At 38.9% G+C, this 72,089-nt stretch overlaps 1 long non-coding RNA gene across 1 annotated transcript; it reads right to left on the bottom strand.

Moving 5' to 3' along the window:
* Window positions 1–32,486: 32,486 nt before the first annotated feature.
* On the bottom strand, window positions 32,487–39,669 carry LOC308494639. The gene is made up of 3 exons (XR_013992936.1): window positions 39,411–39,669; window positions 37,678–37,795; window positions 32,487–34,745 (listed from the first exon to the last, which is right to left on the bottom strand). It is a non-coding gene; the product is annotated as an uncharacterized lncRNA (long non-coding RNA).
* Between the last annotated feature and the right edge of the window lie 32,420 nt (window positions 39,670–72,089).

The following is a 72,089-nucleotide window of genomic DNA, read 5'->3' as shown; positions in this document are numbered from 1 at the left end:
TACATTGCTTGTCTTCATTTTCTTTAGTTCTTTTCCTTGAGCTTTGTTTTGTTCTTTTATTTAGGACATGTTCCTTTGTCTCCCCATTTGGCAGCATCCCTGTGTTTGTTTCTATGTATCAGGTAGAGCAGCTATGTCTTCCAGTTTTAGTAGAGTGGCCTTACATAGTAGGTGTGCTGTGAGGTCCAGTGATGCAGTCTCCCTGGTCACCAGAATCAGGTGCTCCAGGTGTGTCCCTTGTGTGGGTTGTGTGTACCCTTCTCTTGTAGTTGAGCCTTGATGTTGTTGGCACTTCAATGGGAGAGATTGACTCTCAGGCTAATTGTGTGTGAGGACTGGCCATGACTACAGTGAAGGAGCTGTTGTGCAGAGACTGACCTTACAGAGCGGGGTTTGCTTTAGCAGGGCTCTAGTGCCTGCCCAGTCTGCTCTTTGGGTGTATCATCCTTGTAGGCAGCCAGGTGATGCTCTTGCTGAGTCTGAAGCTGGTCACTGGACATGCCAGCCCTGGAGCCTCCTGGGAGAGAACCCACTGCAGCACAAGTTCACCATAGCCTGTCCCCTGCCTGGGTCCACCTGGAATGAACCACAAAGCAATTTGCAAATGGCTGCTGCCCATAGTGTAGTTGGAGGTCAAGCTATGAAACATGGCCAGCTGTCCCTAGTGCTGGGCTAGAGCTGCTCAGCCACAAGTATGGGACATGCCAATGACAGATGCTACTTGTTTGGGTTTTGTGAACCCTTGAGAAATCTTGTGAGTGTCTGCAGCCAAGGCAGGTTGTTTGTACAGAAAAGCCATTGGAAATGGTTTAGTTGTGCCCCAAAGTTGAATGGGGTGGGTTCTCAGAATCACCAGAGTGGGGCAAATGAACAGTGTTAGCCAAGGTGACAGAGGCTCAGATATGGAGGTCACCTATGTCTGCACACTGGGAATGGGTAGGGCTCAAGAAATAATCAATGGCTTCCATCAGCTCCTCCATCCAGGAGAAAACTGCCCCTCTAGCCCTCAGTCTGAAGCCAGACAACTCTGTTCCTCCCCATTATGTCACTGGTGACTTTTGAGCCGCTGCACCAGTGCTGGAGGTCACAGCAAGTTAGTCTGTCAGTGAGTAAGTCCATGTGCAAGCCCTTAAAAGGATTGCCTGGGACTGCAGCCACCCTCATCTCACTGAGCCACAACCTCCACTGGTTTTCACAACCAAAAGTTATGGGGACTTCTCTCCATGGCACTGAAACACTGGGCTGAGGAACCTAGTGTGGTGCCTGGGACCACTTGCTCCTCTGAAGGAGTACTTCCACCACTGAAATATCCCTCCCAATTTTTAATGGTCACATGCAGGTGTGGGACCAGCCCATTCTGCATCTCTGGTCCTTCTACCAGTCTCAAGGTGGCTTCTTCTGTATATCCTTAGTTGTAGGGCTTCAGTTCAGCCAGACTTTAGATGATTCTCAATGATGGTTGTTTTGTAGCTTAATTCTGATTTTGATGTGGTCATGAGAGCATGCAAGCAGAGCATTTTCCTACTCCACCATCTTAATTATAACTCCCTGTTTTCTATTTCTTCTGTAAGTGCATTATTTTTCCACTTTTTGCCTCTTGTCTTCTTTTAAATTTTTAGTAATATTTTACATTGTAATCAGATTTACAGAAAACTTGCAAAGATAGCACAAAGGGTTCCCATATACTCAACACCCATTTTTCCCTATATTAACTTCTTACATTAGTATGGTACATTTGTTACAATTAATAAACCAATTCTAATGTTATTGTCAACTAAGTCCATACTTTATTCAGATTTCCTTATTTTTTTTTACCTAATGTCCTTTTTCTGTTACATGACCATCCAGGATACCATATTAAATTTAGTTGTCAGGTCTTCTTAGGTTCCTCTTGGTGTGGACAGTTTCTCAGATTTCCCTTGTTTTTGGTTACCTTGATGGTTTTGAGGTACCAGTTAGGTATTCTCATAGAATGCTCCTTAATTGGAATTGTTCCATTGATTTTCTCATGATTACATAGGGGTAATGTGTTTGGGAGAGGAAGACCACAGAGGTAAAGTTCTTTCTCATCACATCTAAAAGGAGTACATACTATCAACAGGACTTACCACCATTGATATTAACCTTTATAATCTGTGTTTGCCAAGCTTCTCCACTATAAAGTTACTTTTCCTCCTTTTTTACATTATACTTTTTGTAATGAAGTCATTAAACCCAGTCTACATTTAGAATGTTAGAGATTAAGCTTCACTTCCAGGGGATGGGAACAGGCATACAAATAAATGATTTGGAATTCAGTATCATGTTATTTTGTTGGACCAATTGTTCTAGCTTTGTCCATTGGAAGTTCTTTCAGGTTTGCTCCTGTGTTCCTTTGAAATGCCCCCTTCTTTTTATTTTTTCACTTGTTTTCTCTTGTTTAACTTTTAAAATTATTTCCTCCTCTTTATTTCTTTTGCATTTGTTTCAGTTTCTTTTTTCATTTCTATTTTCCTTCTATTCCTATTCCTATTCCTATTCTATTCCCCTCTTGTCTCCTCTCTGTTGGCTTTTAATTTTTCTCCTTTCTTCCTCTCCACTTATATTTTTAAAATAATTTTCTCCTTTCATAACATTATTGTTTTATCTTTTGTATTTTTACATAAGATTTTATTTACTAAAATTTTAAATACATTCTACATGATAATGAGTTTATTGTTATTACTAAAGCAATGTAAAGATTATATATCATATTTTGCTGTGTATAATGTGCACTTTTTGCCCAAATTTGTGAGGGAAAAATAGGGATGCACATTATACATAGGTAGTACTAATTCTGTATCTATATAAATGCTTTTAACTCTTTTATTTTTGCTTATGAGTTAAAAGTGTAACTCTAGAAATCAATAACAATATCCATATACAAAATAATACCCTGAATATGATAATTGGTTTTGTTGAACTTACTATGAACTTTCAACGATGAAGAGTTTTTGGCCTTCTATGATGCACAAATATCGTAAATTTGTTATAGGTACATAAAATTTCTTGTCCCTTGTGTCTGTTCTTGTGTTTTGTAGTTATTTGTTACATAAAATTTCTTGAACCATAATTATGTTAAAAAATAAATGCTAAAATCCCTTTATAATACAAAAAAACAAGTACCTAAATGTAAACCAATAAAAATTTGAATTAAAAAAATTAAAACAAAAGATTTTTTTTCACTGAAAGTTTGGGCTACAAACGTGGGTGCACATTATATGTGGGAGTACATACTCAGCCTTACTGCCAATATTTTTGGTCATCTGCTGGATTTCATAACACCCTTGTAAAGCTCTGTGCTCCCTCACAATGACCAGAGGACCCTGTGTGGTAACTCCTGAGGATCTGCTACCTTCCTTGACAACTCTATTGCTTCAAAAGTCATAGTCATTAAACTGAAAATTGCCTGGAATGCCAAAGCAGTAATCAGACATTTAATGCCTTTCTCTTTTTTTAATTAAAGTAATTCCTTTCTTAGATAGAAACATCCACATTAAAATCACTTTGGCTAGCTATGACTAGAGGATAAATATTCTGTAAACTCTTTTTCCAGGACATTCTAGCTACTAGCATCAGGACAGGGTGTATATGTATATGCACACATTCCAATTCTCTCTATCCCCAAACTCAAAGAGCTATTGGAAACCAGGAGTAAGACGTGAGTGGGAACCTAGGTAACTTGGGGTGACAGGCTTTCTCAGAAATTAGATATTCATGTAGATAAAAGGCACCAGGACAACACTGAAAGCTTCACAACTCGGGACCAAAAACAGCAGTGGCCTATTTGAAGGTGCCATTCTGCCTCCATTCTTTCATCTTAACTGTTTCCATTCTGTACAGGTATGTTTTTCTGGGAAGTTGACGTTTCAAGCCCACTCTCGTGGGCAACCAGGCTAGCAGGTAAAGCTGAGTACCCAAATTCCTTTGTTTTTTGCACTCCAGTTTCCCTTGGTGGAAATGGGAATAATAATCCTAGAGCCTTTCCTGACAAGTCAACAGTTAAGAGCTTATTTCAGATATAATCTTCATGGGAACTAGGGGTGAGGGAGAGAAGAATAAGGTAAATTATATGACCACTAGAGCCTCCTTCTAATGGTGTGACTCAGTCATCTGAGGGCTTTTCGCAGTTATTGCTGATTGAGGTTCACACCAGGGGCCAAGCAGACTCTGTGAGCTAAGACAAAACTGGATCACTCTAGGAGCTGGCAAGAGAACATTATTCTAGATGCTACAAAAGCCTTCTACTGCTTTCTTAAAAAAAAAAAAAAGATTTTACTCCCTTTCATTATCATGTCATCTGTTTTGAAGAGAAGTCAGAGATAATTCCACTATAAAAAGATGTCCCATCCTTCTATGCAAGTGATACTTTCCAACTCAGCCTGATTTGGAATGGTGTTCTAGGGCCATGGTCTGGAATACAGTTTGCTGAATGGTACAGATCCTCTCCAGTGTCAGAGAGCTATTCTTACTGTCTTTTGCTTCCCACTATACAGGTAAGCCCCGTATAGCACAGCACTATTATAACAGTTTTGCTCTAACACGGTTCAAGAATTGGGGGAAACCCTTGCACAACACGGCATGCCAGAACAGTTTCACTCTAACACAGTTTGAGAATTAGAGAAATCCCCGAACAACATGGAGCATAAGAAGAGCTTTTAATAGCAAAAAACATCTCATTTGAAATTAGAAAAATCCCCAAACAACACAGAACATAACAGGAGCTTTTAAGAGCAAAAGATATCTCATTTGAAATTTTTCATTTGAGCTTGGATATCGTATCAGACTTGACTGCATAATTTAAAAATTTATTAGAATTTTAAATCCATTTTTTTCATGGAGTATTAACTTCAGAGAATGAAGATATTGTGTCAAAAAGAAAACGCCCTCAGTTAATGGTGCTTAGTAGTGATGATGAAGAAAAATTATTTAATACATATTAGTATGTTATACTTTTAGTGAAAATTGCTTTAAAGATATTTCTCTTAATTATAAAAATATGATTGTGTGTTTTTTAATTTTTGGAACCTAACCCCCTCTTTTATATTAGCTCTTTGTTTCGTATAACACGGATTCGCATAACACAGCGTTTTAGGAACCTAACAATTGTGTTATATGGGGTTACCTGTATATCAGCCAAGGTCTGATATTGGCACTGGGACTTGAGAGCATGTGATTTCATCTTCCATAATATGGTATTAATTTTCACCAGGAAAAAAAAAAGGAAGTGGTCAATAAAAATCAGGCACTTAAAGTAACAAGAGGGACAGAGTTTTGCCCGTAGGACAAACCATTAAGTGTTTGACTTTCCCATAAATCTCTACCTGATTCTGAGGTCAGTAGCAACTAGTTGGGTTAGGGTTGGGGGGCGATATAAATGCATGAGGTGAAGTCTTCAACCCAGGACCTAGAAACACAAGAACCCAGTAGTTCAAGAACACACTGACTTTAAACAATCCACATGTTGGAGGCCTTTTCAACAATGTGGCTGTAATCTACATAGTGACCAAATTGAGTTAACCAGTTCTGGGGAGTAATTGCAAAAAAGGTGAAGGAAATACTGGAACATGGAAGTGGGGGGAATATAAAGGGAAGTTCCACAAGAATGTGTTTCTGTTTTGTTTGGTCCTTTCCTTGCCGAAGGTGGGAGGAAATCACTGTTTACAACAGTAAATTGATGTGAGGGACACTAGAAAGGTCTCCAACCAAGCTTCAGCCTCTTTAGGACCAGACACTTTACTATTAATATTAATCCATTTTTTTGTGAATTCTCTGAGCTGTCCCTGAAAAAAGAAGTACATTAAATCCCTCACGCCGTAAGTCCTAAGAAAGGAGGAGGAGTGCCAGGAGAAAGCATTGCCCTTTGGAATATGAAACAATTGCTTCAAGAGAGCCAAAGACTTGTACAACAGGAAACAACCTCAGAGATCTTTTAATTCACCTTGAAATGTAAATATAACAAGCATTTTCTGCAGATTAACAATTAGAAATGAGGTTTTTCTTAATTTATTCTTCTAATTATTCATTATTAGTATATACGAGGTCTGACAATTAAGTTCATGAATTTGCCACTGTGCACTTACATTGGCAGCACTGCACAAACAGCTCAGTAAGGTTTCATAGCCTTGGTATATCAGTGTCTCACAGCTCTGTTTGTGTCAACATGTGACAGTGTATTGCTGAGTGGCATTCATTATTGTTGTTGTATGATTTTGTGTACTGTTGCGAGAATGTCTGAGTTTGAATTAGAGCAACAAACATTAAATTTCATGTTAAATTTGGCAAGAGTGGAAGTGAAAACAGGGCAATGTTAGTCGAAGTTTATGGTGATAATACCATGAAGAAAACATCAGTGTACAAATTAATTAAATGTTTTTCTGAGGGTGGAGAACATGTCACTGATGAAGAGAGAGGTCAGAGCAGCCAGTAAAGATCAGCACCAATGAAAATATTGCAAAAATTTGTCGAACTGTGTGTCAAAATCGTTGGCTGACAGTGAGAAGCATAGCAGATGAAGCAAACATCGATAGAGAAACAGGAAAATCTTAACTGAAAACCTTGGTATGAGAAAGGTGTGTGCAAAAATGGGCCCAAAGGAGATCACTAGTGAACAAAAGCAAAGGAAAGTTGAAGTTTTCCAAGACCTTTTGGAGAGACAAGACGATGTTTTGGGCCATGTTATCACTGGTGATGAAACATGCGTATACCAATACGACCCTGAAACAAAGCATCAAAGTGCACAATGGAAGACAACCGATTCTTCACGACCAAAATTCTGTGAGTACAAATCAAGAATCAAAACAATTTTTCTAACCTTTTTTGACATCAGAGGGATTATTCGTTACAAATTTGTATCAACTGGACAGTTAATCAAGTTTACTGTTTGGAAGTGCTGAAAAGGCTGTGTGAAAAAAGTGAAAGGACCTGAACTTTTTGCCAACAATTCATGACTCTTGCATCACGACAATGCACCAGCTCATATGGCACTGTCTGTGAGGCAGTTTTTAGCCAGTAAACAAATAACTATTGAAACACCCTCCCTACTCACCTGATCTGGCCCCCAATGACTTCTTTCTTTACCTGAAGATAAAGGGAATATTGGAAGGAAGACGATTTGATGACATTCAGGACATCAAGGGCAATACGATGACAGCTCTGATGGCCATTCCAGAAAAAGAGTTTCAAAATTGCTTTGAAGGGTGGACTATGTGCTGGCCTCAGTGCATAACTTCCCAAAGGGAGTACTTTGAAGATGACCATAGTGATATTCAGCAATGAGGTATGTAGCACTTTTTCTAGGATGCATTCACGAACTTCATTGTCAGACCTCATGGAAACAAAATCGATTTCTGTATATATATTTTGTATCTTGCAAATTTATTGAATTCATTTATTATTTCGAATAGATTTTTGGTGCAGTCCTTAGGGTTTTCTATATATAGTACATGTCATCTGAAAATTGTGACAGTTTTACTTCTTTTATAATTGGTTGCCTTTTATTTATTTCTTTTCTGTGACTGCTGTGACTAGGACCTACAACACTGTAGTGAACAAAACTGATGACATTGGGCATCCTTGTCTTGTTTCTGATCCTAGTAGAAACCTTTCAGCTTTTCAACTTTGAGTATGATGTTAGCTGTGGGTTTGTCATATATAGTCTTTATTATGTTGAGGTACATTCCTCTGTACACACTTTCTTGACCGAAAGGAATGGTGGGCTCCGCCCCCTGCAACTAAGATTGAACACAGCACCTTGAGATGAGCTGCCTCCGGGATGGCTCAGTTCGTCCTCTCAACCACAAGGTTGCCTGTTCGACTCTTGCAAGGGATGGTGGGCTGCGCCCCCTGCAACTAGAAAACGGCAACTAGACCTGGAGCTGAGCTGCACCCTCCACAACTAAGATTTAAAGGACAACAACTTGACTTGGAAAAAAAGTCCTGGAAGTACACACTGTTCCCCAATAAAGTTTTGTTCCCCTTCCCCAATAAAATGTTTAAAAAAAAATTTTAAAAAACAATTATTATGAAAAATCAATGTTAAATTTTGTCAAAAATTGTTTTCTGCATCTATGAAATAATCAACATCACTAATTATCAGGGAAATGAAAACCAAAACACAATAAAACACCACCTCACACTGTCAGAATGGTTATTATAAAAAAGTCAACAAATAATAAGTGTTTGGTGACGATGTGGAGAAAAGAGAACACTCGTGCACTGTTGGTTCGATTGAAAAATGGTGCAGCCACTATGGAAAACTGCATGGAGATTCCACACAAAAATAAAAATAGAACTACCTTACAACCCAGTAATTCCACTTCTGGGAATTTATCCAAAGAAAATGGAAACACTAATTTGAAAAGATATATGCCTCCCTGTGTTCATTACAGCACTATTAACAATAGCCAATATATGGAAGCAACCTAGGTGTCCATCAATGGATAAATGGATAAAGTAGAAGACGTGAACATATTCACATATTCAATTTTATCTATATCTGTATCTCTATCTAAATATACATACAGATACAGATATAGATATAATGGAATATTAATCAGTAAAAAAAGAATGAAATCTTAACATTTGGAACAACATGGATTGGCCTAGAGGGTATTATGTTAAGTGACATTAGTCAGAGTAAGATAAATACTGTATGATTTCACTTATATATGGAATCTAAATAAAAAATGAACAAATCAAAAACAGACTGATAGAAACAAAGAACAAACTAATGGGTGCCAGAGTCGGGGAAGGTGGAGGGATTGGTGAAAAGGGTGAAGGGGAATAAAAAGTACAAATTTCGATCAAAATGGCGGCGGGAGGTGAGCCTCTGTAAAGCTCCCCTGGAATTTACAACTAATCAGACAACAATAACTCCACAAAGGACTCCCTGCACAGCAGACAGGCAAGACGAAGAGGCCCACTACTGAATTCACCTCCAGGTGGGCGAATTGTGCCAACGGGGAAGAGGGAAGAGAGAACTGCGGGGACGGAAACACGGGACGCAGGACGCAGAACTAGCTCAGTGCTCCAAGCTCGTTGCATCCCGGAACTACCGCAGCTGTGGGAGAGGGAAGAACTCGGACTGCTAGGGCTCTGCTTACGGCCCACAGGGCTGAGGGGACAGCATATAACACGGCTGAACCCAACGCTCACGGCAGAGACCTCGGAGGAAAGACTGAGGGAAGAAGGCTGAAAATGGTGGTTTAAGCCCTCACTGCCCAGGGGAGAACCGAAGTCTTAGGCAATGAGACTAGCCGCCCCCTCCCTACCTTCCCAGAGTTCGCCCCGCACACACCTGCCCAGTGCTAGAAGGACAAAGTAGCAGTGTCAGATCAAAAGGACAGGATTTTTGCTGTTCTAAGAACTGTGGACCGCAGACACAGATTCGCAGCCCAACTAGTTCCGGCAAAGGGGTGGGAGCTGTGGAAGCAGGAACAGCTGTGGTGGTGGTCGCCACCATTGTTCTGGGCCACCTCTCACAACTCACCCTGCCCCTGGCCCCAACTATCTGGGTGGACCCCTGCAGGAGTAAACAGAACTGCTGAAACATACAGACTCTGAATCGGTGCAGAGGGACCTTTGGAACTTCAAAATCTCTCCGCACCCCCACAGGGACGTGTCACACTATAACCCAGGTGAACTGTTAACAGAGGAGAGGCCCGTCTCCCAGGTAATCCCCCCATTGTGTGAGAAGCTGGAATAGTGCAGAGAAAACATAGCACTACTGTGTCAGAGAGAAAAAAAAAGTCTGCACTTTGAGAGAATATAAAACATTCTACCAACAAGTATTGGAAAACAAAAGAAAGACCTCTTCCTATCAACCTGTTGCACAAGCCACTTCTGTAGATTTCTAGGAAGAGAAATAATATATCAGTAATTGCCATGAAAAACCAAGGCAACAAGACAGCTCAGAAAGAAAGTGAAAAGTCTCCAGAAAAGTAACTTAAAATATGGAAATATGTGACTTAAATGATAGAGAATTCAAGATTGCAGTTCTGAAAACCCTCAAAGAGATGCAAGAAAACATAGAAAGGCAATTTAATGAACTCAGAAACGCAATCAAAGAACAACATGAGCATTTTAAGAAAGAGATTGAAATTTTAAAAAAATATCCAAATGGAATTTCTGGAGATTAAGAACTCAGTAGAAGAAACTAAGAATGAAATCACCAGCTTAGGTAGTAGAGTTCACCATATGAAGGAAAGAATCAGAGACACCAAAGATAGAAACCTGGAAATTACACAGATGGAAGAAGAAAGAAACTTGAGACTTAAAAGAAATGAAAGAAATCTACAAGAACTTTCTGACTCCATCAGAAAGAGCAATATAAGAATAATGGGCATACAAGAAGGAAAAGAAAGAGGGAAGAGAAAAGATAATATATTCAAACAAATTGTTGATGAGAACTTCCCAAATTTGTGGACAGAACTGGATCCTCAAATCCAAGGAGCAAATAGAACACCTAATTACCTCAATCCAAACAGGCCTTCTCCAAGGCACATTGTATTGAAGATCTCTAAAATTAACACCAAAGAAAGAATCCTCAAAACAGCCAGGGAAAAGAAGACGGTAACCTACAAAGGAAAGCCCATTAGATTATCATCAGATTTTTTCAGCAGAAACTCTACAAGCCAGGAGGGAGTGGAACCAAACATTCAAATTATTGAAAGAGAGAAATTATGAGCCAAGAATAATATATCCAGCAAAGATATCCTTTAGATATGAAGGAGGAAAAAAGACCTTTCCAGACATCCAGAAGCTGAGGGAATTTTCTAATACATGACCTGCACTACAAGAAATACTAAAGGAGGCTATTCGATCACCATCAACAGGGACAATTTGTGGCAACCAAAACATAAAACAAGGGGAGAGTAAGGGCCTGAACTGGAATATGGGAATGGAGAAAGTAAGCGTGCTGAAGAAAATGGAATACTCTAAATATCAAACTTCTTTTACATAATCTTAAGGGTAACCACACAAAAGAAATCCAGAACTGAAATGTATACTGTAAAAAGGAAGAAACAGAGGGAAACATCATAGAATACCGCCACACAGAAATAATGGACAACAACAAAAAGGCAAAGAAACAATGGAGACACAGCCTTACCAGAAAACTAAAGATAGAATGACAGGAAATACTCACGTATCAATAATGACACTAAATTTAAATGGACTGAACTCACCAATAAAAAGGCACAGAGTAGCAGATTGGATCAAAAAACTAAACCCAACCGTATGCTGTCTCTAAGAGACACATCTCAGCTACAAGGACAAGCATAGACTCAAAGTGAAAGGGTGGAAATTGACACTCCAAGCAAATGGTACCCAGAGAAAATCAGGTGTAGCCATAATGATATCAGATGAAACAGACTTCAGGGTGAAAAAGATAACAAGAGACAAAGATGGACATTTCATAATGGTAAAGGGGACTATACAACAAGAAGACATAACAGTCATCAATATGTATGCCCCCAATCAGGGAGCACCAAAATATACCAAGCAAATACTAACAGAACTAATGGGAGAAATTGACCAAAACACAATTATACTAGGGGAGTTAAATATATCATTGACAGCTATGGATAGATCATTCAAAGAGAAAATAAATAACGAAATAGCAGCCCTAAATGACACATTAGATCAAATGGACATCATTGACATATATAGAGCACTTCATCCTAAAACATCAGACTATACATTCTATTCGAGTGTACATGGAACATTCTGAAGTATAGACCATATATTGAGGCATAAAAGCAGCCTCAGCAAATTTAAGAAGATTGAAATCATACCCAGCATATTCTCTGATCACAAGGCTTCAAAATTGGATATCAACTGCAAAAAGAAGGCAGGAAGAAACACAAATACATGGAGATTAAACCACATACATTTAAAGAACGATTGGGTCAAAGAAGAAATTAGAGGATAGATCAAAAGATACATAGAAATAAATGACAATGAAAATACATCACACCAAAATTTTTGGGATGCCGTGAAAGCAGTTTTAAGAGGGAAATTTATATCATTACAGGCCTATCTCAAGAAGAGATCCCAAATAAATAACCTCATGTTACACCTCAAAGAACTAGAAAAAGAAGAACAAGTGAAACCCAAGGTCAGTAGAAGAAAGGAAATAACAAAAATCAGAGCAGAGCTCAATGAAATAGAGAACAAAAAGACACTAGAAAAAATTAATGTGACAAAGAGCTGGTTCTATGAAAAAATTAATAAAATCGACCATCCCTTGGCTAGACTCACTAAGATAAAAAGAGAGAAGACACTAATTAACAAAATCAGAAATGAGAAAGGGGAAGTTATCACGAACACCACAGAAATACAAAGGATCATTCAAGAATACTATGAAGGACTATATGCCACCAAATTCAATAACCTAGAAGAAATGGACAAGTTCTTAGAAACATATAGCCTTCGAAGGCTAAACCATGAAGAATTGGAAAATCTAAACAGACTGATCAGCATTAACGACATTGAATCAGTCATCCAAAACTTCCCAAAAGCAGAAGTCCGGGACCAGATGGCTTCACTAGTGAATTCTACCAAACCTTCAAACAGGATCTAATACAAATCCTGTTGAAACTCTTCCATAAAATTGAGGAAGAGTCAGTAATCCCTCATTTTACGAAACCAACATTACCCTGATACCAAAACCTGGTAAGGACAACACACACAAAAAAAACTACAGACCTATATCTCTGATGAATACTGATGCAAAAATTCTAAAAAAAATTTAGCAAATCGAATACAACAATGCATTAAAAACATTATTCATCATTACCAAGTGGGGTTCATCCCTGGGGCACAAGGATGGTTCAACATCTGCAAATCCATCAATGTGATACATCACATAAACCAAATAAAGGACATAAATCATATGATTATATCAATTGATGCAGAAAAAGCATTTGACAAGATACAACATCCATTTATGAATAAAACACTTAATAAAAGAAATATAGAAGGAAAATACCTTCACATAATAAAGGCCATCTATGACAAGCCCTCAGCTAATCTCATAATTAATGGTGAAAATCTGAAGACCTTTGCTCTACATTCAGGAACACAACAGGGCTGTCCCCTATCACCTCTGCTTTTCGACATAATGTTGGAAGTCCTTTCCAGAGCCATCAGGCAAGAGAAAGAAATAAAAGGCATCCAAATTGGGAATGAAAAAGTTAAAATATCACTCTTTGCAGATGACATATTGCTATATATAGAAAACCCTAAACACTCCACCAAAAAGCTGTTAGAAACAATCAACGAATACAGTAAAGGTGTTGGCTACAAAATCAATGTACAAAAGTCCATTGAGTTCCTATATACTAACAATGAAATCTCAGAAAAAGAAATACAAAGAAAAATTCCCTTTGCAATTGCAGCAAAAAGAATAAAATACCTAAGATTAACTTAACCAAGGATGTAAAGGATTTATATGCTGAAAACTATAAGACATTTTTGAAAGAAATTGAAGAAGACACAAAGAAATGGAAAGACATTCCATGCTCATGGATTGGAAGAATCAACATAGTTAAAATGGCCATATTACCCAAAGCCATATACAGGTTTAATGCAATCCCCATCTAAATCCCACTGGCATTTTTTAAAGAAATAGAACAAAAAATCAACAGATTTGTTTGGAACCACAAAAGACCCTGAATACCCAAAGCAACCTTAAAAAAAGAAGAACAATGCTGGAGGCATCACACTGCCTGACTTTAGCTTGTACTACAGGGCTTCAATAATCAAAACAGCATGGTATTGGTAGAAAAACAGACACATAGACCAATGGAATAGAATTGAGAACCCAGAAATAAAACCACATAAATATTGACAGATAATTTTGACAAAGAAGCTAAAAACATATAATTGAGAAAAGACAGCCTCTTCAATAAATGGTGCTGGGAGAATTGGATAGCCACGTGCAAAAGAATGAAACTGGACTGTTATCTTTTACCATGTACCAAAATTAATTCAAAATGGATCAAAGACTTAAGCATAAGACCTGACACAATAAACTGCATAGAAGAAAACATAGGTACTAAACTTACGGACTTTGGGATCAAACAGCATTTTATGAATTTGCCTCTAAAGGCAATGGAAGTAAAAGCTAAAATAAACAAATGGGACTATATGAAACTTAAAAGTTTCTGCAAAGCAAAAGAAACCATTGACAAAATAACGAGGCAACTGACTGAATGGGAGAAGATTTTTGCAAACAGTTCCTCCGATAAGGGTCTAATATCCAAAATATACTAGGAACTCATCAAACTCAACAACAAAAAAACAAACAACCCAATTGAAAAATGGGCAGAGGACCTGAAGAGACATTTCTCCAAAGAGGACTTACAAATGGCAAATAGACATATGAAAATATGCTTAACATCACTAACCATCAGAGAAATGCAAATGAAAACCACAATGAGATATCACCTCAACCCTGTCAGAATGGCTATCATTAACAAGACAAATGGTATCAAGTGTTGGAGAGGCTGTGGAGAACAAGGAACCCTCATACACTATTGATGGGAATGCAGACTGGTGCAGCTGCTATGGAAGGCAGTGTGGAGGTGCCTCAAATATTACAAATAGAATTACCATATGACCCAGCAATCCCTCTCCTGGTTATCTACCCAAAGAATTGGAAATCATTTATACATAAAGACACGTGTGCTCCAATGTTCATTGCAGCTTTGTTTACGGTGGCCAAGACATGGAAACAACCAAAACGTCCTTTGATAGATGAATGGATAAAGAAGTTGTGGTATATATACACAATGGAATACTATTCGGCGTTAAGGAAAGATGACATAGGAACATTTGTGACAACATGGATGGATCTTGAGAGTATCATGCTAAGTGAAATAATTCAGACAGAAAAAACAGAGTACCTATGATTTCACTGATATGTGGTATATAAACCAAAAACAACAAAAGAACAAGACAAACAAATGAAAAACAAAAACTCATAGACACGGACAATAGTTTAGTGGTTACCAGAGGGTAAGGTGGGTGGGGGGAGGGAGATGAGGGTAAGGGGATCAAATATATGGTGATGGAAGGAGAACTGACTCTGGGTGGTGAACACACAATGGGATTTATAGATGATGTAATACAGAATTGTATACCTGAATTTATGTAATTTCATTAACAATTGTCACCCCAATAAATAAATTTTTAAAAAGTACAAATTTCCAGGTATAAAATAAATAAGCCACGGAGATATAGTGTACAACACAGGGAATATAGTCAATATTATTGTAATAACTGCACAGTGAGAGATGGTTACTAGACTCACTGTGATGATCATATTGTAAGGGATATAAATGTTGAATCACTGTGTGTTACACCTGTCAACTATACTTTAACAAGTTTTTTTAATTAAAAAAAAGAAATAAGGGTAAGGGTTTGGACTTAGACTACAGATTCTATGTTTTATTGGAGGGTTGAACTATGAAAAGATTTTCATTTTTAGTGGTTTTGTATACAATCTTGAAGGGAAGAGGTAAAATTGCACTGAGAAAGATGAAGAGGCACAGGCAAAATGAGGTCAGTGTATGGAGCAAGAGTTTGTTGAGGTCTAATATTAAAAAATAATTTGTAATGAAAATTAAGGCTGCAGAAGACTTCTACGAATAGCCAAACAGGCTAATTGAAGTAGAATGATTCTTTTTCTTAATTAAAGTTTATAGAGGTGACATTAAGTCAGACACAATGGGATTTATAGAAGATGTAATACAGAATTGTACACCAGAATGATTCTTTTAAAGCAAACACCCAGCAGTCCTCAGATTTAGTTACAATCCCCATTCAAATAACAGTATATGTAGAAATGGTAGTAAAAATGTGTTTTTCCTATTTGAAATGTAAAAGATGGAATATGTACTTTCGAGGTTTGTTATGGACATATTTGGAATGTTATAAGATACAATAAGCCTTCTCAGGAAAAAAAACAAAAATTGCAGCATGCTCCTTTCCTGTTACGTTTCCATCCCTTACCCTAAGTGTTGTCACATGTATACGAGTGCTACAGTATTATTTAGAGGAAAATGGAAAGATGGGGAATTGAAATTTTCAGAAGCGTATTTGTAAAGTTATTCTCTTTTACTGTGTGTTTTGTTTTGTTGTACTTTCTAGTTTAGTTTAGTTTAGTTTCGAAAGGGCAATCCATGCAAACGGTAAACATATGCATAGCAATGCATGTGCACACTTAACCTTGCTAAAGGAAAACACTGTTAAAATTTCCATGCTGTGGAGTGATGTCATAGGAATGGCTGCAGCGGGGCGCACTTTTTGAGTTCTCCGGATCTTATCACAAACGAGACATATAACTCATCAAAGGACTCTCTGATCCATCACACAGAACAGCTAAGTGACTCATACAAGGATTACGTGCAGGTGGGCAAATTGGGCGAGCAGGGGAAGAGGGAAGGGAGCAGAGTGGAAACACAGTCCTCACTTGTGGCTGTGGGGACGCGGCTCGCACATTTGGCTGTAGAGACGTGGCCCACATCTAGGGCTGTGGAAACGCAGTCTACATCTGCGACTGTAGAGACGTGGCTGACATCTGTGGCAGTGGAAACACGAACCACATCCGCCGATGCAAAGATGCAGGGGATTACAGGACAGAACACAGAACACAAAAGTCAGGAGGTGGGCTCTTTCCAAGCGTCCCACAGCTGATCTCTCCCGCCGACGGGGCAGCATATCCAGCAATTGAGGCAATAACCTCAGCTGGGTCCTCCAGTTGGGCGCTAGGCCAGACAAAGGACACAAACTCCATACCTGGGCCCCTTCCCCCACCCTCTTCCAATCCTACCCCCAATCTTCCAGACACTTAAACTGGCCCCTGAACTGAGGAGTAGTGTAGGATTACAGAGGAGCCTTAGTGCTCAGGCTCTGGAAAGACTGGCAGGCAGCTCTGACCCAGGGAAGAGGTTGGGAAGAGTGTGATTTTTGCTGGGCTAGGAGAGAAGAGACTACTCTATGCCCAGCCACCCCCTTTTCTGGCCTGCAGGAAAAGTGTGACATGGCTGGGCTGGGAGAGAGAAGACCCCTCCTTCCCCGGCCCCCACCCTTTCTGGCCTGCCTAGGGTGGGACAATTGCAACCGAAGAGGCACTCACAGGGATCAGCAGTGGGCAGCAGACGCAACTCTGGGCTTTCAGCAGCTCAGAAATCTCCTGCCCGCCACATACACACACACACACACACACACACACACACACACACACACACACACACGGAAAAGTTCCCTAAGACTCAGGAGAACTGGACATGTAGTCACACAGCAACCTAGCAGTCTGTCCCCTCCAATCTTTCCTTAGGGAAAGGTGACCCTGTGGGATTGTCCCTCATTGGGGTTGAGTTTATGCTACTCTAAGTCTCCATGTTTGGTCCTTGTAAGCAGGGTCTGCAGTCAAAGACGGGTAAGATTTCTCACAGGAGAAACAACCTAAGCCAGACGGGACCGCCCTAGGACCCCCATGAACTAATGTAAAGTTAGGAGGTAGCTGTGCCCTTCCTCTTCTGAGAAGCTGCTGACGCATGCTTCAATTATTGTCCCTTATCCTCAGGTATAATATACCCATTAGAACAATAGCATCTCACCCCTCCTGTTTGGCTCATGGGATAATCTTATCTTCTGAGACTTCTTCCCCCAGGGATTGTATGCACCACACCTTGGTCATTTGGGGGATGGTATGCATCGGTTGCTTTGGGACGATTATGGGATTTGGAATGAATGATTATTGTATGGTGTAAGAGTTTCGCAGACCCTGCCCCTAATCATGTGATCTCTATTGTAAAAAATCAATAAATACCCACGGTGACCCGATTCGGGCCTCCAGTCCCTTGAGGCTGTGAGTCCCTTGGTCCTCTGTGATTTAACTATATTTGAGTCTCTGTCTCTTTATGATAGTTTAACCCTCACCGCCTCCCTCGCCTTCCCAAGGCTTGTGTTGTGCAGGACGCAACATGGACACAGGGCGGGTGGTGCTACTCTCAGTGTGCATATGTGGAGGCAAGGACAGAAACTGCACTGACTTTGTAAAAACTACCAGCCAGACCCCTCAACCTCACACATCTAAATCTGCAGTCCCAACGTCACCCTGGACACCAGGTCACTGGCTCTGCCTGCACAATACGCAGAGGACTCTGGTAAAGCAGAGGATAACCTGGAGATTACTTGGTGGGCTTAAGCCAAGACTGGCGCTGCTATTTGTTTTGTTTTATTTTGTTTTGTCTTTATATCTTTGATATCTTTGCCTGTGTTGAGTGGGGGTCATCAATTGTTTTTACATATGAATGTATTTGGTGTTTTTTTGTTGTTGTTGTTGTTGTGCTTCGTGATTTGATTTGTTCTGAAAATGCCCTACCAGGGCCCAGCCTAAGAGGCACAAGATTCAACAGATACAGAGGCCAACTCCAGACCAAACCAGAGTACTACTGGGTTTGACCTACAAGTCACACACCCAGAGGGAATTCTCTACAAGTACAAGAGCACATAGAGGCCAAACCACATTTAAGCGGTCAACCCTTATGCAGCAGAACACCATGCGGTGGGCAGAGTCAAGTCTCCCAACTAGTAAGCCTAGGAGTTAACCCCACATAATCACAAGGGAAAAGCAATTAAAGATCTTCTTTAACAAGACAATATACACAACACAAGAGTCACCTTTGGAGCACAAGCAGAGGAGAAGAACGAAGTAGTGCAAACAAACATAAAGGACACATACTCCATAAGATAACCCAGCAAGAACTAAGAACTCTAGGGGATCTACCTAATACATCAAAGCAAACACAGAGAGTCAGCCAGAATGGGGAAGCAAAGAAACATGTCCCAAATAAAAGAACACAACTAACCTCCAGAAGTTGAACCAAATGAAACAGAGGTAACCCACCTATCAGACACAGAGTTCAGAACACTGATGATAAGAATGTTTAAGGAGCTTAGAGAGGACAGAAAGAAGGATGTAGAAATCATAAAGAACAACCAGTTGGAACTGAAGAACACAATTACCGAAATTAAGAACTCAATTGAAGGAATTACCAGCAGGTTAGATGAAGCAGAGGATGGAATGAGCGACTTAGAAGACAATTAGCAGAAATCACCCAAACAGAACAACAGAAAGAAAAAAGAACAAAAAACAATGAAGATGGCTTAAGAGACCACTGGGATAACATCAAGCACAACAACATAGGCATCATAGGAATACCAGAAGGTGAAGAAGGAAGCAAGGGATTGAGAAGTAATAATGTCCAAAAACGTCCCTAACCTGATGAAGAAAACCAACATACAAGCCCAGGAAGTGCAGAGAGTTCCAACCAGGATAAACCCAAACAGGCCCACACCAACACACATTATAGTTAAAATGGCAAAGCTTAAAGACAAAGAGAGAATCTTGAAAGCAGCAAGAGAAAGGCAGAGGGTTACATACAAGGGAACTCCCATAAAACTATCAAATGACTTTTCTACAGAAACATTGAAGGCCAGGAGGCAGTGGCAGGAGATACTCAAAGTGATGGAAAACAAAGGCCTACAACCTAGATTGCTTTATCCAGCAAGGCTATCATTTAAAGTTGATGGAGAGATAAAGAGCTTCCCAGAAAAGAATAAGCTAAAGGAATTTATTACCACCAAGCCAGCACTGCAAGAAATACTAAAAGGACTTGTGTAGATAAACGAAAGATGAAAACAATCTAACTGCACATTTAAAAATGGCAATAACTATGTACATATCAATAATCACTTTAACTGTAAATGGATTAAATGCTCCAAACAAGAGACATAGGGTGACTGAGTGGATAAGAAAGCAAGACCCTTGTACATGCTGTATACCAGAGACTCATCTCAGATCAAAAGACACACACAGGCTGAAAGTGAAGGGTTGGAGTACGATATTTCATGCAAATGGAAGCGAGAAAAAAGCTGGAGTTGCAATAATTATATCTAACAAAACAGACTTTAAAATGAAGAACATATTAAAAATAAAGATGGGCACTATATAATAATAAAAAGATCAATCTGAAAAAAGGACATAACCCTAGTAAACATCTATGCACCCAACATAGGAGCACCTAAATATATGAAACAGATATTGACTGACATAGAGACAGAGATCAACAGTAACACTATCATCTTAGGGGACTTCAACACACCTCTGACAACAAGGGACGGGTCTTCCAGACAGTAAATCAATATGGAAACAACAGCCTTAAATGATACATTGGACCACTTGGATTTAATCAATATTTTCAGAGCATTTCACGCCACTGCTGCAAAATACACGTTCTTCTCAAGAGCACATGGAACATTTTCCAAGATAGATCATATGTTAGGCCACAAAACAAGTCTTGATAAATTTAAGAAAATTGAAATCATACCAATTGTCTTCTCTGACCACAGTGCTATGAAATTAGAAATGAACTACAGGAAAAAAACTGGAAGACACACCAATTAATGGAGGCTGAATAACATGTTACTAAATAATGAATGGGTCAACCAGGAGATCAAGGAAGAAATCAAAAGATATCTCGAGACAAACGAAAATGAAAACATGACGACCCAAAATCTATGGGATGCCAAGAAAGAACTTCTAAGAGGGAAATTCATAGCATTGCAGGCCTACCTAAAGAAACAAGAAACATCACTAATCAACAGTTTATTTTCACAATTAAGGGATCTGGAAACAACAACCTCAAAATAAACCCAAAGGGAGCCCAAGGAAGGAGATAATAAAGATCAGACCGGAAATAAATGAAATAGAATCCAGAAAAACAATACAAAAGATCAATGAATCCAAGAATTGGTTCTTAGAGAAGATAAACAAAATTGACAAACCTTTAGCCAGACTCATTAAAAAGGAGAGGGGATCAAAATTAATAAAATCAGAAATGAAAGAAGAGAACTGACAACAGACACCGCAGAAATAAAAAATAAAAAAAAGAAAGAAATTGCTATGAGCAACTATACGCCGACCAATTTGAAAGTCTGGAAGAAATGGACAATTTTCTAGAGGCATACAACCTTCCAAGACTAACTCAAGAAGAAACAGAAAACATAAATAGACTGATTAGCATCAGGGAAATTAAATCAGTAATCAACAATCTCCCAACAAACAAAAGCCCTGGACCAAATGGCTTTACAGGTGAATTTTACAAAACGTTCAAAAAAGAATTATCACCTATTCTCCTCAAGCTCTTCCAAAAAATCCAGAAGAAGGGAAGACTCCCAAACACATTTTACGAGCCACTATCACCCTGATCCCAAAATCAGACAAAGACACGACAAAAAAAAATACAGGCCGATATCGCTAATGAACATAGATGCAAAAATCTTCAATAAAACATTAGCGAACAGAATTCAGCAATACATGAAAAAGATCATACACCATGATGAAGTGGGATTCATCCCTGGTATGCAAGGGTGGTTCAACATCCACAAATCAATTAATGTAATACACCACATTAACAAAATGAAAAATAAAAATCACATGATCATATCAATAGATGCAGAAAAAGCATTTGATAAATTCCAGCAGCCATTTATGATAAAAACCCTTAAGAAAGTGGGAATAGAGGGATCATATCTCAGCATAATAAAGGCCATATATGACAAACACACAGCTAACATCATACTCAATGGGGAAAAGCTAAAACCACTCCCCCTAAGTTCAGGAACAAGGCAAGGTTTCCCACTTTCTCCACTTCTATTCAACATACTGCTGGAAGTTCTAGACACAGCAATCAGACAAGAAAAAGAAATAAAAGGCATCCAAATTGGTAAAGAGGAAGTAAAACTGTCATTATATGCAGATGATATGATACTATATAGAGAACTTTAAAGACTCCACCAAGAAACTATTAGAGCTGATAGATGAATTTAGTAAAGTAGCAGGATACAAAATTAATATTCAGAAATCAGTTGCATTTGTATATACTGATAATAAAAAAATCAGAAGGAGAAATTAAAAAAGCAATCTCATTTACAATTGCTCCAAAGACTATAAAATACCTGGGAATAAATTTAACCAAAGAAGTAAAAGATCTATACTCAGAAAATTATAAGATACTGAAGAAAGAAATGAAAGGAGACACAAATAGATGGAAACACATGCCATGTTCATGGTTAGGAAGAATTAATATAGTTAAAATGTCCATACTGCCTAAGGCAATATACATATTCAACACAAATCCTATCAAACTACCAATGACGTTTTTCACAGCAATAGAACACAGAATCCTAAATTTTATATGGGACCATAAAAGACCCTGGATAGCTCGGCAATCTTGAGAAATAAGAACAAAGTGGGAGGTATAACAATACCTGACATCAAATTACACTACAAGGCTACAGTAATCAAAACAGCATGGTACTGGCATAAAAACAGACACATAAATCAATGGATCAGAATAGAGAGTCCAGAAATAAATCCATGCCTATATGGCCATTTAATCTACGACAATGGAATCAAGAATGTATGGTGGGGTAAAGACAGTCTATTCAATAAATGGTACTGGGAAAACTGGACAAACACATGCAAAAAAATGAAGCTGGACCACCTCCTTACACCATATACAAAAATAAATTCAAAATGGCTTAAAGACTTAAATGTAAGATCTGAAACCACAAAATGTCTAAAAGAAAATATAGGAAGAAACTTCACAGACATTACCCAGTGTAAGATTTTTACTGATATATCCCCTCGCACGAGGGAATTAAGAGAAAAAAATAAACATGTGGGATTACATCAAACTAAAAAGTTTTTTTACAGCAAAGGAGACCATCAATAAAACAAAAAGGGATCCTACTGAATGGGAAAAGATATTTGCCAATGATATATCTGATAAGGGGTTAATATCATAAATTTATAAAAAACTCACTCAACTCCAAAAAGCAAACAACCCAAATAAAAAATGGGCAGAGGACATGAAGAAACATTTTTCTAAAAAGGACATACAGATGGCAAACAGACATATGAAGAAATGCTCAACCTCACTAACCATCAGAAAAATGCAAATAAAAACCACAATGAGATAGCTCCTCAACCCAGTCAAAATGGCTGTCATCCATAAATCAACAAACAACAAATGCTGGCGCGGATGTGGAGAAAAGGGAACGCCTGTGCACTGTTGGTGGGATTGCAGATTAGTGCAGCCACTATGGAAAACAGTATGGAGGTGTCTCAAAAATCGGAAAATGGTACTACCTTATGATCCAGCAATTCCACTCCTAGGTATCTATCCGGAGAAATCCAAAACTCCAATTCAACAATCTTCATGCACTCCTATATTTATTGCAGCACTATATTCAATAGCGAAGACATGGAAATAACCAAAATGCCCATCGGTAGACTGGAATAAGAAACTGTGGTACATTTATACAATGGAGTATTACGCAGCCATAAAGAAGAAAGAAATCTTACCATTTGCAACAACATGGATGGATCTAGAGAACATTATGTTAAGTGAAATAAGTCATACAGAGAAAGACAAATACCATATGATCTCACTTATGTGTGGAATCTAAAGAAAAGAGTAAGTGAATGAACTAATCAGAAACAGTTTTGGAGACAAAGAGGAAAAACTGAGGGTTGCTAGATGGGCAGGGGGTGGGGATAAGAGGGAAGGTGAGGGGATTAGAATACAGTAGGTAACCACAAGATGGCCACAGGGTTTTGAAAATTAATTTGGGGAACGTAATAAATAATGTAAAGATTTTGTAGGGTATCCGATGGACAAGTGTCCCATTTGGGAGACCACCTCAGGGATGATGTAGGTGCCTGATCACTGCATTGTACACCTGAAGCTGAACAATAATGAATGCCAACTATAATTATATATATGTATACATATATATGTATATATATGTGTGTGTGTGTGTGTGTGTGTGTGTGTGTGTGTGTGTACTTACAAGAAGCGGAGTACAGCATTAGGAATAGAGACAGTGGATATGTAATGGCTCTGTGCGATGTCAGAGGGATAGTGGATGGGGGAAGTGGGTTTCACACAATGTAAGGGATATAAATGATAAACATCTAAGTATTACTTTGTCTTGTGCACCTGAAACTAATAAAAAGAAAACTTGTATGTTACCTTACAGAGATAATCTAAATATTTATAAGCACATGTAAGCATACTATTATAATTTCAGACGTTATAAAAATCTGTGAAGTCTTCTTCTGTCAAATTTGCTTCAGAGCAACTCCTGATTTCCACAGCATGGTCTAAATCAGGTGGCCAAAACAATCTCTGATAATTCAGCCAGGCAACAATATGTATTTTAATGTACTTACCCAGGATTGAAGCTACCACAGTAAGAGTAGAATGAGGATAAATCCTGAAAAAACAATGTGTAGTACTCTTAGGAAAATGGATCTATTAGTACCTATTTCATAGAATTTTTGGAAGTCCTAAAAAAATAACATGAACAAAGTACTTAAAACAGTGTCTGGCATAGAGCAAGTGATATATAAGTGTTAGTTGCAATCATCATCATTTTTTATTGTTGTTTGCTGTTGTTATTGGGAGAGGACAGCCTGAGGTTTCTTGAAGTTATTCCTTATTTTCTCTGTGTTTTCCTCACAGATACCACCAAAGTTGGGGACCTCTATCTATTACTACTCTTCCTCTGGGATACCTCGCCAACCAGGATCTAAATCTGGAGCCAACTAATAACCAAAATTGTACCTCACAAGTTCTTCTGGATAAAAAGAAAACAGCCTCGCTGTCTGACATTCCTCTCGAGGCATCAATAAAATAAACTGTTTCATATGTTATTACTCACTACTATTCTTGTAAAGATTGTGGAAATGCATGGACAGACCAGCAGCACAACACATTTTCTGGGGGAATTACTCAGCCCAGAACATGCTGTTTCTATCTCCTTTGTGTGATTCAGTTCCTCCTCATCCCTATGCCTCTCACTGCTCCGGAAGAGTTGCATGTTACTGTCTAGCCACAGACACTGCACTGCTACTTGGACAAGCTGGACACTGCTACTTTAGGAAGCTGGTGCTACTTGGACAATGTGGACTCCACAACCACAGGTCAAATATTCTCTGCAGCCTGAGTCTGCCATGTCATTCCCTTTGAAGCCCTTTAAGGAGGGGAAGCGAACCTCACAGATAACCAGCACATCTTCTCTCATCTACCTCTTAGGAAGGGTAGGTGAATGACAACTGAGACACTAGTTTTCTCCTACAAGTAGGTCTCATCACTGGCATCTGCTTACTTCCTGCTTCCTCCCAAACATAAATTGAATGCTTGGCTCCTAATGCTTGTCTTTGTACCATCATGCAGGGACTTAACAACCATGAAGTTAACCACAGAGCACCACTTTCTTGGCTCAACTTCAGTGACCTTTCTATGTACTTCAGTTGTCCACACCCAGGTCATCACTTGAAACTGCTCCACCTCTAAAATCTTAAATCCACATATCTCACTATCTGGCTACACTTTTTTCCCATTAATGGCTTTTATTTTATTATCCTCATTCCTACTACTCTTTTATTCTTTGGTATCCTGTTTTCTCCTGATTTATCAGTCTCCTCCAGCCTAATTTTCTTCCTAACTGGCATGGGCCATACAATCCATTATTTCCACCACTATATTTTCCACACTCTTAACGTACCACATTTTACCTGGTACCACTAGAAAATTCATGGTCTCCTGCATCAGGAAAGTTCTCAGTGCCGCACAACAATTTTTCCAAGAATTCCTGGCCAGCTTTATTTCCCATCCCTTCCTATACCTTCACAGATTTCTTTCCATCAATCACTGCTCTAACTTTTGAATCCACCTTTTCCCTCTCTAATGGTTCTTTCTACTCTACAGTTTGTTCAGATCTCTCATCATTTAAGAAAGTCCCTCAAATCTCTCTCTCTCTCTCTCTCTCTCTCTCTCTCTCTCTCTCTCTCTCTCTCTCTCCCTCTCTCTTAACCTCACTCAACACACTGTGATCCGGTTTTGTTTCTGGGGTAGGTCACTTCCTACCCTTGTTTGTGCCTCTGTCATAAAACTTATCACTCTATTGTAATGACCACTAAACCTCAGCACCTCAAAGAGTAGGACCTTGTCTAACTACTCTATGTGGTCCCAAAGCCTAGCACAGTGCTTAATTGATAGGAGGTGCTCAATAAACGAATTATGTGACAAACACTTACTGAACACCTACTAGGAACCAAGCACTATAGAGGCTCTGTTAGAATCCACAACATTTATAACCCCATAATTCATTATCAAAACTATATTCAAGCACCCTTATTTTCACAGAAACTCTCTCCCCTTCATGAATGTCATCAATACATTTAATTAAGCCACACAAATCCTTGACCTGTGGCATATAGCAGCCATTTAACAGTTATTGAATGTATGCCTGATAGATCTCAGCAGACACAAGAGCTGCTATTGTAAACGGCCATGGAGGGACCTGTTCTTGGTCTGTTTCCTTACAGAGGGCTTTTTGATTTTTAAGAGTGATTTCTAAACAGTTCCTAGAAACACATTTATTTGCAACTCTATCTCAACATTGCTGATAGTTTTGGTAAGCTACTAGCCAGTTTACAATCCTTCCCTTTCCTTTATCTTCAACTTCTCTCCCTTCTCTCCAAGCTTCTTTCCCTCTAGCTATAAACAGGTGCAAAAGTCTCTTTTAGCCACATAAAAGAAATACCTAAATTAGAAACTCTGTCTTGACCCCAAGGTCCTACATCACCTAATACCCTTACTTTTTAATCTTTTTCAAAAGTATTCTACACTTGCTAGCTCAAATTAGCACAAATTTCCTTCTTTTCATTGGCTCTCATATCAAGTGGTCAGAAAAATAGAATGTAGGTTAGCTTGCTTAGGTAAAAGCCTCATTGCCAAGTAAGGAAAGCCTCATAGGACACAGGAAAAACTATGGGATTGAAGTACAGAAAATGTAAATGTATTGGGGAATATGAGGCTTTTTTCTATTTTGTTTTTAGTCTGTTTCATGATTTTTAAGTGGATAACACATGCATATGATGCACAGTTCAAAAGGTACAAAAGTGAAAAGTACATGTTCTACCCACTCTCACCAAATTCCTCTCTCTAGAAGTAATCACTGTGGAAAGTTTCTTATGTAATCAACAAGCTCCCAACAAACAAAAGTCCTGGACCAGATGGCTTCACAGGTGAATTTTATAAAACATTCATAAAAGAATTAACACCTATTCTCCTCAAACTATTCCAAAAATTCCAGAAAGAAGGAAGCCTCCTGAGCACATTTTATAAGACCACTACTACTCTGAACCCAAAACCAGACAAAGACATTACAAGAAAAGAAAACTACAGACTGGTATCCCTAATGAACATAGACACAAAAATCCTCAACAAAATACTAGAAAAGCAGATTCAGCAACACATTAAAAAGATCATACACCATGATCAAGTGGGATTCATTCCTGGTAGGCAAGGTTGGTTCAATATCCACAAATCAATTAATGTGATATACCACATTAGCAAAATGAAAAATAAATCATATGATCATATCAATAGATGCAGAAAAATCATTTGACAAAATCCAGCAACGATTTATTATAAAAACCCTTAGCAAAGTGCGAACAGAGGGATCATATATCACCATAATAAAGGCCATACATGATAAACCAACAGCTAATATCATACTCAATGAGGAAAGGCTAAAACCTTTCCCCTTAAGATCAGGAACAAGACAAGGTTGCCCACTTTCTCCACTTTTATGCAACATAGTTCTAGAAGTTCTAGCCACAGCAATCAAATAAAAAAAAGCAACAAAAGGCATCCATATTGGAAAGGAGGAAATAAAATTGTCTTTATACGCAGAAGACTTGATATTATATAGAGAGAACCCCAAAGATTCCACCAAAAAACTATTAGAACTGATAAATGAATTTAGTAAAGTATAAGGTTATAAAATTAATATTCATAAATCAATTACATTTGTATACAGCAATAATAAATTATCAGAAGGAGAAATCAAGAAATCAATCCCATTTACAATTGCTTCAAAAACAATAAAATACCTAAGAATAAATTTAACCAAAGAACTAAAAGACCTGTATTCAGAAAATTATAAAGACACTGAAGAGAGTAATCAAAGAAGATAAAAATAAGTGGAAACACATACCGTGTTCATGGATAGGAAGAATTAATACAGTTAAAATGTCAATATCACCTAAGGCAATATATAGATTCAATGTAATTCCTATCAAATTACCAATGACATTTTTCTCAGAAACAGAACATATATAACCCTAACATTTATAGGGAATCATAAAAGACCCAGAATAGCCAATCTTGAAAAATAAGAACAAAGTGGGAGGTATCATGCTACCCGTCATTAATTCATACTATGAGGTATAGTAATCAAAACAATATGGTACTGGCATAAAAACAGACACATAGATCAATGGAACAGAATAGAGAGCATAGAAATAAATCCATTCATCTGTAGTCATTTAATCTATGGCAATGGAAGCAAGAATTTACACTGGAATAAAGACAGTCTACTTAATAAATGGTGCTGGAAAAACTGGACTGACATGGGCAAAAAATGAAACTGGACCACCTACTTACACCACATACGAGAACAAACTCAAAATGTATTAAAGATTAAAATGTAAGACCTGAAACCATGAAACTCCTACAAGAAAATATAGGGAGTAAATTTGCAGACATTACCCTGAGTAATATTTTTACTGATATATCCCCTTGGGCAAGGTAAGTAAAAATAAATAATAAACATATGGGATTACATGAAACTCAAAAAAGTTTTTTTCACAGCAAAGGAAACCATCAATAGAACAAAAAGGCAGCCTATTGAATGGGAGAAGGTATTTGTCAACAATACATCTGATAAGGGGTTAATATCCAAAATTTATAAAACACTCATTCAACTCAACACCAAAAAAACAAGCAACACAATTAAAAAATGGGCACAGGACATGAAGAGACATTTTTCTAAAGAGGAAATACAGATGACAAACAGACATATGAAAAAATGTTCAACCTCACTAACCATCAGAGAAATGCAAATAAAAACTACAATGAGATACCACCTCACTCCAGTCAGCATGGCTATCATCAATAAATCAACAAACAACAAGTGCTGGCGAGGCTGTGGAGAAAAGGGAACCCTGGTGCACTGTTTGTGGGACTGCAGATTGGTGCAGCCACTTTGAAAATCAGTATGGAGGTATCTCAAGAAACTGGAAATGGAGCTACCTTATGACTCAGCAATTCCACTCTTAGGTATCTATCCAGAGAAATCTAAGATGCTAATTCAAAAAATATATATATGCACCCCTATATTTATTGCAGCACTATTTACAACAGCCAAGACTTGGAAACAAGTGAAATTCCCATCGGTAGACGACTGGATTAAGAAACTGCGATACATTTATACAATAGAGTATTATTTGGCCATAAAGAAGAATGAAATCTTACCATTTGTAATGATTGGATGTACCTAGAGAACATTATGCTAAGCGAAATAAGTCAGTTGGAGAAAGACAAATACCATCTGATCTCACTTACATGTGGAATCTAAAGAACTGAATTGGCAAGTGAACAGAAATAGTCTCAGAGATACAGCGGGAAAAATGATGGTTGCTATATGGGAGAGGGGTGGGAATGAGGGAGAAGGAAGGGATTATACAGTATAAATTGGTAACTACAATATTGTGATGGGGATATGAAAGACAATTTGGGGAACATAATGATGTTGTAAAAATTTTGTAGGGTGTCAGATGGGCACATATCTAATTAGGGAGACCATTTGATGGATGGTGTAGATGCTTGACCACTGCACTGTACACCTGAAGCTAAAGCTGAATAATATTATGTCAACTATAATTTAATATATACATATATATAGTCATGGGATATGGAGTACAGCATAGGGAATAGAGTCAATGGAATTGTAATAGATATATACAATGTCAGAGGGGCAACAGATTGGGGGAGGAGGGCTATCACTTTGTGAGGGATGAAATGTGTATTACATTGTTTTGTACACCTGAAACTAATAATAAAAGTTTCTTATGTATCATTCCAGAGATAGTCTATGCATTTATAGTTATTTGATAGTCTATGTAGTTATAGTTATTTACATAGATGGAGTCTCTATATCCAATGGTAGAAAACAATAGGAAGTGCTATAAGAAGTATGAACTGACAAGAAGAAAAGGAGTTGTTGAAGAATTAGGGGATATCATCTTCCCTCTAATATACTCTTCCTCCGGAGTCCCTGCCTCCATTTAATAGCCTTTCAATTTTCCGAAGTTGCAGAAAGTTCAAAACTTCTGAGCATCTCCCATTGGTACAGTGGTCTGCAGTTTACAAATCACTGTCACAAGCCTTTCATCATCTAACTTTGGCACAACCCTTTGAGCTAAGCAGAGTCCTAATGGTTATTTGTACATTATAATTAATCTGGTTAATAACAACTCCACCCTTGCTACTGCTACATCTAATTTCATTTCCAAAATGTAAATTACATACATCCACTCCTCACCACCTCCACTACTCAACCTTCCTTCAAGCCTTCATTACTTCTCATCTGTAAAATTGGAATCGTTGCCTACAATATGGGCTTGTTAAATATATTTGGTAAAATTAAATAAGACCTACAATACCACAAGTTTTTGTTCTCAAAAAAAATTTTTCCCTTTCTCCTTTTCTCCCCAATATCTCCCCACCCTTAATCCATTCTCCACATTACATACCTGATTCATGAAAATGATGTAGAATTCTTGATTTTTTTGTGTGTCTGTCCATCCTCTATTGATCCCAATATCAGAGCATCAAAATATGACAACTTACCTGGACTTTGAGGGAAAGCACCAGAAAATTCTAGGTGCAACCATACCAATTTCATTCTTAGTGCCTCTCAAAGGTATTGCTTTTAGTCTAGGGTAGCATCACTGACATTTAGGAATAAAGAAGATCAAGAATTGCTGTGCGTTTTCCACCTAGAAAAATCCATCATTACTCAATTCAAATGTTACCTTCTTCTTGAAACCTCCAAAATCCTGCCCACATAACCTCTTCACCCAAATTTGAATGAATCTTTCCTTTCTCCAGATTACCAAAGGTGGTAGGAAGGAAGCAGGGAAAGTGAAAGAGGGAGAGGGAGTGAGAAAGAGGGTAAGAAAGAAAAGGAGAGGGAGAGGGAGAGTGGGAGGGGAGAACAGGAGCAGGAGAGGGGAAGGTAGACAAGAGAGAGTTTAACTTCTGTCTTTCCCTGGTCTGGTATAGCCCAGTGGCTCCGTTAGCTGTTCTGACAAAACCATTATCCCACCTCCTAAAATATGCCCAACTGAGAAAGGTTAAAATGATGGTTACCAGGCAGCAGGTAAGGGGATCTCCTCCAACCCTAGTTTCCATTAGAAATTAAAGACACATACAATAAAACATGCTTTACTGTTAAATAAACTTATTTATTTTCAGTTTAATTGACTTTTATACATATAATTTTAGCATAGCTTAATTTTATCATATATTTCATAATCTGCTTTGTAACAATTAAATTGTGAACATTTTCCCATGTCATTAACTTTTCTTTAAAAATATTTTAATAGTTTTATAAGTCTTTTATCTTGTCTCCATCCATAATATATGAGTATCCATTCCTCCATTCTTGGATATTTACATTCTTGTTTTTACAAATAATGCTATAATAAAAGTACATAAATATTTATCTGAATCTATTTCCTCAGAAAACAGTATTAAAGGTTGAATTTCTGAGTCATATGATATTAAGATTTTTAGAGCTGTTGAAACATACCATCAAACTGTTTCCCAAAATAGCATACCAATTTAATCCACTGTCAATGTACATAAATGTCCATCTCACTGCATTCTCACCAGCATAAAGTATTATGATAGGCAAAAAAAAATTACATACCATCATTGTTTCAATTTGATGTCCTCGATTACTAGTAAAATGGAAGTTCAGTAAAATGTTTCTATACATGGTTTGTTTTCCTTGTTCTGCAAATTATCTATATATTTTCTTTGCCCATTTTTTTTACCAGAATCTTGCTAAGTTTTATCAGTTTACATGTATTTTGATATATTTAGCATGTTACATAGTAATCATAATTATATACATTTGATTCTCATTATTCACAGTAGTTATGCTTTATAAAGTCACTGCAAACACTGAATTAAATGTTTTTCCTGGGGAAATACATTTAAGTTCCTGTGAGCCTCTGTCACATTTTCGTCAACAAGTCAGTACATACTTTGTTTATGTGTGTTTCTGTTTTAAGACACTTTGATACATATGTATATATATACATATATGCATACATACATACATATATATATATACAGGTGTGTGTATGTGTATATATATATATATATATATATATATATATATATATATATATATGATTTGTTACCATTGAACTGAATGCAAATAGTACTATATCTTATGACTGAACTAAACTTATCTTACCCACATATTTTCTCCATAAGTCACATCACAGCCTACTTTCACTCAGGAACACTAAACAGAAATTCAACACTAAGTTTCAGGAACATCTTAAACAGCAAAATCACCAAACAAAAAGCACAAAAATGTGAAAAGCATGGCACTAAATACACCATGAAAAGTACACTTATTTATAGTACGAGAGCTGAAACAAGAAGGCAGAGAATTGCCTTGTTGAACCTCAGCTGGGTACATGCACATTGTGCAATTCAAATGTTTTGCAACTCTGTGTATATCCATGAATGACGATAAAAACACCACAGGTATTGATTTGGGGGTTATGAATAAACTTTAGCAAGTTGACAAATTTGCAAATATAGAATCCACAAATGAGTATTTGTCATATTTGTTGCACAGATTTCATTTGTCGTTTGCATTTTAATTTTGCTCATGTTTAAATTGACAGAGGTTTTCATTTGTATATATGCAAATATATAGCCCTTCCTTTTGTGATATATTATTTTACACCTATGCAAAGAGGAAATAATTTATTCACCTACACTTTCTTCTATTTTAAAAATCTTCAATATTCTCACAAAACTCTTTAGTACACCTGAAATTCAGTTTGGTGGATGGTGTATCAAATCTTTTTGGAAGGTAACAAGCAAACCAATCACCAATCAATGAACTTCATGTTTTGAACACTGTATTATTCTGACTCCCAATGAAGTGACCTCCTAAATACAGGTCATCCAGTTCTAGAGTATTTAAGAAGCTGCAAAAAAATGGAAAAACAAGGGGAAAAGTCTAACCTTTTCCACTAAACCAAGTGTTGGATATCAAGAAATGAGATGGAGCTGGTGATACCCTACAGCTCCTTCATGGCTGCATTCTGCAGTTAAGTGGGGCCAAGTATGGAGCTAGAGGACAAGTCTCTACCAGGAACTACAAGGAGCCAAATGCAGTTCTCTCCGTGCCATAGCACACTATTTCTCAGAGCACTGTCAAGAATAACCTGCGATGGAGTCACCTGAAGTGTTTGTTAAAGCAGTTTCCTGGGCCCAATCGCAGACCTAATGAATCTGAATATTGGTGACTGGGTGCCCAGAGTCTCCATTTTTAACAAGCTTCCCAGGTAAAATTTTTGCATGCTAAGATTTGAGACTCACTGCTATAAACAATCACTAGTTCATGATTGGGGGGAGGTGTCAAAAAGATGGCTTATCAGTAGTGGCTGCTAAAAGACTTAGGAGGTTTAGTCAACAATATACATAATATGAGTCAGTGGTGAGATATGGAGACCCAAAATGAGCTAATGCACACACAAATAAAAGTATAATTCCTAGAATTAAGGAGGCGATGGTCTTTCTGTTTCTCCACACCAAATCAGGATACTGTGTTTAGCTTTAAAACACCACACCTCAAGAATGATAAAACTAAAATATGATTATGTCCTCAGAAGGACAACTTGGCCAATGGAGAGGTTAGAACCCAAGACAAATACTGAATTATTTTTTATCATTCCGACATCCACAGATGTCAAGTCTAGAAAATTGAATCATCTGTATAACATCACTTTCAACCTCAAATAGCTAAAGAGATATCAGATGGAAGAGATCCCTCTGCCTAGGCATGGTCATCATGCATGTAAATTTATATACCTTCCCCTTGGCTGTTGATTTTCAAATCTGTATCCCCAGACTTGGTCATTCTCTTGAACTTCAGCCCTTCTGAAATCTCTGCACCTGGATTTTTAACAAGCACCTCAAACATTACATGGTTAAAATCAAATAATGATTATCCCCATTTTCACAGATAATGAATCTGAAACTCAAAGAAGTTAAAGAATTTCCCATGGGTTCCAGCAAAGAAATTAAACCCAATCTGTCTGAATCTAAAGCTTATGCTCTTTCCATTTTGCTTATGCTGATTTCTACGGTATAAGGAAAACACACACACACACACACACACACACACACCAGGACTCTACACGTATATTTTTTAGCTCTGAAACAAAGTACCAAGTTTCACAGGAGAGTTGGTCTTTCCTGAAAAACAAATCTGCTCTAAGAAACCTCAATATTAAATTTGCTAGATTGCACTTAAAAAAAATATCCCTGGCAATATCAGAAGCAAAATTATTACGTGGAAGAATTTGGAGAAGTCCCTTCCCCTCTGGATCACAGTTTCCTGTTCTTCAAAATAGATAAGCTTGTCTGCATTTTGAAGGTCTTTATGTCCTCTTACAGCAGTGCCAATCTGAGAGTCTATGGAAGACAGTGGTTCGTATAAGGTACAGACATTATGAATAAACAGTCATGCCATTTAGCTTGTGTAATAGCTCAGCTGTGTTCCAACACAATCCTCCAGGACCTGCTGGACTAGAGGCTGATCATATATCTTCATATTCTCATCTACTCCAGGCACCCAGCCCAGCATGACATACTTATCCACACAGTTCTGACTCACCTCTGGCAATACTAGCTCTTTACTCAACTGGAGAAGTGATCAGGTAAAAAGTAGAAATTCTGTCACATTTTTCCCTACATATGGTTCTGATGTGCTCCCCCAAAGTCACTTACTAGCTGCATGACCTTAGGCAAGTCACTTAACTGCTCTGAGCCTTCATTTTCTCACCTGTAAAAGAAATGCTAAAAACACATAATCACCTGATGTGAAAATTAAGAAATAATGTGTGTAAAATCACTAGGCACAGGTTAGGTGCTTAGTAAACATTTCCTTCATTCAGTGTCACCCTTGGCTGGGCCACACCATCTAACCCCAAGATTTCCTTGGATTCACTAGTTATTCTCAGGGTTTACTTTCCACCTCTTCTTTCTGATCATCACCCCGCCCATCAACCAGACAAAGAACATTCAAGAAATGCTCATGGAGATTCTCTCAATCCACTGAACTGCAGCAATTAAGACTGCATTTGACGTTTTGTAGCAAAACTTAAAACCCTAACAGGTAGTCATCCAGCTTCTGCTTAAACATTTCCTATGATAGGGAACTCATTTCCTTCTAACACAGCCCATTTTATCTGCAGTCAACTCTGCTGTAACTTCTACCTAACAATCCTAATTTTACCACTTGGGATCACATCATAGAGATAAAATCCCTTTTCTTCTGATAACCCTGCAGATACTTAAAGAAAGCAACATGCCCCTCTCTACCTTCCAGGCTTCTCTACTTAACCTCTATTTTGTCCTTGTCCCTCTTTAAGAGAGAACTGCCATAAATGAGCACAATACCTCAGGTGTGGTTCTACATACTCAAAAAAGAATGGAATAATCGCCTTCCTTATTCTAGACTCTATATTATTATTAATGCAGCCAGAGTTTCCATTAACTTTTTTGTTAGCCATATTAAACATATACCCATGCTGTAGAATTGCTAACATTCTTTTTAATTTTATGAAACTTATGCAAGATGTCACATTTATTCTTACCACATTAATTCTGTTTTCCCCCCTTCTTCCGCCTCCCCCCCACTCCAGTTCAAGCTGTTGTTTCTCAGTCTGTTTGTGTAGGACACAGCTGCCTTGCCCATGCTGGTATTAATGAGCCTTGCGCTCCCCCCCTGGCTGAGGCAGTGGGTCGCCAGTCATCAGTCGGCCGCTCACAGCAGCTCAAGGCAGCTCTCGCCGGCTGCTGACCACTCACGATGGCTGCCAGCCACTCACGCTGGCTGTCGGCCACTCATGGCAGCACACGGCATCCCACGGCAGCAGACAGCAGCCCATGGCTGCTCCACTGGCTGCCGGCCGCTGGCCACTCCTGGCAGTACACAGTAGCCCACGGCAGCACAGCAGCGCGTGGCAGTCCAGCTCCAGGGAGAACCGTTGTTCACAATCTTAGCTGTAGAGGGCGCAGCTAACTGGCCCATGTGGGAATCAAGCCAGCCACCTCAGCGTTAGGAACACAGCGCTCCAACCACCTGAGCCACCAGGCCAGCCAATTCTGTTATTTTTGAACCATTTTTGCAGTCCAGTAAATTCTTCTTGGATTCCTGGTTCCATCATCCAGTATATATACTTCCCCTCCTACTCCAGTTCTCTCTTAAAGGTTGATGAGCATACTCTTCTATATCATCATCCAAGTCATTAATTAAAATGTTGAAACCAAGACAGAGCCAGTCACGGAGCCCTACAGCCTACCACTAGGGATCTCTCTTTGCAATAGTGAAATTCAAACTTTTTTCTTGCCTTCAACACACCTAAGGGCCCTCCTACCACCCATTCCCATCAATCACAGTAGCTCACAAATATTAGATAGCCAACGAAGGGCAGGCCTTCTAAAGGGGTGTACTGTAATGAAGGGAAAGGCCTATGTGGTTTGGAAAAACTCTCATCCAGGTGATTCTGATAAACCCCTTAGAGAATGTGCTCTAACCACCCTACCCCCAACACTTCTTAATAATTCTTGTTCCAGAGAAACAGAATCAATAATTAGCACCCTTTGTGGATAGTTTCCTCATCTGTATGATGGAGCTATTAACACATAGCTCATACGGCTGTTGTGAAGATTAGATTAATGTATATAAAGTACTTAGCACAATGCCTGGCACATAGTAAGTGCTCAATAAATAGTAGCACTTAAAAAAAAACTATTTCAGAACTCCACTAAAGGAAAAATGTTCCAACTCACGTTTCCCCTATCTTGTTCACCAGGATGTCATAAAAATGAAAACCTTTGTTGTCATGTGCCTTGCTGTGATACAGGTACACTGCAATCATCACATAATTGCACCTATTAGTCAAGTGACTCTATCAAAAGAGGCCACATTTCCAAGCCAACAAATCAGAATACAGGACATAGCTCCCTATGGGGCTACTATAGCCACAAATATATTAAAGTTTCATTGTTTTCAAGTTCATGCTGTACTGCCTAACCTGGGTCCCATCCTCCTCACCTCTGAGTGGCAGAATCAGGACTTTCAAATTCATGAAGGTCCACATCATTGCCCTCACTATTTCTTCTTTACCTGACCTGCTATTTTCAGAGAGGGTGTCAGAATTCAGGTAAGGTAATCCAGGCTTGCTTTACAACAGAATAATTTCAAAATGTTTGTGGCTGAAGGACAGATTGTGATACTCGCCCTGTTTACAGTAGGCCACATCTATCACCTATATCTCTGACATGATACCCCATCTCCCACCCCCCACTTTGAGTCACCACAGTTTATGAGTCTGCATACCATACTTCAGGGCTTCTGGTGGCCACAGGTCCACGATGAAGTAGGAAACTGGAACCGGGGATATCTGTGAGTCTGCAACACTGGAAGCCATTTTATGCTGTGGCTTTTCTGAGTGTCACTTTAATGATAATCAATATATTATTATAAAAATAACAATGGCTCATATCTATATTGTGTTTTATATAAAGTACTTCAATGAACAGTTTCTCATTTACTCCTCAAAATAGTTCAATAGCTTCATTTGGGAAAAATATTGCTGAAAATTTTAAAAGAAATTGTCCTTATCAAGCTAAATTATCTATTATTTCCCCCATACATACACAAAAATATAACCTGCCACACAATCTAGTTTAATCAAACAAAAATGTTACATGGCAGCTATTTTGCTCCAAAGGCATTAAACTCTAAGGTTCTCATTTTTTTAGGGCAGATGATATTAACTTTATTTTATAAATAAGGAAAACAAATCTTTGGGAGTTTAGATAATTTGCTCAAGGTCCACATAACAAATAGCAGAACCAGGATTCAAAACCTGGGTTATCTGACTCCAAACTTCCTGATTTCTTTTTTCTACCTTAACATTTGGAAGTGCCATTCAACTGCCTTGACAAAAATGGCTGCCATCCTCCCCTGTCAAGAAATAGGCAGTGGCTAACTGAATCCATCTTCCTCAAAGACATCTTTCAAATTACAGGATCCTAATCCAAATTCTCTCACAAAAGGATAAATTTCCCTCCCAGGCAGCTACGTTCATATGCCATTATAAGAATCCTTTCTTTTTTACATTATTGTAAGCAGCCATACAACCTCATCCAACTACAGAAAGATCTGAGACATACAGCACCAAACCAGCGCTCCAACCCCACCCTCACTCAGTCTTGCAGCATTCTGTCACTCATCATCAAAACATCCAACCTTCTCACTGTCCCACTGCAGATATTTTTAACAAATTAGTAATGATACAGCCTATAAAATTTTCATTTTTCACCCTCCATTTTTTTTGTCCCTTCCCTTTACACTGCAGTCCCCACAAAGCACAGAGACACAACCACCTAGGAGAAATCCAAACATAGGCCAATTTCTACTTCAGCCAACTACAATGAGATAGATAATGAGTCCCACAGGGAGAAATTAGATACTATTCTCAACCTACCACCTTCTTATACATCTCTCTTAAAAAATGCAAGGTATAGCTTAACTCAATTCTAATTAACTGCCATCCAATTCATGTCTTACCTATTGTAATTAGCTCTTTTCTTCAAGATTTACCAGTCCTATCTTCTAACCTAAATAGCATCCCTAAACAGCTAAAAAGCATCATGACAATCCACAGTTAAAGGAGTGGGAAGTTTGTCATTCATAGTTTGGGACTCTAAATAATTGCAACCTAAGGTGAGGCCAGACACAAAGAATGGGCTCTGGGGCTGGCTTGAAGAACTAGGCATCACCGGGGCCACATATAACCCAGTCTCAGTTCTAGCCAGATGGGACTGCTAGATGGGATCATCTCCAATAATACTTCCCAAACATACCAAGGCAAAGCCAAAAATCCTGCATTACCTCCTCAAAATGGCCTCTCACCTCTCAAAAATATATATATATATATATATGTTTGAGTGCAAACTAACCTCTTTTGAGCCTCCACTCAACCAACCCTGGCTCCTGTATTTTCCAGTCTTATTTGATCTGTTTTATTTCCTAGTTCTCATCTCAGTTTAAACTTCTGTAAGTACCTGATTCCTTGCTTTGGCTCGAATCAGCATCATCTTCAGCCATCTTCCTGGGTTTACCGACCTCAGGTTCCAGCTCTGCAGAATTAGTTTAAACTGGTCAAAATAGATTTAAACTGGACTGAACTTATTTTTTTTTTTGTGAGAAAAGATCTGAACTGGTTAAGAGCAAGTTCTGACCACTTTAAACCTATTTGGGCCAGTTTTACATTGCTAATGCAAAAACAAGCCACTGAAGGGATCAAGATTGATCAGTAATCAGATGAAGCAGCTTCAGTCTGTTGAGAAGACCAGTGGGGGGTTCAAAAAGGACCTGAAGCTAAGGACCATACCATTTGTGGTAGTGATGCTGGAGGGGGAATCAGAAAGGACCTAATAGTCTGTGAGGTAGGATCAAACCACTATAGACCCCGGGGGAGGAGCTAAAAGAAACTGATGCTCAATGACGCAGGATTAAATCATTGGCGTGAGACAGGAGGGGGAAAGATGCTGATGCTCTCCAGATAGGATCAAACTACTGACATGTATAGGGAACTGAACAGGGATGCTTTTCTATAAGGTATCATCAAACCTCTCTGGGGTAAGGATAGAAAGGAGAAAGGAGAGTAAGAACATAAAGAGGGCCTAGGAGTCTGTGGGACAGGATCAGACTACTGTGGAGGGTTGGCAGAAAGGGGGGATGTTTTTCTAACAAGCAGGATCAAACCACTGTGGAAGGGAGGGGAGCACAAAAAAGCTGAAGTTTCTTGAAGAAAATTTAAATACTTTTTAGTAAAGTAAAAGAGGATATGATATTCTGTAAGACAGAATTAAACTGTTTTTATAACTAATAGAGGGTATTTACATGTATTATCTCATTTGCTCTTTACTTCCCTAATGGTTGGGTCAGACCATCTTCTCACAAAGGCCTCTGCAGTAGCTTGCTGAGGGCCCCTGATGGTTGCTAGGCAACAGTGTAGCAGCTGCCTGATGAACCTTGCCCTTTTGACATTAACCCCTTCCAGGGCTTCTGGAAGGGAAATACTATGTACACACATGAAAAAACTGGGGATCAAATTGAAACAGTATCATCAAATGCTAGGTGGGTAAGAGTGGGAGATAACCACACAGCAAGTAGTTGAAAAATAATAGCTATGTAGAAGAAGCAAAACTCACAGAAACACAACCCTGTAGACTTAGAAAGCATCATGTCCAAGCCCCCACAAGACCTTTGAGTCTTCCTATGACATACCTAACCAGTGGTGCTTGAATACATTTGATGAAAAATGGGAGGTTCTAACCTCCTGGTTAGAAAATGGGAAACCTATCCCATTTTCTTATAATTCTGGTCTCTTTATTTTTATTTTGAGCTAAACTCTCCCTCTTCCATCGTTTCCACCCAGTAGTCCTGAGTTCTGTCTCTAGAGCAGAGGTAAGCAACCTAGACCTTGTAGGCCACATCCAACCCACTGCCTATTTTTTCATAGTGTGAGCTAAGAAAGTTTTTTACATATTTAAATGGCTGGGGAAAATATTTTGTGATATATGAAAATTACATGAAATTCAAATTTCAGTCCATCAATAAAGTTTTGTTGGAACACAGCCATGCTCATTCATTTACATATTGTTTATGGCTGCTTTTCTGCTACCACAGTAGGGTTGAGTAGCTGAATCAAAGACCTTGTGGCTCTCAGAGCCTAAAATATTTACTATCTGCCCCTTTACAGAATAAGTTTGCTGACCCCTGATATGGACCAACACAGAATCAGTTTTGAATAAGACTCTGTGTATATAAGAATGTAATGGGAATGCTAAATATAAAAGAGAATCCCAAATTTTCAAAGGGAGAGAAGGGTCTAGTGCCAAAACTCTCAGAGCCCACAAATAACTTTAAGCTACTTTTCATGGGATTCATGGGATAAGGAATAGATTTAGCCTATATGGAATTGCTCCAAGAAGAATGAGAGAACAGCTGAAAGGATGGTTGGAATCAGAATGTGAAAGGCCTTGAATACCAAATACAGTTGCTTGGACACCCTGAAAGCAATGGAAGAGTCATTATTGGATTTCAGATTGGGATAGGGTTGAGTGACAGGGTAAAAGGACTTGAGGAAGATGATTCATGCTTCCAGACATGACCCTAGTTCTATTTCAGCTCTAGGCAAGTTGCAGTGATCTGAGAAGTTCAGATCATTCTGGTCAGTCAGGTTCAGTAACATCTCGATATAGGTATCACAGTCTGAACACAATCTGGTTGGAGGCAAGGATCCTACAATAAATAAAAAATAAATGCTGAATCAGTATCCAAGGATTTCTGCCTTAGCAGCAGGACCCTCATCATATCTTTATCTGATTCTTACTCACTTTTCCGGACCCAAACCAACCATATGTCTTCCAGGGATCTTGCCCTCCTCTGAACTCCTTTAGCACTTCTTTGTACCACTCATATGGTCCTCACTCTACCCTGTCTAATACTGAAATAATTTCTTTCTGAAAATAGCCTCTTTCCCCAGAAAGACCTTGAGATCTACAAGAAAGAAATCCTAACTGATACCTCTCTGTGTTCCCATAGTATCTGATTGGTTGGTAAAGATATTGATCCAATGACCTAGTGCTCCCTCAGTGTAGAGAGGCCCTCACTTAGGGGACTTCAGATACATCGAGAACTATGTCATCTCTAGCCACATATCCACCTTTCTAGACTGGATAGCCTGGGAAGAGGTGAAGCCTAGAGATATATTAAAGTCAGTCCTGGGCTGCAATGACCATGCAAAGACGAGCTAGCTCTTTCTGGGTCTGATGCCACAGAGACACTGGCTCCCCATCATTCTTGCCTTCATGAGCTTAGGCCTGAATACCCTGGTCAGGAAGACAAAGCCCACAGTTCTGGCTGCCAAGCATCCAGTCCCATTTTCCATGGCCTCTGTTGATCCTGGACCCAGCCTTAAGGCTGGACTCAACAGATTTAGGATGAAAATAGGCCCTTGGCTGAGAGGGCTGGCTTTCCACAAAGTGCTCCTTCCCCCAATGGCCAAAGCACACGCCACTGGCTGGGGCTAAAGCCAGCCAGCCTCTCCCGACCTCTGCTGGCCAGCACCAAAGAGGCCTAGAGTCAACAGTGCATGGACAGGTCTGCTATTTTATTCCTTTTCATTCCTCAAACATCAGATTTCCCTTCAGTGAATCTAAACAACCAAATAGAACCAAAGCCAGCTCTAGCCTCTAGGAAAATGTCAAAGATCTCCCATAGGCCTCAATTGCCAAGAATTATGGATTCAGCATAGCCCCCACCTCCACTCCCCTCAGCATCTCAAGCATGTTCAAGCCCACAGGCCACCTTCTGGAGTCTGTTTAAATTGATTTCCTCTTTGATTCACTGGTTGTTTAGTAGCATGTTGTTTAGTCTCCACATATTTGTGTTTTGTTTGTTTTTTCCCCAGGTTTCTTCTTATAGTTGATTTCTAGTTTTATGCCATTGTGGTCCGATTGACATGATTCCAATCTTCTTGAATTTATTGAGGTTTGTATTGTGGCCTAATGTGTGACCTCTTCTGGAGAATGTTCCATATACACCTGAAAAAAAGTATATTCTGGAGTTTTTGTGTGAAACATTATATAAATGTCTATTAAGCCAATCTGGTCTAATGTGACATTTAAGGCCATTATTTCCTTATTAATTTTCTGTCTGAATGATCTATCTTTTGATGTGAGTGTGGTATTATAATCCTCTACTATTATTGTATTACTATGAATTTCTCCATTTATGTCCATTAATATTTGCTTTATATATTTAGGTGCTCCTATGTTGCGTATGTAGATTTTATGATTATTATATCCTCTTATTGGATTGGCCCCTTCATAATTATGTAATATCCTTCTTTGTCTTTTTTTTTTTTTTTGGTTTAAAACATTCTTTGTTTTAAAGTCTGTTTTGTCTGATATGAGTATTGCTTGCCCCAGCTTTCTTTTTGTTTCTGTTTGCATGGAATATCTTTTGCCATCCCTTTACTTTCAGTCTGTATGTGTCTTTCTATTTAAAGTGAGTCTCATGTAAGCAGCATATAAATGGGTAATGTTTTTTCTGTGCTCCCTTAGGTGAGAGGGAGGAGGAATGCAGGACTGAGTTATCAGCACCCACTGTTCTTGCTCACTAACAGGCCAAGCTGAGTTCAACCAATCATTTTTCCTGAATTCAGTAGCCAGCCTCCCTTCATCATGGTGGTGCATGGGCCAGGTGTCAGTCACTGGCTAAGAGGGACATGAAGAGAGGAAGAGGAGGAAGGGTTAGAGGAAGGAAAAGGAGAGTGGGAAAGGCCAGGCAGAGACAGAGGGAAGTATTTTTGATATAGCATACAGAAATCTCTCTGAAAGAGTGACTTTGGGCTGATAACTGATAGTGGAGGAGTGGGAAAATTTTGGCTGTGGTAAAGCTAGAAAATGACATTGCGTTAAGAATGAAGTTTTCTTGTCTGTATACATAGAAATCACTCTTCTTGCCCAGGCTGGGGTGAGTTGGTGCTGACTTAGATGAAACCTGTGACTAGAAGGATTACTACCAAAAGGGAGTCATTTCTCCTCAGAGACATTCAACATCTGAGTAGAACTACTAAATCAACATCCTTTTTTGTACCCAGGTTCCTTCTAATAATAATTGCAGACATTTGACAATAATAAATAGCATGTACTTAGCACCAACTGTGTTCCTGGCCCTGTTCTATTCCCAAACTGTGCAGCAAGGCACCCCAGGATACCATAGCCAATTCACAGGGGTACTGTAACATATTTTTAATTTTTGAGGGAATCACAGTAACATCTGTAAGACACACTATGACCTACTACTACTAAGATTTTTTTGCACCCAATTACTTAATAAATAGAAGTGTTAAGTATTTCTTTTGGCTTAAGAGTGCTGTGAAAACAATTACTGACATACTAAGAGCACAGCAAACCAAGAAACTTTGTGAACCTTTTCTATATACATTACATGGATTATCTCATGCAATCCTCAAAACTTTTGAGGTAGGTCTTAATATTGTTTCCATTTTATAGATAAATAAACCAAGTATCCAAAAGATTAATTATTTTGCCCAGTTAAGTGATGGAAAAGCAGAGGTAAGAACCTACAAGTGGCAGACTTCATAGACTGTGTTCTTAAACCGTTTGCAACTGTCTTCTTATAATTAGCTTTATCCTCTATCCTTACTGCTTGTGCAGGCTATGAAGAATGCCTTGATATGACAAGTGACATTTGTGTTAGGAAAGTAGTACTACTATTCTAGAAATCCAGAATTTAGTCTCTAAATCAACACACATCCCATAGGAAAAGGGATGTCATTTTAAAACAAGAATTTTGCAAATATGAGACATAAGCTGAAACTGGGACTGCCTTCAAGATATTTGAATTGTTCAACTGTGTTGTTTTTTTTAACTAATTCTCAGGAGCCCTCCCATGTTTCTTATAATCTAACTCTAAATTTTACTTATCCTGAACCACTAAGGTTCACTTTTGTGTTACGGTGTGAGAAACATTGCTCTCTATATTTAATTGATATTAACCCAATTCTCCTTCTTCTGGTAGGCAGAATGGTGCCTGACAGGCCATATTCTTACTATGAACTGAGGGATCATGGACCAGAAACACTCCAGCCTAAGGCACATGCAGAATAACTACAAATGGCAATATTCGGTCTGCTGTTCCTGCATCCAACACTGCACCAGACTTGGCAGAAGTCAATCAAGAGGTTGCTGGGACAAGATGTGGATCCCACTGAACCCAACCCAGACAAGTAGCAGCACAATGATGACCACCACAAATACAGCTAACTCTCCAATCAGAGTAGCACAAAGATATTTTCAGGAAATCCCACAAAATATACCCATTCAATTCTCTTCTCTTTGCCTCATCTCCAAGTCTACAAATCTATCAGAGGAATATACTTGTTTCACCTAAGGTCTTTGGCCTTTTTCAACTGCCAATTTCTCTTTGTACAGTAGTTACCCCTTCTTCTGAACTCCCACAGTGCTTTGTACATTCTTCCATTATCACTTCTCTTATTGGCTGTGATTGTCGGTAAGTATGTCTGTCTTTTCCACTAGACTGTGAGCTCCTTAAGGGTAAGAACTGTGTTCTCTCAGTGTGTGGAATCCCATGGACCTAGCATAGTGCCTAAAAGAGAATAGGTGCTCAGAAGTGTTTGTTTAAATAAATTATTGTTGAACCCCCCCTCAAAAGGATGGGCTAGGCTTCTGGGTTAGATTTTATGCTATTTTTAATTCTTACTACCTCCTTGTGCAGTGGAAACTTTTAGGAATTGAAGATGATGGTAGAAGACCCAGATTTGAGCCTGGCTTGTCCAATTACTAACCCTCTATCCTTATATACTATGTTCCTATATATTTGCTCAAGTCTTACAACCTCCCTGAACTTTAGTTTCTTCACCCTTACAATGAGGGCAATCATAAATATACCTCACAAGGTTGTAGTAAGGAGAAAATGTACTGTCTGAAACAGTACTTTGTGGATGTAATATTTTGTGAGAAAGTTGAGTTATTATGTAATTTAATTGAAAGATGATTTTTTTGTCGTTCTTTTTGCCTAGGGATAGAAAGAAATTCCTTCAGAGACCTGCAGAGATTGCCGTTATATGTGCTGGATGTGCCCTGAGGTATTTTTCATGGCTGTAGGCCTATTCTTCCCACCCCTCGTTAGTTAATAAACAGCTTTCATCCCTCCTTAGCCATCCTCTCTCAGCAATGTTCAAGGCTGGCAAATGACAGTGAGAACAACCCAGAACTGACTCTTAGAATCAGCACTAAAACGATATTCTTGCAGATGAGAGGCCTTCCACATTCAGCCACACTTCAGTTAATATTAACACCAATTTATGTTTCCTGAGCACCTGCAGGCTGAATGGTGAGAGAATCCATCTAGTAACAGGAATGATGATGAGGAAAAAGTCATCATTGAATGCCAAACTAAAGCCTGCCAAATTGCATTACTTACTGCTCCTCACACATGCCCTTTGATTTTTCTACCTTTGTATCTTTGCTCTTGTGCTCCAGAGGTCTGAAATGGCCTCCTTCCACCCCTTTCTCAATGTCAAGTGTTAATTATCCTTCAAGACCTGGCTCAAATTCTATCCGTATGAATCTTTCCCTATATACCAACCCTTGCCCCTCACTTTCAGCTATTTCTCCCTCTTTGATATTCCCCAAAAGCACCTGCCTTCTGACAATTACTGTTTTTCTGTTATCTGTCTCAGTTAATGTCTCTCCTCCTAGGCACTCACCATCTCTTGCCTGAAATATTACAGTTACGTACTAAGAAGTCTGCCTGCCACCGGTTTTTCCTTCCTTCAGTCTGTATACAATGCTATTGCCAAAGGCATCTTCCTGAAATACATACCACTCCTCTGATTTAAAATTTTTGATGGCAGGAGAAAAATTGTAATTGAGTAACATGATACAGCGTAGTAGCTACCAAATACAGATCCATGAACTTACTACATCAGAATCATGGCAGGGAAGAGGAGGCAGCTTGTTAAAAACTTAGATTCCCAATGATATTACAATTTCCTGAAAATCTGTAACTTGAAAAGCATTGCAGATCAGCTAAGGATGGCAAATAAGTTTCATCTCATGAATCAATTCAAATTGACTGCCAGTAGCCACTTGGAATACTGTGTTTGGAAGGATTCTAAGCCACATCTAGGATCACTGGGAAAGAATATTATGTCTTATTAAGAATTTCTGCCATGGATGTGGGAGGACCGGATAGTGATGATCATACCAGGCAATTACCACACCTGCTATACACAAACAGAATAGTCATTCCCTAAACAAATCAGACAACCCCCACCTTTGCGTGATGTTCCATTTGTCTAGAATGCTTCCCCTTAACCACACTTCCAATCCCTGATTCCCTAGTAAATTTCCAATCATCTGAGTTTAATTCAAATATCACCTAGTTTGGGAAGTTTTGGCTGATTCACTCCACATCATTTCTTCTCTCATCTGGGCTTTCATTAAAATTTATTTATAAGCTGAATTTACCATGTTTGCCACCTCAAATCCATTCTTAAATGAAGGGGGACAGAAATAAAGTATTTTTCTCAACACTGAATTATGTTGTAAACCTCTGTGCCTATCTAGCTGTCCTATAAGACTTTGACCTACTAGAGGTAAGCGACCATAGCATATTCATCTTTCTATTTCCAGCCCCTGGTTCAGTGTCTAGTACCCATAGGATGCTCAGTAAACACATATTGCATGGAGAGCAGATTCCATATGTGGAGAGTGGGTAGAGGGGAAGCAAAAGACATCAAACATATCATCCTTCCCTGAAGAACAATGGAGATAGGATCAGGTATGTGGATGTAAGTGAACGCTTCTTAATGAAGGAAGATAAATCGTTGATAGGAATGCAGCCTGAAATACTCGTAGGTGCAAAGATGTCTCCTTTCCTCCATAATGCCTTATTGGACTAGTCCCTTTCCCTTTGCTCCCTCCTCATTCCTGTTGACACCCATATTACTGGGGTGACAAGTAATTCTTGAATAAGCTATAAGGAGGGGTGAGCAAAGGTTCCCAGTGCTGCTGCCACACAAGCAGAACCACAGAGTGTTTGAACTAGCAGGCACCTAAAATACTATCTAGTCCAGTGATTGACTCTCTTGTAAGCAGAGGGGTGACCAGTGGATCTGGCTGTTTTTATGCCCTCCATCTCTACTTCAGTAAGCCCTGACAGGGGTCTCCACATCCCTGGTATACCACAGAGCAGAGTTTGATAGCCCTTCACCTAGACAATCAAGTATCCTCATTCATAGATGAAGGTACTGGGGCCTAGAGAGGAGTATATTGCTTAGTCACAAACTGAGTTCACAGTAGAGGTAGCCTAAACCCAGGTTTCCTAAGTCTCTGCCCCATACCCTTTCTGCTACAATTAAAGCTGCCTTGTTTTACATAGGTTTGCACATTCACTTTTCTCAGATGATCATCATTTGCACCTGTGGGTCCTGTATGTGCCCACAACGCAAAGGCATAATTTGGATTCTCCCATCATTGTTTTACCCTTGGATATCTTTTAAGGCTGGGATTCCTCATCTGAAACAGTCAAGTTACTCTATCTATCTTTTCTGTATGAATTACCATTTTGCCAGGCTCAATACCCTGGAGTTTTTCTTGCCTCTTCCTTATTCTTTATCATCTCAATTTTTCCTGCTATCGTGCCACGCTGATTCTCAAACCCAATAAAAAATTACAATCCTCACACATATAACATATCCCTCATCCCTGTTTTACTTTTCTCCTTAGCATTTAATACCATCTAATATACTATATGTTTACTTATTTATCTTGTTTGTCTATCCCTTTCTCCAAACCACAATGTAAGCTTTATGAAGGCAGGGATTACTGCTTATTCATTGCCCAATCCTTAGCATCTAGAACAGTGCTTTATATACATTAGTCACTCAATAAATAATCAATAGTATGAAGGACTGATAATGTTAAGAATCAATATTCCCATCTTGTTGCTATGCCATTTTTAACATGAAGCTTCCAATTAATTGTCCAAGATAGCTACCTTAGATTGTACCATCATATACAGGTTCCAGTCAGGAGGAAGAAGAAAGCAGGGAGTGAAAGACACAACCCAGAAGTGTACATCACTTCCACTGGGCAGAACCTAGTCATATGATCACATCTAGCTGCAAGGGAGGCTGCGAAATATAGTTTTTATCTGGGCAGCCTTGTGTCCAGCTAAATTTCTAGTACTACAGAAGAGAACAAATATTGAATTAGCAGGTTATATATCACAAGGCAAAGAAAGTGAAAAACTCATGCATAGTTTACAAGCCTGACTGTTCTACTACATACATACATACTGTCCCCAAACATATATATAACTGTGAGAAACAGACTCTCTCCCCCGAAAATTATTATAAGCATGATAAAATTAAGTCCTTCAGTTTGTGTAGTGCTTTTCAGAATTGGGAAACCAGTAAGTCCCAACTTTGTGTGACCTTTACCAAGCACCATCATATCTTTGAGCCCATTTCCTTATCTATTGAATAGGAAAGTTCTAAGTTTCAAATACAGTAGAAGATACAAAAATGATCTGTTAATTGCAATGCCTCATATAATTGAGAAGCATTATTATGACACAAAACCTCAGTCTGATCCTCATAACCATGCTCTGAGGAAGGCATCCCGAACCTATCCTCTGCAGCTGCTCCACAAATAGAATTCAAATCTGGTATTTTGATCTAACTAACTTTTTGCTGTACTGGCCTCCACTACAGATATCTATTTCAGCTACCTAGAGAAGAGGACTAACATGAGGCAGTGCAGAAAAATTTCTCTCATTCTAGAAAAACTACAGTTGACTCTTGAACACCCTCAGGTTAGGGACATCAAACCCCTGTGCAGTGAAAACATCCACATATAATTTTTGACTCCCCCCAAAACTTAACTACAGTTATCTTTCAGGATCCACAGAGGATTAGTGCCAGGACCCCCCATGGATACCAAAATCCATGGATGCTCAAATTCCTTATATAAAATGGCATAGAACAATGCCTTCAATTGACCTTCTGCATTAGTAGATTCCCAACTACGGATCAAAAATATTGTTTTCAGGGAGAAGGTGAGGGAATTAGAAAGCACAAATTGGTAACCATAAGACTGCCATGGAGATATGAATGACAGTTTGGGGAATATAATCAATAATGTTATAAAGATTTTGGAGGGTATCTGATGGACACTTGTCTTATTAGGAATCCACTTCATGGATGGTGTAGATGCCTGACCACTACAGTATGCACCTGAGCTGAAACTGAATAAAAATGAATGTCAACTATAATTTAATATATATAGATAGTCACAGAATGTGGACTACAGCATAGGGAATAGAGTCAATGGAATTGTAACAGCTATATACAATGTCAGAAGGGTAGTAGATTGGGGGAGGGGATTTATCACTTTGTGAGGGGTGTAAATGTCTAACTATTATATTGTTTTGTACATCTGAAACTAATTTAAAAAATACTCTTCTCAGTCTGTGGTTGGTTGAATCTTTGGATGCAAAATCCAGGGATACAGAAGGTCAACTGTATATATATTGAAAAAAATTGAGTCTAAGTGGACCTTGACAGTTCAAACCCAAGTTGTTTGAGGGTCAACTTTATTGTCTTTATTTTAAAGAGTTAATGTGATTGTGTGTACCTTATAATGTGGAAGATAAAGAAGCATGTCCTGTTCTCAAGTAACTATGGTCTGGGTCATTGCAATAGAGCACATACATTTTAGAGTGATACAGGCTTGGATTCAATTCCCAGCTCCACCACTTAATAGCTATGTGGTCTTCGGCATATGATTTAGCTTCTCTGATCTTCAGTTTCCTAATCAGTAAAATGAGAATAATGGTTTTTATTCTTTTTTTAAAATTAAAGTTTATTGGGCTGACAATTGTTAGTAAAGTTATATAGATTTCAGGTGTACAATTCTGTAATATATTATCTATATCTCACATTGTGTGTTCACCACCCAGAGTCAGTTCTTTCTCCATCACCATATATTGGACCCCATTTACCCTCTTCTAGAACCCCCCTCCCTAATAGATTCTATTTTTATAGAGTATACTAAAAATACAATTGATGAATGAATGAATGCATTGATTGCAGATTATTTAGCAATGTGCGTGGCATACAGCAGACGCCAAGACATTTAAGATTAAGGTCCTATGAATAGTAAATATTTCCTAAATATTCACTAAAAAAAATGGTAGTCTGAATGTTAAATGACTATTTGTATTCAAATATTTTGCTTCCAAGTAGAAAGAACACTGGTGTACAGAGTGAATTACCTGGGTTTTATCATTCATTTATTCTTCCATTCATCCATTCAGTCAATTAATAAATATCTGTAAGCATCCATTACATGCCAGGCCCTGTGCTACATGCTAGGGACATTGTGGAGAGTTAAAATTGACATAGTCCTTGATCTTATGACACTCACAATCTACCTGAAGAGACACACAAGTAAACAGATGGTTATAATATAGCATAATAACAGCTATATTAACAAGCAAATGCTGGGTGCCATGGGAGTTCAGAGGAGGGGCAACTAACCCATCCTGAGTAGGGAGGGAGGTTAGGAGAAGGTTCCTGGAGAAGGCGATGTCAGAGCTATGGCTTAAAGAACAAGCAGGTGTTTACCAAGTGAAGAGGAGTTGGGAAATGGAGTATAGCAGGCAAAGGGAATAGCATATGCACAGACTGGAGCCATAGTCATAAATGAATTGAATAATTTTAAAGTTATCAGAGAACAGAATGCAAGGAAGGAGTGGAAAGAGATACAGTGGAGATTTATGCCATACAGACCATATGGAGCTATATATAGGCCACGGTCAAGACCTTGCTCTTTATCCTAAGAGCAATTGAAAAGAGTTGTAAACAGGAGTGTTATAATCAGCTTAACACATTAGAAAGACCACTCTAACTGCTATGTGGAAGATGGACTAGAGGGATTGGGCTACAGTGGTGACAATGATGATGGAGAGAAATTGACTGATTGAGAATGAGGTAAGGAAGAAAATCATCCAGACTTGGCAGTTGATTAGAAATAGAAACAAAGGAGTGTGCTGCCCAAGTATTTTCCATTCTCAGCCTGGCACTATCACTTAATAACTAGAGGTCCTTGGCCATCACTTCACTTTGCTGAGTCAAATCAGTTTCTTTGTGTTTCAAATGGATGTAATAACTGCTAGTGTACTTGCCTCCACCATATTAGGGAGACTCAAATGAAATGATGGCTGTGAATGCTCTTTCCAAGGTACAAGGGCTGTGAAACAGGAGGTCTGAGGATCACTCATGGGTTTAAGCTCACTGACAACTCAAATATATGATCATCAGGTGATAAGATGCCCAGTCCAATCAAATTTTCCCAGATTTTCTTTTTTTTTCTTTCCTTTAATGTTCCATACAAGAGCTCTTGATGAGTGGCGTCATAGGAATGGCAGCAGCGAGGTGGTCTTCTTGAGTTCTCCTCTGGAACTTACCACAAATTGAACATCTATAACCCATAAGAGGACTCTCTGCTCATCACACAGAACAGCTAAGAGACTTATACTAGTATTACTTGAAGGTGGGCAAACCAGGCAAGCTGAGGAAGAGGGAAGGGACCAGTGTGGAGACGTGGCCCACATCATGGCTGAGGAGACTCAGGGGGCCCCAGGATAGAACACAGATCACAAGATCCAGGAGTTGGGCTCTTTCCCTGTGTCCCACAGCTGATCTCTCCTGCAGCTAATCTCTCCTGCTGAGAGATCAGCTATCCAGCATTTGAGGCAGTAACATCAGGAGTGTTATAATCAGCTTAACACCAGCAGGACCCTAGGTCAGACAAAGAAGTAAACGCCATACCTGGGCCCCTTCACCCATTCTCTCACAGAAATCATACCTCTGTCCTTCCAGAGATTCAAGCTGACCCCTGAACTGAGTAGTAGTGTCAGATTACAGAGGAGCCATACCACTCAGGATCTGGGAAGACCCGGTTTACAGCTGTGACCTAGGAAAGAGGCTGGGAAGAGTGTGACACTGCTGGGCTGGGAGACAAAAGACTTCTCCATCCCCAGCCCACACCTTTTCTGGCCTGCCTAGGGCAAGGCAATTACAACTGCGGATACACACCCAGTGGTCAGAAGCAAGTGACAGAGGCAGCTCTGGGCTTTCAGCAGCTCAAAAATCTCACACCCTCCAGACACCTCCCCCACCAAAGAAAGAAGTGCCCTAAGACTCAGGAGACCTGAGCACAGGGCTGCCTGTGGTACTTTAAGCATGCGTATGTGCAGGCGAGAGCAGAAACTACACTAACTTTGTAAACACTACCATCCACAACCCATAGCCCCATTCATCTAGAACTGACTGCAGTGCCAGGGTCACTCGGCGCCAGGTGGTCAGCTCTGCTGCAAAAGACACAGAGGATTCTTTTGTACAGCAGAGCTCAACCTGGAGATTACTTTGTGGGCTTAAGCCAAGATTGGCGCTGCCTCTTTTATATATATATATATATATATATTTTATTTTTTTTTTTGATATTTTAGCCTGTGTTGAGTGAGTGTGAGTTATCAGTTGTTTTTCCATGTGAGTATATATGGTTTTTCCTTTGTTGTTGCTTTTGTACTTGGTGATTTCCTTTGTTCTGAAATTGTCCTACACCAGGACCCAGCCCAAGAGGCACAAGATTCAACACACCCAAAGGCCAATTCCAGACCAAATCAGATATTACCGGGTTAGACCTACAAGTGGCACACCCAGAGGGAATTCTCCACAGGCACAAGAGCCCATAAGGGCCAAGCCTCATTTGACTGGTCAATCCTCATGCAGCAGATTATCTACTGTGGGCAGAGCCAAGTTTCACAACTAGTCAGTCTAGGAGTCAAACCCACCTACTCACAAGCCAAAAGCAATTAAAGCTCAACTTTAATGGGACAATATACACAACAGAAGGGTCACCTTTGGAGCACACGCACAGGAAAATAAGGAAGTGGTACAAGTCAAATATAAAGAACGGATACTACATAAGATCACCAAGCAAAGACCAAGTACCTTAGGGGATCTACCTAATACATCGAAGCAAACACAGAGAGTCGGCCAGAATGGAGACACAAAGAAAAATGTCCCAAATAAAAGAACAAAAGAAACCTCCAAATTGGAACCAAATGAAACAGAGGTACCCAACCTATCAGAGACAGAGTTCAAACACTGATGATACGAATGTTAAAGGAGCTTAGTGACGACATAAAGCAGGATAGAGAAATCATAATGAACAACCAATTAGAACTGAATAATACAATAACTGAAATAAAGAACACACTTGAAGGAATTACCAGATTAAAGAAGGCAGAGGAATGAATCAGCGACTTAGAAGACAAGTTAGCAGAGATCGCCCAAGTGGAAAAACAAAAAGAAATAAAAAACAATGAAAATGGTTTAAGAGACCTCTGGGATAACATCAAGTGCAACAACGTGTGTGTCATAGGAATACCAGAAGGTAAAGAGACGGAGCAAGGGATCAAGAACATATTTGAAGTAATAATGACTGAAAACTTCTCTAACCTGGTGAAGGAAACAGACATACAATCCCAGGAAGTGCAGAGAGTTCCAAAAAGGATGAATCCAAACAGGTCCACACCAAGACACATTATAGTTAAAATGGCAATGGTTAAAGACAAAGAGAGAATCCTAAAAGCAGCAAGAGCAAGATAGTGGGTTACATACAAGGGAACTCCTATGAGACTATTAAATTACATTCTACAGAAACTTTGCAGGCCAGAAGAAAGCAGCAGAAAGTATTCAAAGTGATGAAAAACAAAGGCCTACAACCTAGATTGCTTTATTCAGCAAGGCTATCATTTAAAATTGAAGGAGAGATACACAGCTTCCCAGAAAAGAATAAGCTAAATGAATTCATTACCACCAAGCCAGCATTGCAGGATATGTTAAAAGGGCTTCTGTAAGCAGAAGAAAGATGAAAACAATCTAACTACAAATAAATAAAAAAAAGGCAATAACTATGTACCTATCAATAGTTACTTTAAACGTAAGTGTATTAAATGCTCCAATCAAAAGGCATAGGGTGACTGAGTGGATAAGAAAACAAGACCCTTGCATATGCTGTATACAAGAGACTCACCTCAGATCAAAAGACACACACAGGCTGAAAGTGAAAGGATCAAGTAAGATATTTCATGCAAATGAATGAGAAAAAAGCTGGAGTCACAATACTTATATCTGACAAAATGGACTTTAAAATGAAGAATATATTAAAAGACAAAGATGGACACTACATAATAACAAAGGGATTGATCCAACAAGAAGACATGACCTTAGTAAACATCTATATACCCAACAAAAAAGCACCTAAATATATAAAACAGATATTGACTGACATAAAGACAGAGCTCAACAGTAACACTATCATAGTAGGGGACTTCAACACAGCTCTGACGTCAAGGGACAGGTCTTCCAGACAGAAGGTGAATATGGAAACAGTGGCCTTAAATGACACATTGGACCACTTGGATTTAATCTGTATTTTCAGAGCATTTCACGCCAAAGTTGCAGAATTCATGTTCTTCTCAAGTGCACATGAAGCATTTACCAAGATAGACTACATGTTAGGCCTCAAAACAAGTCTCAACAAATTTAAGAAAACTGAAATCATTCCAAATGTCTTCTCGGACCACAGTACTATGAAATCAGAAATCAACTACAGAAAAAAAAAACTGGAAGACACACAAATACATGGAGGCTGGAGAACATGTTACTAAATAATGAATGGGTCAACAATGAGATCAAGGAAGAAATTAAAAGATGTCTCAAGATCATAAAACTACTAGAAGAAAATATAGGAAGAAAGTTTACAGACATTATCTGGAGTAATATTTTTACTAGTATATCCCCTTAGGCAAGGGAAGTAAGAGAAAAAATAAACATATGGGATTAGGTCAAACTGAAAAGTTTTTACACAGCAAAGGAAACCATCAATAAAACAAACAGGGATCTTACTGAATGGGAGAAGATATTTGTCAATTATCTATCTGATAAGGAGTTAATATCCAAAATTTAGAAAAAACACTCAACTCAACTCCAATAACACAAACAACCCAATTAAAATATGGGCAGAGGACAGGAAGAGACATTTTTCTAAAGAGGATATACAAATGGCAAACAGACATATGAAAAGTGCTCAACCTCACTAATGCAAATAAAAAACATGAGATACCACCTCACCCCAGTCAAAATGGCTATCATCAATAAATCAACAAATAGGGCTAGCCCAGTAGCTCAGGTGGTTGGAGCTCCATGCTCCTAACTCCGAAGGCTGACAGTTCGATTTCCACATGGACCAGTGGGTTCTCAACAACAAGGTTGCTGGTTAAACTCCTCGAGTCCCACAAGGTATGGTGGGCTTCGCCCCCTGCAACTAAGATTGAACATGGGCACCTTGAGCTGAGCTGCCTCCTGAATGGCTCAGTTTGTTGGAGCGTGGGCTCTCAACCACAAGGTTGCCAGTTCGATTCCTCAAGTCCCGCAGGAATGGTGGGCAGAACCCTCTGCAACTAAAGATGGAACATGGCACCTTGAGCTGAGCTGCCTCTGAGCTCCCAGATGACTCAGTTGGTTGGAGCATGTCCTCTCAACCACAAGGTTGCCGGTTCAACTCCCACAAAAGATGGTGGGCTGTGCCCGCTGTAACTAGCAACGGCAACTGAACCTGGAGCTGAGTTGCGCCCTCCACAACTAAGACTGAAAAGACAACAACGAAGCTGAACAGCGCCTTCCACAACTAAAATTGAAAGGACAACAACTTGACTTGGAAAAAAGTCTGTTCCCCAATAAAGTCCTTTTCCCCTTCAGAAAAAAAAAAAAAAGGCAACCACTTCTCTTAAAAAAAAAATCAAAAAACAACAAGAGCTGGAGAGGATGTGGAGAAAAGGGAACCCTCGTGCACTGTTGGTGGGGTTGCAGATTGGTGCAACCAGTATGTAAATCAGTATGGAGGTATCTCAAAAACTGAAAATGGAACTACCTTATGACCTAGTAATTCCACTTCTAGGTATCTATCCAGAAAAACCCAAAACTCTAATTCGAAAAAAACTGTATGCACCTCTATGTTTACTGCAGCACTATACACAATAGCCAAGACATGGAAACAACCGAAGTGCCCATCGGTAGATGACTGAATTAAAAAACTGTGGTACATTTATGAAATGGGGGGTTACTCGGCCATAAATAATAATGAAATCATACCATTTGCAATGATATGGATGGACCTAGAAAATATTATGCTAAGTGAAATAAGTCAGAGAAAGACAAATACCATATGATCTCACTTATATATGGAATCTAAAGAAAAGAATAAATGAACAAGCAGCAAGAGAAAGGCAGAAGGTTACATACAAGGACACTCCCATAAGACTATCAAATGACTTTTCTACAGAAACATGGAAGGCCAGGAGGGAGTGGCAGGAGATACTCAAACTGATGGAACACAAAGGCCTATAACCTAGATTGCTTTATCCAGCAAGGCTATCATTTAAAGTTGATGGAGAGATAAAGAGCTTCCCAGAAAAGAACAAACTGAAAGAATTTATTACAACCAGCCAGCATTGCAAGAAATACTAAAAGGACTTATGTAAATAGAAGAAAGATGAAAACAATTTACTACAAATTTAAAAATGGGAATAACTATGTACGTATCAATAATCACTTTAAATGTAAACGGATTAAATGCTCCAATTAAGAGACATAGGGAGGCTGAGTGGATAAGGAAGCAAGACCCTTGTATATGCTGTATACAAGAGACTCATTTCAGATGAAAAGACACACACAGGCTGAAAGTGAAGGGTTGGAGTAACATATTTCATGCAAATGGAAGTGAAAAAAAAGCTAGAGTTGCAATACTTATATCTGACAAAATAGACTTTAAAATGAAGAACATATTAAAAGACAAAGATGGGCACTATATAATAATAAAGAGGTCAATCCGACAAGAGGACATAATCCTAGTAAACATCTATGCACCTAACATAGGAGCACTTAAATATATAAAACCGGTACTGGTGGACATAAAGACAGAGATCAACAGCAACACTATCATAGTAGGGGACTTCAACACACCTCTGACAACAAGGGACAGGTCCTCCAGACAGAAAATCAATATGGAAACAACAGCCTTAAGTGATACATTGGACCACTTGGATTTAATTGATATTTTCAGAGCATTTCATCCCAATGCTGCGGAATACATGTTCTTCTCAGTGCACAAGGAACATTTTCGAAGATAGATCATATGTTAGGACACAAAACAAGCCTTGATAAATTTAAGAAAATTGAAATCATACCAATTGTCTTCTCTAACCACAGTGCTATGAAATTAGAAATGAACTACAGGAAAAAAACACCAGGAAGACACACCAATTCATGGAGGCTGAATAACATGTTACTAAATAATGAATGGATCAAGCAGGAGATCAGGGAGGAAGGTAAAAGATGTCTCGAGACAAATGAGAATGAGAACACGACGACCCAAAATCTATGGGATGCTGCGAAATCAGTCCTAAGAGGGAAGATCATAGCACTGCAGGCCTACCTAAAGAAACAAGAAACATCACTAATTGACACTTTATATTCACACTTAAATGATCTGGAAAAAGAACAGCAAAATAAGCCAAAAGGGAGCACAAGGAAGGAGATAATAAGGATCAGAGCAAAAATAAATGAAATAGAAACCAGAAAAACAATACAAAAGATCAATGAATCCAAGAGTTGGTTCTTAGAGAAGATAAACAAAATTGACAAACCTTTAGCCAGACTCACTTAAAAAAGGAGAGAGAGGACCCAAATTAATAAAATCAGAAACGAAAGAGGAGAAGTGACAACAGACACCACAGAAATACAAAAAATTTTAAGAAATTACTATGAGCAATTATATGCCAACAAATTTGACAATCTGGAAGAAATGGACAATTGTCCAGAGACGCACAACCTTCCAAGGCTAACTCAAGAAGAAACAGAAAGCCTGAACAGACTGATTACCACCAGGGAAATTGAATCAGTAATCAATAATCTCCCAACCAACAAAAGCCCTGGACCAAATTGCTTTACAGGTGAATTTTTCAAAACGTTCAGAAAAGAATTATCACCTATTCTCCTCAAGCTCTTCCAAAAAATCGAAAAGGAAGGAAGACTCCCAAACACTTTTTACGAAGCCACTATCACCCTGATCCCAAAAGCAGACAAAGACACCACAAAAAAAGAAAACTACAGGCCGATATCTCTAATGAACATAGATGCAAAAATTCTCAACAAAATATTAGCAAACAGAATTCAGCAATACATCAAAAAGATCATACACCATGATCAAGTGGGATTCATCCCTGGTATGCAGGGGTGGTTCAACATCCGCAAATCAATTAATGTGATACACCACATTAACAAAATGAAAAAAATTACATGATCATATCAATAGATGCAGAAAAAGCATTTGATAAAATACAGCAACCTTTTATGATAAAAACCCTTAAGAAAGTGGGAATAGAGGGATCATATCTTAACATAATAAAGGCCATATATGACAAACCCACAGATAACATCATACTCAATGGGGAAAAGCTAAAACCATTCCCCCTAAGATCAGGAACAAGACAAGGTTGCCCACTTTCTCCACTTCTATTCAACGTAGTGCTGGAAGTTCTAGCCACAGTAATCAGACAAGAAAAAGAAATAAAAGGCATCCAAATTGGTAAGGAGGAAGTAAAATTATCATTATATGCAGATGATATGATACTATATATAGAGAACCCTAAAGACTCCACCAAGAAACGATTAGAACTGATAGATGAATTTAGTAAAGTAGCAGGATATAAAATTAATATTCAGAAATCAGTTGCATTTATATATACCAATGATAAAATATGAGAAGGAGAAATTAAAAAATACAATTCCATTTACAATTGCTCCAAAGACTATAAAATATCTGGGAATAAATCTAACCAAAGATGTAAAAGATCTGCACTCAGAAAATTATACGACACTGAAGAGAGAAATGAAAGAAGACATAAATAGATGGAAACACATTCCGTGTTCATGGATAGGAAGAATTAATATAGTTAAAATGTCCATACTGCCTAAAGCAATATACATATTCAACGCAAATTCCTATCAAACTACCAAAGACGTTTTTCACAGAAATAGAACATATAATCCTGAAATTTATATGGGACCATAAAAGACCCCGGATAGCCTCAGCAATCTTGAGCAATAAGAACAAAGTGGGAGGTATAACGATACCTGATTTCAAACTATACTACAAGGCTACAGTAATCAAAACAGCATGGTACTGGCATAAAAATAGACACATAGATCAATGGAACAGAATAGAGAGTCCAGAAGGAAATCCATCACTATATGCCCATCTAATCTACGACAATGGAAGCAAGAATGTACGATGGGGTAAAGACAGTCTGTTCAATAAGTGCTGTTGGGAAACCTGGAGAGACACATGCAAGAAAATGAAGCTGGACCACCTCCTCACACCATATACAAAAATAAATTCAAAATGGCTTAAAGACTTAAATGTAAGATCTGAAACCATAAAATATCTAGAAGAAAATATAGGAAGAAACTTCATGGACATTACCCGGAGTAAGATTTTCACTGATATATCCCCTCACGTGAGGGAAGTAAGTGAAAAAACAAACATGTGGGATTACATCAAAATAAAAAGTTTTTTCACAGCAAAGGAAACAATCAATAAAACAAAAAGGGATCCTACTGAATGGGAAAAGATATTTGCCAATGATATATCTGATAAGGGATTAATATCACAAATCTATAAAAAACTTACTCAACTCAACTCCAAAAAAACAAACAACCCAATTAAAAAATGTGCAGAGGCATTGAGGAAACATTTTTCAAAAAAGGACATACAGAAGGCAAGAAGACATATGAAGAAATGCTCAACCTCACTAACCATCAGAGAAATGCAAATAAAAACCACAATGAGATACCACCTTACCCCAGTCAAAATGGCTATCATCAATAAATCAACAAACAACAAATGCTGGCGGGGATGTGGAGAAAAGGGAACGCTAGTGCACTGTTGGTGGGATTGCAGATTAGTGCAGCCATTATGGAAAACAGTATGGAGGTATCTCAGGAATCTGAAGAGAGAACTACCCTATGATCCAGTAATTCCACTCCTAGGCATCTACCCGGAGAAATCCAAAACTCCAATTCAAAAATCTGTATGCACTCCTATGTTTATTGCAGCACTTTATACAATAGCCAAGATATGGAAACAACCGAAATGCCCATCGGTCGATGACTGGATTAAGAAGCTGTGGTACATTTATACAATGGAGTATTACGCAGCCATAAAGAAGAAAGAAATCTTATCATTTGCAACAACATGCATGGATCTAGAGAACATTATGTTAAGTGAAATACGTCAGAAAGAGAAAGCAAAGTACCATATGATCTCACTTATATGCGGAATCTAAAGAAAAGAATATGTGTATGAACTAATCAGAAACAGTTTTGGGGACACAAAAAACCGAGTGTTGTTAGATGGGCGGGGTGGAGGGGGTTGGGGATGTGGGGAAGGGTGACGAGATTGGGGGGCGGCTGGTGACCACTGGATGGCCTCAGGGTTTTTTGAGAATTACTTTGGGGAACTTATTCAATAGTGTTTTGGGTTTTTGTTGGGTGCAGATGGACATGTGTCCTGTTTGGGAGACCACCTCAGGGATGCCGTGGATGCCTGTTCATGGCATTGTACCCCAGAGGCTGGACATTAATGAATGCCAACTATAATTTTATGTGTATAATGTAATGGCTCGGTGTGAGGTCGGGGTGGTGGTGGATGGGGGGAGGGGGGTTCACGGTGCGAGGGATGTAAAAATAAAATAAATAAATAAATAAATAAATAAAAGGAAATTATATGACACTGAAGAAAGAAATGAAAGAAGACATAAATAGATGGAAACACATTCCATGTTCATGGATAGGAAGAATTAATATAATTAAAATGTCCATACTGCCTAAGGCAATATACATATTCAACGCAATTCCTATCAAACTACCAACGACGTTTTTCACAGAAATAGAACATATAATCCTAAAATTTATATGGGACCATAAAAGACCCCGGATAGCCTCAGCAATCTTGAGAAATAAGAACAAAGTGGGAGGTATAATGATACCTGATTTCAAACTATACTACAAGGCTACAGTAATCAAAACAACATGGTACTGGCATAAAAATAGATACATAGATCAATGGAACAGAATAGAGAGTCCAGACGTAAATCCATGCCTATATGCCCATCTAATCTACGACAATGGAAGCAAGAATGTACGATGGGGTAAAGATAGTCTGTTCAATAAGTGGTGTTGGGAAACCTGGACGGACACATGCAAGAAAATGAAGCTGGACCACCTCCTTACACCATATACAAAAACAAATTCAAAATGGCTTAAAGACTTAAATGTAAGATTTGAAACCATAAAATATCTAGAAGAAAATATAGGAAGAAACTTCATGGACATTACCCGGAGTAAGATTTTCACTGATATATCCCCTCGCGCGAGCGAAGTAAGAGAAAAAATAAACATGTGGGATTACATCAAACTAAAAAGTTTTTTCACAGCAAAGGAAACCATCAATAAAACAAAAAGGGATCCTACTCTATGGGAAAAGATATTTGCCAATGATATATCTGATAAGGGATTAATATCACAAATCTATAAAAAACTTACTCAACTCAACTCCAAAAAAACAAACAACCCAATTAAAAAATGGGCAGAGGACTTGGGGAGACATTTCTCTAAAAAGGACATACAGAAGGCAAGAAGACATATGAAGAAATGCTCAACCTCACTAACCATCAGAGAAATGCAAATAAAAACCACAATGAGATACCACCTCACTCCAGTCAAAATGGCTATTATCAATAAATCAACAAACAACAAATGCTGGCGCGGATGTGGAGAAAAGGGAACGCTAGTGCACTGTTGGTGGGACTGCAGATTAGTGCAGCCATTGTGGAAAACAGTATGGAGGTATCTCAGGAATCTGAAAATGGAACTACCCTATGATCCAGTAATTCCACTCCTAGGCATCTACCCGGAGAAATCCAAAACTCCAATTCAAAAATCTGTATGCACTCCTATGTTTATTGCAGCACTTTACACAATAGCCAAGATATGGAAACAACCAAAATGCCCATCGGTAGATGACTGGATTAAGAAGCTGTGGTACATTTATACAATGGAGTATTACGCAGCCATAAAGAAGAAAGAAATCTTATCATTTGCAGCAACATGGATGGATCTAGAGAACATTATGTTAAGTGAAATAAGTCAGAAAGAGAAAGACAAGTACCATATGATCTCACTTATATATGGAATCTAAAGAAAAGACTATGTGAATGAACTAATCAGAGTCAGTTTTGGGGACGCAGAGAAAAAACCGAGAGTGGTTAGATGGGTGTGTGGGAGGGGGTTGGGGATAAGGGGAAAGGTGAAGGGATTTGGAAGCAGCTGGTAACCACAAGATGGCCTCAGGGTTTTTCTTTTGAAAATTAATTTGGGGAAGGTATTCTATAATGTTGTAAAGATTTTGTTGGGTATCCGATGGACATGCGTCCTATTTGGGAGACCACCTCAGGGATACTGTGGATACCTGATCATGGCATTGTACATCAGAAGCTAAACATTAATGAATGCCAACTATAATTTTATATATATAATGTGATGGTTCAGTGTGAGGTCGGAGGGATAGTGGATGGGGGGAAGGGGGTTCACAGTATGAGGGATATAAATGATGAACGTCTAAGTATTACCTTGTTTTGTACACCTGAAACTAATAAATAAATTAATTAATAATAAAAAAAACAAACAAACAAACAAACAAAAAAAAGAACAAAGTGGGAGGTATAACGATACCTGATTTCAAACTATACTACAAGGCTACAGTAATCAAAACAGCATGGTACTGGCATAAAAATAGACACATAGATCAATGGAACAGAATAGAGAGTCCAGAAGGAAATCCATCACTATATGCCCATCTAATCTACGACAATGGAAGCAAGAATGTACGATGGGGTAAAGACAGTCTGTTCTACAAGTGTTGTTGGGAAACCTGGACAGACACATGCAAGAAAATGAAGCTGGACCACCTCCTTACACCATATACAAAAATAAATTTAAAATGGCTTAAAGATTTAAATGTAAGATCTGAAACCATAAAATATCTAGAAGAAAACATAGGAAGAAACTTCATGGACATTACCCGGAGTAAGATTTTCACTGATATATCCCCTCGCGCACGTGATGTAAGAGAGAAAATAAACATGTTTGATTACATCAAACTAAAAAGTTTTTTCACAGCAAAGGAAACAATCAATAAAACAAAAAGAGATCCTACTGAATGAAAAGATATTTGCCTATGATATATCTGATAAGGGATTAATATCACAAATCTATAAAAAACTTACTCAACTCCTAAAAAACAAACAACCCAATTAGAAAATGGGCAAAGGACTTGAGGAGACATTTTTCTAAAAAGGACATACAGAAGGCAAGAAGACATATGAAGAAATGTTCAACCTCACTAACCATCAGAGAAATGCAAATAAAAACCACAATGAGATACCACCTCACTCCAGTCAAAATGGCTATCATCAATAAATCAACAAAGAACAAATGCTGGCGTGGATGTGGAGAAAGGGGAACGCTAGTGCACTGTTGGTGGGATTGCAGATTAGTGCAGCCATTGTGGAAAACAGTATGGAGGTATCTCAGGAATCTGAAAATGGAACTACCCTATGATCCAGTAATTCCACTCCTAGGCATCTACCCGGAGAAATCCAAAACTCCAATTCAAAAATCTGTATGCACTCCTATGTTTATTGCAGCACTTTACACAATAGCCAAGATATGGAAACAACCGAAATGCCCATCGGTCGATGACTGGAAATAAGAAGCTGTGGTACATTTATACAATGGAGTATTACGCAGCCATAAAGAAGAAAGAAATCTTATCATTTGCAACAACATGGATGGATCTAGAGAACATTATGTTAAGTGAAATAAGTCAGAAAGAGAAAGACAAGAACCATATGATCTCACTTATATGCGGAATCTAAAGAAAAGAATATGTGAATGAACCAATCAGAAACAGTTTTGGGGACACAAAGAAAAAACCGATAGTTGTTAGCTGGGCGGGGGGCAGGTTGAGGATAAGGGGAAAGGTGAAGGGATTAGGAAGCAGCTGGTAACCACAAGATGGCCTCAGTGTTTTCTGAAAATTAATTTGGGGAACGTATTCAATAATGTCATAAAGATTTTGTTGGGTATCCGATAGACATGCGTTGTATTTGGGAGACCACCTCAGAGATAATGTGGATGCCTGATGATGGCATTGTACACCAGAAGCTAAACATTAATGAATGCCAACTATTATTTTATATATATAATGTGATGGCTCGGTGCGACGTCGGAGGGATAGTGGATGGGGGGAGGGGGGTTCACAGTGTGAGTGATATAAATGATGAACGTCTAAGTATTACCTTGTCTTGTACACCTGAAACTAATAATAAAGAAAAAGAAAAAAAGAATTCCCCCACTTAGAAGGTTATCACTTTACTACTAGAGAGTAATTTTAATGCTTTTGAGCCATATTCCCTAAGTGTGTTCCATTAAACTTTTGCTTCATTTGGGTTTTAAATAAACGTTATGAGGGGGGGAAGATTATGTGGTAAAAGCAAAAAAAAAAAAAAAAAAGAAAAGAATAAATGAACGAACTAATCAGAAAGAAAAAAAAAGAGCCCTTGTAATGATAGAGCCCTTACTCTACTGTCAGGAGATTATGAGCACTAAGATCTTGCAGCAATGCTGGGCTGCCGCCAAATCATCTATATTTTTATCCAGACCTTATTCTGAACAATGCAGGGCGATTAATGCAGCTAGTGGCTACCATACTGGACACCACATTTCTAGAACTCAGGAGCCCAGTAAGTCAGAGATAGGAGCACCAGAACACAGGTAGTACCAAAGTGAGCTCTGATGCCAGGGCAGAGGCTGTTTGTTCTCTGTACTCTCTGATACCCCTTCCCAGGTATATGTAGTACAATTACCACCCTGATCCAAAGGAAATAAGAGGCCTGGAGACACCAAAGCTAAGCCAAGTGTCTACAATTCACGAAGCCAATGAAGGCAATTTCTGGAGTAACACTAGCACCAGTCCAGGGCATACTGGTAAGAAGAAATAAAATTTGTCTTTGATACTCCACCTTCCTGGAAGCCCATGTATCACTCCTGATCCCAACAACTTGTTTCCCATTATCATAGGACTTTGCTTCCAGCTGGCTGTTAACTTCTCCTTGATAAGATCTTAGGGTGTCCCCACTTTCATATCAGATTATGTTCCTGTTTATACCACTATTCTTCTCTGTGCTCTATGACTGTCTAAATCCTTGAAGACTTTATCATACCCTGCCATTCTACTAATAACATGGGACAAGGGGAAAGGAAAAGAGAGCAACTAGTTTAGTTCCCTGGGTCTAGAGTAAATAAAAATAAATTCCTAGCATCCCTTAGCACATTCATCAATCGCCCGCACACCTTCTTACTCCATATATGTAAGCAGCAGGTATTAATCAGTAGCTCCACTCTAAGTGGAAGAAGCTAAGACACAGAAGGGTGACGACTGACTTGCATAAAGCTGCAATGCCAGTTGATGGCAGAGTCAGGACCTAAACCCAGGTCTCCTGCCCCCTAGCCAGCTAGAGTTACTATCAAAGTGAACATGCTCCTCCATCGGAAGATGACTTCTTCCTGTTGGAATCTGGTCAGTTAAAGAAATGCAACCAGCTGCAAGCAGGGACCCACCCAGCAGGGGCCTGTTCCATGAACCCCTCTCCCTTACCCCTTAACCCAACCCCAGAGACCCAATTTCTGGCCTGAAAAATGCAAGCATTAGCCAGGTTTGGGGGCAGGGATGAAGAATCTGGTCCCCTCCTCTTTTTCCCCTCCAGATCCCTGGAACTTGAGCCTTGGAAAAGCCACGCACTACAGAAAGGGGGCCGCCCCATGACAGCTGCAAATAGGTTATTCCAGAGAATGTTGAGATGGCAGGAATATTTTCCAGTTGAAATCAACCCAATTCCCTTTGCGTTTGAGTCTTGGGAACATTCATGATGAAAATCTAGACAGCATGACATTGTATGAACTCTGAAATCTGGGCTGATGCTACTCTGGTTAGTGTTGCCTTTGGCTCACACTTAGGACCCAGTCAGAGTTTTGGAAAGGTCTGGCCAAAGCAGCTTCAGCCAAAGACCTTGTGCCATCCATATTTTAAAGGCTGTCTATGTGTAGTGGTGACTTGGTCTCTCAGTCAAGGATTGGTTTTTTGTACCGTCCAAGGAAGATCTGGGATTGTGAGCTTCACCACTTGGGGTAGGGAAGGGGAACCACTTGGCTGTGCCTTGTTCCAGCGACCCAGGATGAGAGGAAGTGGCGAAAAGGAAACATGACAATCTGCAGGCAAAGGCAATGCATTCTCACCCAGAGTATCACTGGCATCAGACAGGGGGAGGGTACAGGGCTATGAGTAGGCAGAGCCAACGATTTTCCCACCAAGGTTTTTCAGTACACTCAAGGGAGGCACTATAGTATTAAGGGAGGAGCCCTGGAGTGGAAATGAGAAATTTGATTTCATGACTTTCTGTCTCCTTCTATACCCCAGCCTGGGCCCTGCCTAAGATCCAAGAAGGTTTTTGGTATGCTCTAAGATTTAGAGGGTTTACAGTAGCATAAAAATGACCACCATAACACAAACAACACAACTAGAAGAATGGAACATTGCCTAGAAGGCAGAAGATGTGGGCTGTACCACTGAATAGCTACATAACAAGCCACTTCCCCCACTCTGATTTTCAGAGTTTTTTGTTTGTTTGGTTTTTACCTATATTTTATTTATACCCTCTTTAATTTCTCAGCAGTGTTTTATAGTTTTCAGTGTGCAAATCTAACATATCCTGTAAGTTTATACATGATTTTCAGTTCCATCCCATTAAATTATAAGTATAACCTAATCACTGCACTGTACACCTGAAGCTGAAAAATAATGAATGTCAACTACAATTTTATATATATATATATATATATATATATATATATACATATTATATATATATAATGTGTGTGTGTATATATATATATTATATACACACACACATTTACATGAAGTGGAGTACAGCATTAGGAATAGAGGCAGTGGAAATGTATTGGTTGTATGTGATGTCAGAGAGGCAGTAGATGGGGGGAGGGGGTTATCACTGTCTGAGGGATATAAATGATAAATGTTTAACTATTACATTATTTTGTACACCTAAAACTAATTTTCAAAATGTTTTTTTTAAAAAGTCCTTCTCATCTGGCAAGCCTCTCATGAGAACCAAATGAGATAATGGGTATGAGTGGGCTTTAGAAGCTATAAACTATGAAGCTTGTAGCTAGGGTCTTTGGAGCTTACTAGGTGATGCAACTTGCATGGTGACATATATAAGTAGCTTTCTTGAGCCTGGGGCGTTGTGGAAGAAATGAAATGAAAAGTCCCTCCTAAACTCCGGGCCCCTGGCTCATAATACACAGAAATCTGAGTGCAAAATGAAACCAGAGAACAGAGAGCAGCACTGTGCTTTTAGCAAGGGCTGATCTGACGGCAGTCCAGGGAGGAGATCTCTACAGCATTATGTTCCAGAACTTGGAAGCTTCCATCTCCCAAATATCCCCATCACTAATGGCTGAAATCCCAGAAGGAAAGCTGTGTGTTTTTTGTTTGTTTTTGTGCAGCTAAATCCTTTTTTTTTCTGTGTTCAAAATACAAATGTACTCATAGAATGGGAAAGGGGGTGGGTTTGTGGCATCCCCAAGCTACATTTAAGGCTATTGCTTAGTAGCTTTCTTCCCTCTGAGTACCGCTGCACTCCAATCCACAAGGTACTGCTGCACTACATTATTTGTGTAACCTTCCAAAATTGAAGGTGCCGTCATACCACAGCTCTAGAATCTTCGGCAAAGTTCCATTTCTTTTTTTCTTTTTATAAATTTATTTGGGGGTAACTGTGTTTTTTCCAGGACCCATCAGCTCCAAGTCAAGTCATTGTCCTTCAGTCTAGTTGTGGAGTGTGCAGCTCAGCTCCAAGTCGAGTTGCTGTTTTCCATCTAGCTGTGGGACACAGCCCACCATCCTTTGTGGGAATTGAACCAGCAACCTTGTTATTAAGACCTTGCGCTCTAACCAACTGAGCCATCCAGCCACAACCAATATTCCGTTTCTTACAGGAGGAAATCCAAAAACTTCAAACTACAAGGAGAAATTAAAAAAACAATTCCATTTACAATTGCTCCAAAGACTATAAAATATCTGGGAATAAATCTAACCAAAGATGCAAAAGATCTGTACTCAGAAAATTATACGACACTGAAGAAAGAAATGAAAGAAGACATAAAAAGATGGAAACACATTCCATGTTCATGGATAGGAAGAATTAATATAGTGAAAATGTCCATACTGCCTAAAGCAATATACATATTCAATACAATTCCTATCAAACTACCAACGACGTTCTTCACAGAAATAGAACATATAATCCTGAAATTTATATGGGACCATAAAAGACCCCGGATAGCCTCAGCAATCTTGAGCAATAAGAACAAAGTGGGAGGTATAATGATACCTGATTTCAAACTATACTACAAGGCTACAGTAATCAAAACAGCATGGTACTGGCATAAAAATAGACACATAGATCAATGGAACAGAATAGAGAGTCCAGAAGGAAATCCATGCCTATATGCCCATCTAATCTACGACAATGGAAGCAAGAACGTACGATGGGGTAAAGACAGTCTGTTCAATAAGTGCTGTTGGGAAACCTGGAGAGACACATGCAAGAAAATGAAGCTGGACCACCTCCTCACACCATATACAAAAATAAATTCAAAATGGCTTAAAGACTTAAATGTAAGATCTGAAACCATAAAATATCTTGAAGAAAATATAGGAAGAAACTTCATGGACATTACCCGGAGTAAGATTTTCACTGATATATCCCCTCACGCGAGGGAAGTAAGAGAAAAAATAAACATGTGGGATTACATCAAACTAAAAAGTTTTTTCACAGCAAAGGAAACCATCAATAAAACAAAAAGGGATCCTACTGAATGGGAAAAGATATTTGCCAATGATATATCTGATAAGGGATTAATATCACAAATCTATAAAAAACTTACTCAACTCAACTCCAAAAAAACAAACAACCCAATTAAAAAATGGGCAGGGGCCTTGAGGAGACATTTTTCAAAAAAGGACATACAGAAGGCAAGAAGACATATGAAGAAATGCTCAACCTCACTAACCATCAGAGAAATGCAAATAAAAACCACAATGAGATACCACCTCACCCCAGTCAAAATGGCTATCATCAATAAATCAACAAACAACAAATGCTGGCGGGGATGTGGAGAAAAGGGAACGCTAGTGCACTGTTGGTGGGATTGCAGATTAGTGCAGCCACTATGGAAAACAGTATGGAGGTATCTCAGGAATCTGAAGAGAGAACTACCCTATGATCCAGTAATTCCAGTCCTAGGCATCTACCCGGAGAAATCCAAAACTCCAATTCAAAAATCTGTATGCACTCCTATGTTTATTGCAGCACTTTATACAATAGCCAAGATATGGAAACAACCGAAATGCCCATCGGTCGATGACTGGATTAAGAAGCTGTGGTACATTTATACAATGGAGTATTACGCAGCCATAAAGAAGAAAGAAATCTTATCATTTGCAACAACATGGATGGATCTAGAGAACATTATGTTAAGTGAAATAAGTCAGAAAGAGAAAGACAAGTACCATATGATCTCACTTATATGCGGAATCTAAAGAAAAGAATATGTGTATGAACTAATCAGAAACAGTTTTGGGGACACAAAAAACCGAGAGTTGTTAGATGGGCGGGGGGGAGGGGGTTGGGGATGGGGGGAAGGGTGAAGGGATTGGGGGGCAGCTGGTGACCACAGGATGGCCTCAGGGTTTTTTGAGAATTACTTTGGGGAACTTATTCAATAGTGTTTGGGGATTTTGTTGGGTGTCCGTTGGACATGTATCCTGTTTGGGAGACCACCTCAGGGATGCCGTGGATGCCTGTTCATGGCATTGTACCCCAGAGGCTGGACATTAATGAATGCCAACTATAATTTTATGTGTATAATGTGATGGCTCGGTGTGAGGTCGGGGTGGTGGTGGATGGGGGGAGGAGGGGTCACGGTGTGAGGGATGTAAAAATAAAATAAATAAATTTTAAAAACAAACAAACAAAAAAACAAAAACTTCAACCTACAATTCCAAGTTCTCTTTAGTCTTGCCCTACTTTCCTTCCAGATGTATCTTTTAAATTCTGTGTTTCGGCCAAACTGCTCCATTCCAGAAGCCTCAGAGCAAATACAGATAACAAGGAAAACACACTACACTAGAAGTCAGGAGAACTGGGTTCTAGTTGCATTAACTTACTGGGTGTCCCTGTGTAAGTCTTTAATTCAACCAGAATATCAGGAATATTGAGGTCAATTGGAAACTGTGTTAAAATCAACTTGTTATAAAGAGAGTCGACATCAAAATGGTGGTATGAGGTGAGCCTCTGTAAAGCTCCCCTGGAATTTACAACTAATCAAACAACAATAACTCCACAAAGGACTCACTACACAGTAGACAGGCAAGATGAAGAGGCCCACTACTGCATTCAACTAAAGGTGGGAGAATCACGAGAGTCGGGGAGGAGGGAAGGGAGAAGTCCAGAGACGGAGCCACCAGGCGCAAGACACAGACCTAGCTCCATGCTCCAAGCTCGTTGCATCCTGGAACTACCACAGCTGTGGGAGAGGGAAGAACTCGGACTGCTAGGGCTGCACTAATGGCCCACAGGGCTGAAGGGGAAGCATGTAAGACGGCTGAACCCAACGCTCACCAGAGAGACCTCGGAGTAAAGACTGAGGGAAGAAGGCTGAAAACAATGTTCTAAGCCCTCAATGCCAAGCAGAGAACAGAAGCCTTAGGCACTTTAAC

This window comes from Rhinolophus hipposideros, assembly GCF_964194185.1.
Source record: "Rhinolophus hipposideros genome assembly, chromosome: X".
Lineage (NCBI taxonomy): Eukaryota > Metazoa > Chordata > Mammalia > Chiroptera > Rhinolophidae > Rhinolophus > Rhinolophus hipposideros.
The sequence above is the reverse complement of the archived record's forward strand: the minus strand, read 5'-3'. Positions and strand labels throughout refer to the sequence as shown.